Here is a 72089-nt window from a genome sequence, read left to right on the forward strand (position 1 = left end):
TAAGTGATAACCACTTGGAAAGTCCGGATAGGGTAGTTCGATCATTCATCATATGAATATCCATTTGCATGCTTCGAACATCTCTATGTTCCTTACCAATGAAACGTGGTACTCCGCATCGCAAATGCTAGTCTCAAACTCGAGCGATCCTTTATCCTTATTTTCGGACGGCTCAATCGACTAGGAACAGTTTAGAATATACAGTGACTATAAGATGTGTTTCATGATAGACATCTCCATGTTCTACCACATCTTACATACACTATAGTATATTCAAGGTCTTTATCAAAACAACAATAGTATATCACAATATAACAATATGAAGAAAGATAAAGTCATTGCCATTAATAAAAGTGTAAATTATATTAAACAAAAGATTGTTTATACAAAGAGTCATCAAAGCCCTTAGCCACAAGTTGGCTCACTGGGCACCCACTCTTTCAATCTCCCACTTGCCCTATAGCCAACTAGTCATACTACGTAGACCCATTGCTTCGCGATGTTTGTCAAATAATGGTCCTGGCAAGGGCTTAGTAAGTGGATCAGCGATATTGTCTGCAGAGGCCACTCTTTCGACAGTGATGTCTCCTCTTTCCACAATCTCCCGGATGATGTGGTATTTCCTCAGTACGTGTTTGGATCTTTGATGAGACCTTGGTTCCTTTGCCTGAGCAACGGCACCCGTGTTGTCACAGTACACCGGGACTGGACCAACAACTTCATGAATGACGCCCAACTCTTGGACGAAATTCCTCATCCAAACGGCCTCTTTAGCAGCAGCTGATGCTGCAATGTATTCAGCCTCAGTGGTGGAATCCGCTGTGGTGTCCTGCTTGGAACTCTTCCAAGAGACAGCACCGCCATTGAGCATGAACACAAATCCAGAGGTTGACTTCGAGTCATCCACGTCACTTTGGAAGCTAGAGTCGGTATAGCCTTCCAATTTTAGTTCTCTTCCTCCATATACCATGAACATATTCTTAGTCCTTCGTAAGTACTTAAGAATGTCCTTCACGGCTTTCCAATGCATTTGACCAGGATTAGCTTGATATCTGCTCGTGACACTCAGAGCAAATGCTACATCCGGTCTGGTAGATATCATCCCATACATGATACTACCTATGGCTGACGCATATGGTACATGTGTCATTTTCTCTATCTCTTCATCTGTCTTGGGACACATAGACTTGGATAGAGAAACTCCATGACACATGGGTAGATGTCCTCTCTTGGACCCATCCATTGAAAACCGTTTCAATATGGTGTCGATGTAGGTTGATTGAGTAAGTCCTATAATTCTCTTAGATCTATCTCTATAGATCTGTATCCCAAGAATATAGGATGCCTCACCCAAATCCTTCATCAAAAATCTACCTGATAACCATATCTTTGTTGACTGCAACATCCCTACATCATTTCCAATGAGTAGGATGTCATCAACATAAAGTACTAAGAATGTCACAGCATCCTTAACTACTTTCTTGTACACGCATGGTTCCTCCGGATTCTTGATGAAACCAAAATCTTTTATTGTTTCATCAAATTTTTGGTTCCAACTTCTTGATGCTTGTTTTAGACCATAAATTGATCTCTGAAGCTTGCATACCTTATGCTCGCTTCCCATGGATGTGAACCCCTCAGGCTGCTTCATATAGATTTCTTCCTTAATGTCTCCATTAAGAAAAGCAGTCTTCACATCCATTTGTCATATCTCATAGTCATACCATGCTGCTATGGCAATAAGGATTCTTATGGACTTGAACATTGCAACTGGTGAAAAGGTTTCATCATAGTCAACTCCTTGTCTTTGAGTATAACCTTTTGCCACCAATCGCGCCTTGTAGGTCAATACCTTACCATCAAGCCCAAGCTTTCTCTTGTAGATCCATTTACACCCTATTGGAACAATTCCATCGGGAGGATCTACTAAAGACCAAACTTGGTTTGTATGCATCGAATCTATTTCCGACTGCATAGCTTCAAGCCATAAATTTGAATCCGCATCAAAAATTGCTTCCTTGAAGTTTCTTGGATCACATCCAACATCGGGTTCACCTTGATCCCCTTCAAGAAGAAGACCATATCGAATAGGAGGTCTAGAAGTCCTCTCGGATCTTCTAGGTACAGGCGTGTCTAGCAATGGTTCCTGAGGTGTAGGATCGTTATTTTGTATTTCGGGTTCTTCTCGAATTTCTTCGAGTTCCATCATCTCGCCTTTCTTATCCAATAAGAACTCCTTCTCCAAGAAGGTGGAATTCCTCGAAACAAACACCTTTGTTTCAGCAGGATAATAGAAATAATATCCGATTGAATTCTTCGGATACCCTACAAAATAACATAAGCTGGATCGACTATCCAACTTATCTCCCACTGTCCGCTTCACGTAAGCAGGACATCCCCAAATCCTCAAGTACGAATACTTAGGAGCTTTGCCATTCCATAACTCGTATGGTGTTTTGTTCACTGCTTTAGTGTGGACGTTGTTCAACAACAATACCGCCGTTTCAAGCGCATAGCCCCAAAACGAAGGTGGAAGCTCAGTGAAGCTCATCATGGACCGAACCATGTCCAACAAAGTTCGATTACGACGCTCCGATACACCATTAAGTTGTGGTGTCATAGGAGGAGTCCACTGAGAGAGAATCTCATTCTCTTTTAGATAGTCCAAAAACTCGGTACTTAAGTATTCTCCACCTCGATCCGATCGAAGTGCTTTAATACTTTTACCTAGCTTGTTCTCTACTTCAGCCTTGAATTCTTTGAACTTTTCAAATGCTTCAGACTTATATTTCATTAAATATAAATACCCATACCTTGAATAATCATCAGTAAAGGTAATGAAGTAGGTGTGGCCATATTGAGTCCCAACTCTAAATGGACCACAAACATCTGTATGGATCAAATCCAACAGATTTTGACTACGTTCAGGTTTCCCCTTAAAAGGAGATTTAGTCATTTTTCCTTTTAGGCAGGATTCACAAGTAGGTAGAGAGTTAATATCAGACATATCAAACATGCCCTCTCCCACTAGCTTGTTCATCCTCCTTGAGGAAATATGACCTAGCCTAGCGTGCCAAAGGTTTGCCGGGTTTTGGCTATCGATTTTCCTTTTGTTTGTTGTTGCCGGTTTATCAACATAATTTATTGAAACGTCTTTTAGTTTTAAGTTGTATAGATCGTTTTCAAGTTGTCCATTTCCAATCAAACATTCATTCTTGTAAATATTGCAAATCCCATTCACAAAATTGCAAGAATAACCATCTCTATCAAGCATAGAAACAGAAATAATGTTTTTAATTAAATCCGGAACAAATAAAACATCTCTTAAAAGTAACTTAAAACCATTCTGCAAAATTAAATAAACATCTCCCACGGCTTTTGCTTCAACTCTGGAACCATTTCCGAGCCTCAGCTGGGTCTCACCCATCCTAAGCCTGCGACTTCTTGTCATCACCTGCAAATCATTGCAAATGTGAGATCCACATCCGGTATCCAATACCCAAGAAGTAGTATTAAGTGAAACATTTATTTTAATATAGAACATACCCTTCGCAGTTCGCAACTGCTCTAGATATTCCTTGCAGTTACGCTTCCAATGACCGGGCTTCTTGCAGTAATGACAAACATCCTTGGATTTTTCATTGTTTGAAGCCTTTGTCTTGTACTTCTTCTCGGGTTCGACTTTCTTGGGTGGGGCAGAACGCTTCTTGCCCTTTGTACTTGGCCCCTTCTTAGCAGAAGAAGAGGAGCCCACCAAGAAAGCCGGTTTATCCTTCTTTAATGTGGATTCATATGTCATAAGCATATTGATCATCTCTTCAAGGGAGGCCTCTATCTTGTTCATATTGAAATTTACCACAAATCCGTCAAACGAAGAAGGAAGAGACACAAGTAGTAAGTCCACGTTGATTTCATGCTCCAACACCAAATCAAGGGTTACCAACTTCTGTATGAGCCAAATCACTCGTACCCCATGATCACGGACCGAAGTCCCTTCACGCATGTGACACGTCATTAGCTCCTTTACAGTAGCGAACCTTTCAGCCCTCGATTGAGCCCCAAAAAGTTCCTTGAGTTGAACGTGAATGTCAGCAGCATTCACGGTGTCCTCAAATCGCCTCTGAAGTTCATCAGACATCGAGGCTTGCATATAGCATTTGGTCTTGATATCATGGTCCCACCATGTATCAAGTTTGGCTAACTCCTCTGGACTTACGTCAGCTGGTGCTTCCTTCGGAGGAGATTTTTCTAACACGTAGAGCATCTTCTCCGAAGTCAAGACAATCTTCAACTTGCGGAACCATTCCGTATAGTTGGCGCCAGTCAACTTATTTTGTTCGAGGATCGAGAAAAGTGGATTACGCGAATTCATTGTATGAAATACTGAAAAGAAACAGACAAATATCAATGATTGTTTAAGCAATTTACTAAGACATAAAATAGGCGAAATTTATTTTATGAATCTCACTCCCACTATTTTCACGATTTCACTACCCTCTAGTGAAAACGGGAAACTGTTTTCCTTAGTGAGAACATGGAGTCCAATTGACAAACTTATAGTCCCGAATAATATCAGCCAACCATAATTTTCAAAAGGTAGAGCCCAATTGCTTCCAAAGCAACCTCCACGTTTTTACCTCACGTCCAATAAGGGCCCAATAATATGACGCCGATTATTGTGACATGTCAAGATGACCCATCAATATTAAGTTGTGATGGACGGTCGCCATGTGGATCCCCCAATAATATGAGCCGATCCCATGGGAGTTCCACCCAACTTACAACATGTGTCGATCCAATGTACAGCTTTCCGACGAACGGGCCCCCCCAATAATATGAGTCGGACCGTATCCGCGGGTAGCATCTCATACATTGATCGTTGATGGAAGGTAGGAACATTTAAACAAATTTAAATTTTCTTTATTTATCTTGATATCAATTTTAAATCATATTTAAAATGAGGGATTTTTAATTATAAAAATTTGTCTCATCATTTTTTTTTTTTTTAAAAAATTTTGTATTCTTGTCGGATTCACACAATTTTGTCTAAAACATGCATACAACTATAATATCACATATTATATAGGATGATCGATTCCATTTCTAATCGACCCGTGGTTGCCAATCACGAGTCTTAGTCCAATCCTAGGTAATATGCAGTATGAAATGCAATCCTATTACATTTGCTTCCAATTTACATTTTTTCTGTCTTTATTGTCTGCTGGGCCCACCTCCATCTTCAAATCTTGATCTCCCACTAAATCTAATGTATTTACAATAAATAACAATGACAAGTAGGGGATACATTTTTAAGGGGTGGGAACGGGCCATAAACCAAGCCCACTTTTATTACATATGACATTCATATTGGGCCATAAACCAGGCCCATTAATAAAACCAACAACAATAAAACAAATGTAAATTCCTAACATACACCTACAAAATTGGTCATGGCAATCGATCATCCTTATCCAATAACATTTAATTCAAAATTAATTTATTGGATAACATGCAATGGCAATTTAAATTTAAAAAAGATAAAATCATATCTCATACATAAAATCTTATTTTACATATAAAATCATATTTTATCTTTTTATCAAATAAAATCATATTTTATCTATAAAATCCAATTTTATACATAAAATCATATTTTACTCAATATATCCATAAGATCATATCTTATCATCAATTGTACCAAAAATTAATTAATTTCAAAATTCAATTAAAGGATAAAATATTAAAATTTTCCAAAAATTCAAATTTATCCAAAAATCAATTTTAAAATTTTCGGACTCGAACAATTCGATCCGACGCCTCGTGGACCAATCAAAACAATTTTCGATCGGACCAAAAATAGAATTTTAACATATTAAAATTTAATTTAAAATTAAAAATAATTTTTTCCGCGGGCCGCCCGGGACGTTCCCGGGCCGGGCAGCCCGGCTGCCCCTAGGGCAGCGCCGTGCGCTGCCCTGGGCAGCGATCACATCGCTGCCCGGGGCAGCGACCATCGCTGCCCCTCCCGGGCAGCGATCCAATCGCTGCCCGGGTTTTTGCCCGAAAAAAAAAATATTTTTATTTTAAAATATTTATTTTGTTTCAAAAACCGAGGCCTAAAAATTTTTTTACAATCGATTAATTTAATCGCTTGATCTGAGCAACCTGGCTCTGATACCACTGTTGGAGTGCGCGGCGTTCAGATCAAACAAGATTGATACCCGGTGCAGCGGAAGTTTAAAAATTATTATATGGAACGATTCCATATTGGGTATCAAATCTTTACGATTAAATTGTGTGTGTAAAAATTTAAATAACTATTATAAAATTTTTACCTTTAATCTCAAATCGAGATTCTGGACACCAACAGATTTCTCTGCTCTTGTTGTATCTCCCTGGAACCGATGGACGAACAGTTCTTCAATCAGGTCCACGAATAGAGATTTAATCCCTCTGATAGATTGCACTAGAAAATCTATCAGAAGTTTTCTACGAAGAGAGTTAACGAATTTGATCCGTTAAACCAGACTGTAATTCAAAATCACAGGCTGGAATTTTTCTCGAGTAGAGAGAGGGAGAGGGGGCGGCCACTTTAAGAAAAATAGCTTAGGGTTTTCGAAAATTTTGTGCCTATTCTGTGTAACTTCTGTACTGCAATAACTTATTTATAATGCAGGCCACTAACAGCTTAGGGCCCATTAGTCATAAGTTCAAGCCCGACAAGCAAAGCCCGCATGTTCAGAAATTAATATAAAATTCATCGTGACTCCGATTGATAAACCGATTTCACCAATGTGCACAGAAACCATTTCTGCACCTTTTAAAGTCAAGATAAATTTTTCTGAATCCGAATTCAGTGATTTCCAAAAATGGCCATCCCTATGTCATTTTAGGAAATCTTACTCCTCTACTCTTAAATAAGAAGTCCAACTTCTTCGTTCATTAAATTTAACTCTTTAAATTTAACTATCTCAACGGGGATTAAAAATCCATTACACTGTGTGACCCTCAATGGTTCAGGGATACAGCTAGCCGTGGGCTCACAACTCCTTGTAACTCGGAACAACAATTTCCGACTTGCCCATCGAATCATGGTATGAGCGCCTAGCAACATCGCCCCATGATTCCCTAGGTATCACTGATAGTGCCTACAAGAACCAGTAGATTTTGGTTAGCGTACAGTACGGTCCCTTCATCCATATATCCCGATCGAATCAACAACCATTGGTATATCGAGAGTCGCTCGAGATTCGATAACTATGCAATGCATCTTGAAGATCAAATAGTGACATCGCATGCGCTACTAAGAAACCATTTCTTAAATCACATCATGTACTCTGGCCAGAGATTCGTCACACTAATATCTCCTCAGATCGCATAGGATATCCACACTCGCAAGTATGTGGTGAATCCTTGACAACAAAGCATCGACTCCTATATGTGTTGTAACTGTACCCAATCCCGACACCTTATGACCCCAATAGAGTCGGTAAACGAGTCAAAGCACAGTACTAGCATATGGAGTCTCAATGATGTTTCAAGTAATAAGGACTAATGGTGTACAACCAAAACCGCGGACTTTATCCACTCGATAAGTGATAACCACTTGGAAAGTCCGGATAGGGTAGTTCGATCATTCATCATATGAATATCCATTTGCATGCTTCGAACATCTCTATGTTCCTTACCAATGAAACGTGGTACTCCGCATCGCAAATTCTAGTCTCAAACTCGAGCGATCCTTTATCCTTATTTTCGGACGGCTCAATCGACTAGGAACAGTTTAGAATATACAGTGACTATAAGATGTGTTTCATGATAGACATCTCCATGTTCTACCACATCTTACATACACTATAGTATATTCAAGGTCTTTATCAAAACAACAATAGTATATCACAATATAACAATATGAAGAAAGATAAAGTCATTGCCATTAATAAAAGTGTAAATTATATTAAACAAAAGATTGTTTATACAAAGAGTCATCAAAGCCCTTAGCCACAAGTTGGCTCACTGGGCACCCACTCTTTCAATCCTGATCATGATTTGGAGTTGGCAGCGATTGTGTTCGCTTTGAAGATCTGGCGTCATTATCTGAAATCTCCACCGACCACAAGAGTCTCAAGTATTTGTTCACTCAGGCGGAGTTGAACATGATACAGAGGCATTGGATGTACTTGCTGAAGGACTATGATTGCGAGATTAAGTACCATCCAGGAGCTGCTAATCTCACTACTGATGCCTTGAGCCGCAAGGTGCGATTATCCGCACTTCAGACTTGATCGATGTCTCGTGAGATCGAAACTTGTTGTTCTTCAGGATATACCTTCAAGCACAAGAAGGGTATGCAGGGTATCCAGATGTTTGCAATATTATCTGAGCCAGCTTTGTATTCGCGGATTTGGGATGCTCAGGTGTCTGATTTGAAGACCCAGTGTTTGGCTCATCTAGCCAACGAGGTTAGTACGTCTGGATTTCACTATGAGTCAGATGGTTTTCTGTGTTTATCGGGTCGGCTTGTGATTCCGGAGGATGATGATCTGCGAGGGGAGATTTTGTCTCAGGCGCATCGCACTAAGTTGAGTATCCATCCGGGGAGCAACAAGATGTATAAGGATCTGCGTACTCGGTTTTGGTGGAAAGGGGTGAAACGCAGCGTGTATCAGTATGTTTTGAGATGCTTGGTTTGTCAGCAGGTCAAGGCTGAGGACCGATGACCTGGAGGTTTGCTTCACAGTCTGCCTATTTCAGAGTGGAAATGGGAGCTTATCACGATGGACTTTGTGACTCATTTGCTGGTATCTTCGAGGAATTGTGACGCTATCTGGGTTGTGGTGGACCGACTCACCAAGTCAGCGCATTTCATTCCCTATAGTCGAGAGTACAACGTTGATCGTATGACACGGTTGTACATTCAGGAGATCGTTCAACTTCATGGAGTGACGGTGAGCATTGTCAGTGATCGAAACCCCAGGTTTACTTCCAGATTTTGGGAGAGTGTTCAGCGTGCGATGGGCATTACTCTCAGTTTGAGTACTGCCTATCAACCGGAGATTGATGGATAGTCAGAGCGCACTAACCATACCTTGGAGCATATGCTTCGGGCGTGTACCATGGATTTTGGTTCAGTTTGGCAAGATCATCTGCCATTGATAGAGTTCGCGTACAACAACAGTTACCATCATAGCATTGGGATGACACCTTTTGAGGCGTTTTACGGACGATGTTGTCGTACTCCACTCTTCTGGAAAGAAGTGGGGGAGAGACAGGCCGAGGGACCAGAGTTAGTCCAACAGGCCGCAGATATTGTTGATCAGATCAAGAAACGGATTAATACTGCACAGGATCGTCAGGCCAGCTATGCTAATACCAAGCGTAGACCTCTGCAGTTTGATGTTGGGGAGAAAGTATTTCTGAGAGTTTCACCTTTCTGCAGGATTCTGAGATTTGGTCTTAAAGGAAAGCTATCTCCTAGATTTATCGGTCCGTTTGAGATCTTGGAGAGCATTGGAGATCTGGCTTATCGTTTGGCCTTGCCACCATATCTGTCCAGTATCCATGACGTGTTCCACGTATCCCTGTTACGACGGTATGTGGCAGATCAGTCTCATATTTTGCAGCATTCTGAAGTTCAGGTGGATACTGATTTGACTTATGTAGAGAGACCGATTTGTATCCTAGATCATAAGGATAAAGTATTGCGGAACAAGGTTATTCCTTTGGTTCTAGTTCAGTGGCAGCGCCGAGGAACTGAAGAAGCCACTTAGGAGCTTGAGAGCAGGATGCGTTTAGAACATCTTGAGTTATTTTGATTTTGTTCCAGTGTTGTATTCAGTTGTAAAATGTTTAATCTGAATAAAGGATGTTCCTGCATATGTTATTTTGTTTTCATACTTAAGATCTGATTTCAAGGACGAATTATCTTAAGTGGGGGAGAATGTAGTAGCCCGTACCTAGAATAGGTGATTAAGGGATTAATCAACGCAAAATAAGAAATCGAGCCATGAGCATAATGGAAGCTCCGTTGTTGGGAACGGAAGCTCCGATGTCAATCGGAAGCTCCGGTGTGCAACAGAAGCTCCGATAGTATTACGTCATCCATGACGTGTGGGACAACGAAAGCTCCGATCGGGAACGGAGGTTCCGATATCCCCTATCCGCATCCAGCCAATGAAATTTTGCCACATGGCAGATAAGTGAGAACGGAAGCTCCGATGGCGCATCGGAGGTTCCGATCGTGTCCTATAAATATAGGGTCGAGGCTTCACTTTTCATTGCCAATTCCTCAAGTTCTTTTCCCTTATCAGCTTATTTTAGTAGTTCTAGCCTTCCTAGGCTTGGCCCGGGGGTCGGTGAGACGTTCGGGAGTCGCAGCGGAGGTGTGCCCAAGTTCTGGAGACATTGATATCAAGGGGCTGACGACGAACACAGATACAGCTTTTGCTTCCTAAAAATTTTTAGGAGTACGCAATATCTTAGTTAAGGATTTTAGAGCACTTTAATGATATTAGTATCATTTCGCTGTGTAGTGCGGATTATAGGCGTGGACCTAAAGCTGGTAGAGTTGCCTAGTAGTTGAGGTACGAGAGTACTGTCCGAGATATCCTGACTGAGTATGCCTGTATTATGTGCTTGCATGATTTTATGTGCATATTTTATGACATGATTGTATGATGCATGCATATTACATTTCGAGCTATATTCTTGGAATATTATAGGGTCTTACCCTATCCTGTTAGTGGATGGACTTCCATTGATTTGGGTCTGGGGTATCCACTGGTATTTGGTATGGGAGCCACCTCCTGAGGCGACAGCACAACGTGCTACATACCAGGGTCTGGTCTGTCTTTGTTATCTGTTCCTTGGCCTCTAGCTTCAGTAGGCGGTACACTTGCATTCATGCATTTATATGATACAACATGCTCATACTCTCGTGTTGAGCATTTTATGCTCATGTCTTGTATTTTGTATATTTGAACACCCTATTCCATGGGGCAGGTTTGCGATTGGATGAGGCAGGTGGATCCAGGAGGGATCGGGCAATGGATGGCCAGTGGGGTTTTTGCCTAGGGATTTATTTTAATGTAGTTGAGATTATACACTATTCGATTTGGTTGTATAATATTTGGGTATTTGCAGATTCCTTTTCTTGGGATTGTATAATTTTTATTGCTTCCGCAGTTTATTCTGGCTTACTGTTTTAATTAAGTAAATTACATGCTTAAGTTTCTGATTAGTATGTGATCTCGGTAAGGGTCACTACATAGATGCTGTCAGAGGTATGCCTAACTTAAAATCTGGTGTTCCATTTGTGTGTGAAGCATGTCAAAAAGGAAATCATACTAGGTTGTCACATGAGATGTTGTCAACATCTGTGACAACACGCTGCCTTGAGCTAATACATATGGACTTGATGGGTCCAATGGATGTTGAAAGCTTTGGTTGAAAGAAATATTCTTTTTTTTGTGTGGATTATTTCTCACGATACACTTGGGTAAACTTTTTGAGAGAAAAATCAGATACGTATGATGCCTTCAAGAAATTGCTTACTAAGATTTCAAATCTCCATAATCTGAAGGTGATCCATATTCGCACTGATCATGGTAAGGAGTTTGAAAACTCTTCTTTTGCTAGTTTGTGTGATAAGAAAGGTATTTCTTGTAGTAGCCCGTACCCTAATTGAGTAATTAAAGGATTAATGCTAATTAATTAAATTGGGTATCGAACGGATCGGAAGCTCCGAAGGCACGATCAAAAGCTTCGAACAGGATCGGAAGCTCCGATGAGCGATCGAAGGCACCGATGATATTACGTCAGGCATGACGTGTGGTTGGATCGGAAGCTCCGATCACCCCTATCCGAAGTCATCAAGTGATATTTTGACACGTGGTAGATCAGGATCTTCGGAAGCTCCGATGGCAGGATCGGACGTTTCGATCGAGGTTCGGACGTTCCAATCAAGGATCGGAAGTTCCGATCGTTGTCTATAAATAGAAGGCCGAGGCTTCACTTTCATTTGCCAATTCCGAGTTCTCCTTTCCTTTCTAGTCCTTTTGGAGCTGTTCTAGTCTTCTTAGGCTTGGTCCGGAGGTCGGTGAGACGTTCGGTAGTCGTAGCGGAGTTGTGCCCTAGTTCTGGAGGCATCGACATCAAAGGGCTAACGACGGACGAAGGTATAGCTTTTGCTTCCTATAAATATTTAGGAGTATGCAATAGCTTAGTTAAGGCTTTTAGAGCACTTTAATGATAGTAGTATCATTTGACAGTGTAGAGCAGACTATAGGCGTGGACCTAGAGTTGGTAGAGCTTGCACTGTTTTGAGGTACGAAAGTACTGTTCGAGATATCCTGACTGAGTATGCATGTATTATGTGACTGCATGATTTATATGCCATGATATTATGCTCCATTCATTTGCATCTTGCTGTATCTCTTTCGAGATGTCTGTTAGTAGGGTTGTACCCTATCCTGTTAGTGGATGGACTTCCATCGATTTGGGTCCGGCGTATCCACGGTTATCTCGGTATGGGAGCCACCTCCTGAAGCGACGGCACAGCGTGCTACATACCAGGGCCCGGTCTGTCTCTGTTATCTGATCCTTGACCTCGAGTCTATAGGGAGTTCACTTTGCATGCATGTATACTCATACTCTCGTACTGAGCGTTTTATGCTCACGTCTCGTACTCTGTATTTTCTGGACACCCTATTCCATGGGGCAGGTTTGCGATTGGACGAGGAGGGTGGATCCAGGAGGGGCTAGTCAGTGGTTTGCCAGCTGGAGCTTCGTCTAGGTTTTATTACTGTTGTTTGGGTTTATACAGCTATTCGATTTGGTTGTATATTATTGGATAAATTACAGATTCCTTTACTTGGGATTGTATTTTGTTTTTGGATTCCGGATTTTTATTCTGTTATCTGTTTAATTAAGTTAATTGCATGCATAAGTTCTGTTTAGTAGGTGATCCGGGTAAGGGTCACTACATTTCTCATGAATTTTCTGCTCCTAAAACTCCACAACAAAATGGATTTGCTGAAAGGAAACAATAGGACTTTGCAAGAAATGGCAAGAGTGATGTTAAGTTCGAAAAATATTTCAAAATGCATTTGGGCTGAAGCCTTGAATACTGCATGTCATATTTCAAATAGAGTTTATTTTAGGAATGGTACCACTATGACATCCTATGAAATTCTCATGGGAAAGAGACCAAACCTTAAATATTTTCATGTTTTTGGATGTGTATGTCACGTTTTGAATGATAGGGACCATCGTGCTAAGTTTGATGCAAAGAGTGATAAGTGTATGTTCTTGGGATATTCATCAAATAGCCGAGCCTATAGGATGTATAACTTGAGAACAAGGACTATTTTTGAGTCTTTTAATGTTGTATTTGATGATTTTGCAGATCTAAAGAAGAAAATAGTTGAGGATGAAGTTGATGATTTGCTTGATAATTCTGGAAATTTAGATGTTGTCCAAGGTGTTACAACACCTCCGACAACACCTTCTGCAGAAATTCCAGAAACAAAAGATGAACAACCTACTGATGAGATTAATGACGAGTAAAGTGAGGTGAATGAAGTTGGAAAGAATATTCCAAGAAAAATTCAGAATAATCATCCAACCTCACAAGTCATTGGAGATGTACATGAAAACATGCAAACTCAAAGAAAAGAGAAAGTGGATTATCAAAAGATGGCAGGTTTAATGTTCATGAGCTCTACGTATTTTCAGGTAAGATTTTCTTGTTTCGTGTCAAACATTGAACCAAAAAAGGTTGAAGAAGCTTTAAGGATGAATTTTGGGTCAATGCTATGCATGAAGAGTTAGAAAAATTTGTTAGGAATGATATTTGGTACTTGGTACCGTGTCATCCTCATGGTAATGTTATAGGAACTAAATGGATTTTCAAAAATAAAACCGATGAGTCTGGAAACATCATTAGAAATAAAGCTAGGATGGTAGCTCAAGGGTATACACAGGTTGAGGGGGTGGATTTTAATGAAACTTTTGCTTGCCATTTTATGTAATATGGGAATGAAACTTTTTCAAATGGATGTAAAAAGTGCCTTTTTGAATGGGATCCTAAATGAAGAAGTTTATGTGAAACAACCGAAAGGGTTTGAGGATCCAAATCATCTTGATTATGTGTATAAGTTGAAAAAGGCATTGTATGGATTGAAGCAAACACCATGTGCATGGTATGGAAGAATAACCGAGTACTTGCTCAATATTGACTTCAAAAGAGGTAAAGTTGATAAGACTTTATTTGTACAAAAGTCTCAAGGTAATATTTTAATCTGCCAAGTCTATGTAGATGATATAATTTTTTGTGCTTCAAATGATAAACTTGTTGATGATTTTGTGAAGTGCATGTCTTCTACATTTGAGATGAGCATGGTTGGTGAGTTAACCTATTTTTTGGGATTGCAAGTGAAACAAATGCATGATGGTATATTTCTGTGCCAAAGCAAATATGCTAAAAATTTGGTGAAAAAGTTTCTGAATGACAACACTAAACACATGCGTACACCTATGAGGTCTAATGAAAAACTGTTTAGGGAGGATGTTGCCGAATTTGTTGACAACACCTTCTACAGAAGCATGATTGGTAGTCTTTTGTATTTGAGTGCTACTAGACCTGATATCATGTATAGTGTTTGTCTGTGTGCTAGATACCAGTCTAACCCAAAAATTACTCATTTAAAGACTGTGAAACGTATACTGAAATATGTGGTAGGTACTTTGAATTTGGGTTTGTGGTACACTAAAGAAACCAATTCGAATTTGGTAGGGTTTAGTGATGCTGATTGGGATGAGTATTTAGATGAGAGAAAGAGCACTTCAGGAGGATGTTTCTACTTGGGGAATAACCTAGTGTCATGGTATAGTAAGAAACAAAATTGTGTCTCACTTTCTACTGTTGAGTCTGAATATGTTGCCATAGGTAGTTGCTGCTCACAACCCTATGGATGAATCAAATGCTGAATGATTATGGAGTTAAGAGTGATACTCCTATTGTGTACTGTGATAATTCTAGTGTCATTGATATATCCAAAAATCCAGTATAACACTCTTGAACCAAACACATTGACATTAGACATCATTTCATTTGAGATTTGGTCAAGAAAAGAATTATCTTAATTGAGTTTGTTGGAACAAATAACCAATTAGCTGATATATTCACAAAAGCTTTGGATTTTGAGAGATTCTCCAGTCTGAGGAAGTCTCTCAGTATGTGTGCATTATAAATAAAAATGTGATGTTGTCAGGAGTGTTGCCAACACTCTGTGATAACACCTTTTCATGCATGTGCATTTTTAAAATATTAGGCATATTGCATGCATGCATGCATTCACTATGTTTTGTGACGTGTTTAATACTGTGTAACCATTGACTAGTTTTCACTCAGGATTCTGTGCAAAAAGTTTTACAGTTTAATGAGATTTAATTGAAAATGAGTTCTGACTAAATCACAAAGTGGTGGAGGGATGTTCGTATATTCCATGATCTTGTCCCAAGTGAAAAGTGATAGCAACATCAGAAACTCAAATTGTCAGTTTGGTAAAACGTAATCAATTCAATCATAAAATTTGATTGAAGAATCAGAAGCAAATGAAAAAAGCTACCTAAAGGGGTCCTTTGAAGATCGTTTCCTTTAGTGTGCAGGCTACCACTTCTGCAATATTGAATTGGATACCAAAATTTTCTGAATCTTGAAGTGTTGCTGGAAGATGTTGCCAACATCGTGGAAAACACCTCACTTGTCAAAATATATTTTTGCATATGATTGCATTTTTTTATGTCACATTCTGTTTAGACATAATTAGGACATGCATATTTTATTTGTGAATATTTTTTTGGCTGAAAGGTTAGAATTTCCGATCGAACAAAATTTTGAATTCTTGCCCTATCCACTGAATTTTTGAATTTGAATGTGATTGGATTTTGTTTCAGTTGAGTTATATTCCAATGAAGAGTTCAATTTGAAAATATTTGGTGAAATATTTGGGCCGAGATTATTGCAAAATTTTTGAAAGATTTGTTGCCTAATTTGAATCGGATTTGTTATCGTTTGAGCTTATTATCATTTGAGGGGCTGTAATTCTGAAGATAATAGGAGAGAGAGTGTGGTGTGTGTGATATATTTGGATTTTTATCTGTTTTTGGAAATACATTATTTCCTTGTTTCATCCCGCGCACATTATTTCCTTGTTTCATCCCGCGCACCTCCTTATTCTCATTGCTCCATGTTTCTCAATTGCCCTAAATTTTCCTTCGAATTTTCAATCTCGAAAAATTTTAATGGCAGACAAGGGTTTTGATCCTCAAGACATTCGTTCTGAGATGGGAATTTCTAGGGATGCTGCTCAAGGTGTTACAACACCTCCGTCATCACACCCCATGAATAAGCAAGCCCTGATTCCAGTTGCTGGGGAGCCTGTGCCTCTGGACTCCATCGCTCCAGGTGAGCCAGGTAATGAAATTTATGTGGAAAACATGCCGGATATGTCAGTAGTCAACAAGGAGTTTCCTCCAAAACCCTTGACTCGCCGATCCAAACATCAAGCCGGATACAATCTTGACTACACTACCTCCAAGAGATTTCGAGGGAAGGGTCAACCATCAAGACCTTCTCTGGTGGACACCGATTTTACTTCTGGTGATGCAAGCGATGATGAAGATTACAAGTTGGTGCATCGAAAAAGGGACAAAGCTAGTGCAATGGAACCATCTGTTCCAACCATTCCATTTCTTTTTGAATCTGAGGAACAATCAAAGGAAGATTCCTCCTTTGATGAGGATTCCACAGAGTCAGAGACTCCGTCGGTTGTTGCTGAAGTGAAAGATGCATCTGCATCTGTCCCTAGTGTTGAGGAACCTTCATCCACTGCTCCTCTTGTTTTTTACGAAGATGAGGAAGCCTCTATTGCCAAATTTATGGCTGGAATGAAGACTTCCAAAATCAAGAAGCCTTCTTCTGCTGCTACTGCTCCTATTCATGAATATGATAATGAACCAGACAAGGAGATGCTTAATGAATTTGCTGATAACCGTCCTCACTCCTCTGATAGTTCCAGCACTGATTCGAGTAAAGGCTCAGATGCTGAGAAAGACTTAGGAGAAGAGTTAGATTCTGATGACTCTGAGGAAGAAGCTGAAGATGCTGAGGAAGGTGTTGCCGACACCCTGGACAACACCTTGGGCGAAGAGTATTGGATAAATGAGTCTTACTCCTCTTCTTTTTATACAAAGGATGTTGCAAATTTCTGGGATAAGTATGCGGACCGTGAGTTTCTTGAGGAACACAATATTGATGTGGAGAGCTATGGAGCTCAGAATATGGTCAGATTTTTTGAGGTGAGAAATTTGCTTGCCACCGTCACTACTGCCGGTCCGTACTGCAGAGAACTCGTGCAGGAGTTCTATTGCAACCTTACTGAGGCCGTGAAGGACCCACGGTATGTCAAGTATGAGAAGGTATATGTGTGAGGATAGATTTTTGCCTTTAGACCTGCTTCCATCAATGGTTTTCTCCGTACTCCTTTTGTTGATGATGTTGCACTGCCTACCATGGATAAGATGACCTCTGTCATTACATGAGGACAAGTCACAGTATTTCCAGCTCACCCTAAGAAGTTGCAGGCTGCCAAACTCACCTCTTTATACTCTGTTCTACACAAGACCGCTGTCAAGACATGGACTCCATCTGGAAATTTCACTGTTGTCACAAAGCATCAGGCTCCAGTCTTGTACGCCATTGGAACAGGAGTCAATTTTAATTATGGCCGACTTGTGTTTGACACAGTCATGACCTTTGCAGACTGTGCTCAACCAACTTTGAAGCTGCCTTATCCATCCCTAATCTATTCTATGATGCTGTCTCAGGAGATTGAAAAGGATGATGATGAGGTTCTTACTAAACCTGGCGAGCTGTTAAAAATTGCACCTGCACTGTTGCGGGGTATTGTGGTAGATGCTGGTCTGAATCAGGTGTTGCTGCAGGTGTTGTGGTAGATGTTGCCAACACCTCCTCTGCCGCTGCAATTTTTGTACCCCCCCTCTGCTGCTCCGAACGTTGATACTGAATTTATTCAAACTCAATTGTTGCATGATGAGCAGAAGATCACTCAGGCTAAGGCTGATCTAGCCTATTATGAAGGGTTGAAGGCTCACTATGAGAATTTTCTACGTGGAGTTGGCTCTTCTAGACAAAAAAGGGGAGAAGAAAGTGATGCAGCTGCCACTGACAAAGATTCTGCTGATGATGATGGCTCATCTGAGATCAATCAATTATAGATTGCTTTAGTTGGTTTAGTTTTTATTAGTTTGAGTTTTGCTGATTAGTTTGTTTATTTGTTTTTTGCTCTACTCCTAATCAATTTTTTTTTTCTATTATTTATGTTGGAGGTCTTAATTGTTTTCCCTTTAAACCTGTTGTTGGTCTGGAGTGTTGTAGCTAAGATGTTGCCAACATCTTGTGACAACACCTCGGCTTGTACTTAGGGGGAGAATCTACTTAGGGGGATAATCAGTTTAGGGGGAGTTTGATTAAGGGGGAGTTGAGCTGAATTGTTTTAAAGTATTTTGTCCAAAAAGACAAAAAGAGGAAGATTTAAAGGAATATTTTATTTCTAAAAATCCTCAAGCCTAAAAAGATTTTATTTAATATTTTTTGTCTTTTTTGGACGTGAAGTAACTTTTACATGAGTTATTTATTTACTTAGTTAAGAAGATTTGAGAGATTGTTATGCTTAATTATAATATTCGCTTATCTCATATCTAACTTATCTTTTCTTATTTATGTAGATTTTATATGATCAAATCTTGAGGTATCTCACGCCTACAAAGAAACTAAGACAAGAAGGATTCTTGCCTATATATTGAGTTGGGCGTGCAAAAAGAAAAGAGAGATCAAGAGAACAACTAACATAGAGATTTGTGTGAGAGCTTCACGTACGTACATTGAGGGAAGAATCAAAGATCTTCTGAAGCTCGTATCGATCGTGATTACTTGATGCTTTAAAGAACACTTAAAGATCAATGATCAAAGAGTGTTTAGTCTCTACGAGTTTTTGCATTAAGATTTTCAACTCCTTGTTTTATTTTCTTTATTCTATTTCATATAAATTTTTAGGAGTTGTTTTTATGGTTTATTTTTTCACATGTTATGAGAAAAGTGTTTTTACAATAATAACTAGTTTTAGGGTTTGTAAAACTCTTTGATCGTTTTCTAGTGAATGTTTTGCCCTGAGGCACTGCAAGAGTATAAAATACTCTTGCATAATCATTATTGAGTCTGTTTATTTGGTTGCTAGTATATTTTATACATGCTTTAATTATTTTTCGCTGCGTATTACTCAAGGTGTTATTGAAGGTGTTGTCAGCACCTTGTGACAACACTTCAAACTGGTTATGTGCAACTCCTATTACCTTAAAAATGAGCAACAGGTGGCATGAATGACCTATCCCACACCAGAATGAAAGGTATAAAAAATTTGATAGGTTCTACTCGTATTAACAAGGTACATCTTCTTTTCGAGAGCTTATCACATAAGAAGTCCAAAGTTAAGTATGCTTGACTTGGAACAATTATGTGATGAGTGACCACTTGATAAATTTCTTAAGTTGCATGTGAGAAGACATAAGCATGTTGGAAAGACTCGTGTTGGTACAATGTAGACCATCGTCGAATTTGGAATATTACACTGTTCTTTCTTGGTTCATTAGGCATTACACTATCCTTTCTTGATTTATCATACGTTTCATTTAATGAAAAGTTGGCAGCTTACAAATAAGAAAAATAATGGGCTATGGACATATTAATGTGCACACAGAAGTCCTCAAGTTGGAAAGACCGTGTTGGTACGATGAAATATGCATAATATGAAGCCAATAAATCAATATATTTAGATAATATAAGATAAATGTATTAAACTTATATTTTGTAGAACTTTATCAATCATTGAACAAATAAATGACAACAATCAAGTTTTTATATTTTGATAAAAAAAAAAAATAAGTTTTTATCTTTCGCTGCAAGAATGCGGTGTTATATATAATTTTTGTTTATAATATTAAAATTTGAAAAAATTAAGTAATAATAATTTACTGATAAAAATAAATAATTCAAGGGGCTTGTGTAGGGGTGCAAACGAACCGAATCGAGCCAAATAATGGTAAAATTTTAAGGTTCGAATTCGGCTCGATAAGAGTATATTCGAGTTCGAACTCGATTCGAAGTTCGATAATTCAAATATTTTGGCTCGAGTTCGGCTCGAAATAAAGTTCGAGTTTGGTTCGAAATATTCGAACCTATTCGTGAACTATTCGAATATTATGGTTCGAAAGCTCGAAATGTATATATATTATTATATAATTATATTATATTAATTAAATATTAAGGCTCGTGAACTATTCGCGAACTATTGAACATAGTAATTTTGGCTCGAGCTCGGCTCGAAAAAAAGTTTGAACATGTTCGAATTCGGCTCGAGTTCGATAAGCTCGAATACGAATCAAATATTTATCGAGCGGGCTCGTAAAGCTCACGAACAGGTTCGGTTCGTTTGCACCCCTAGGCTTGTGTCTCATGATTTCATACTTGCTTGCCATATAAATTTGCACGACCTTTGCATTTTTCCAGTAGGGGTATTCATATTTTAGATAAAACCGAAAAAATCGAAAATCCAAACCGAAAAAATCAAAGATCGAACCGAACCGAAAATTGTATTTTTTAATTCGGATATAAATATTAAAATCGAAGTTTATTTGGTTCGATTTTGGATTATATATGTCAAAAACAAACCGACCGAAAAAACCAAAATTGAATTAAATTAATAATTTTATTTATATTATATATGTTATGAGATTATATTTAGTGAATGAATAATCATTTTGAATAATTTTTAGTTGATTGTTATTTATTTAATTCATTGTTGTTGTTTATGTAATTTATAGTTGATTAGTTGATTGTCGTTTATGTAATTTATAGTTATTGTCGTTTATGTAAATTATTTAAACTTTATTTTTAAAGTTTTTACTAAGAAATTATGTAAAAAAACATATAAAATTTTAAAATATATTTATATTATTAATTTTAAAAATTGTATCAAAATGAGAAAAACCGAATCAAAATTTGTTTTGTTTTCTTGAAAATATTATAAAACTGTGGTTATTTGTTTGTCCTTGTATTGTTTGTTATTTTTTGTTTTTTCAATATATAACTATAACTTTAATTTGTGTGTTGAGGTATTTAAATTAGTTATTTTTTGTTTTTTCAATATATAATTATAACTTTAATTTGTGTGTTGAAATTACATGTTGGATAAAATTTATATTTGTTTTATTGTATTATACATTATTAACGATCAAATCCATCAAATCGAACCGTATAAACCGATCCATTATAATACAAAAATCAAATCGAATCAAATCGAATTTTTATAATTTGACTTCAAATTACATTTTTTATAAATCGAAAGATGAACCGAAATTAAAAAAATTAAAACCGACCACTTCTTTCCGTCCGGGGAACTTCTCATTGGTAAACTTCCCATCACATCACCTTTTCTCAATGTGAAGCTTTGATTCTCAGTGAATTCAAAGCATCCTCGAACAATGGTGGATTCCCGTTTGCCACAACGCAGCACCTCCTTCAGGCCCGAATCGAAGCGTTGGCTTCCACCATTTCTCTTCTCTCGGCATACTCTGCTTGCTCTGATCTGGGCTTTCGCCTTTATTGTGATAATGGCCTGGCAGCAAAGGACTGCCGTTTATCGCGTCTGGGCTACGCCTGTCCCGCCCATCCCCAAGCTGCGGTCTCTGGTCTTCAATCTCACCGATTTCGGAGCTGTGGGAGATGGGTTTACGGTGAATACGAAGGCGTTCGAGAGGGCGATATCAGCAATCCAGATAAGAGGCGGCGGGCAGCTTAATGTGGAGGCTGGGAGGTGGCTCACGGCTCCGTTTAATCTCACGAGTCACATGACTTTGTTTCTCGCGCAAAATGCTGTTATTCTTGGAATTGACGTGAGATGCGTTGATACTTTTCGTTATTTACTGCTATTATTTTGTTAGCTAAAATATGCAACCGTAAAACACTTGGAGATTTCTTGTTTAAATCTGCGCAGCAAGCTTTTTTCAGTCTAATCTCAATTCAGCTACAGAATTGATTAGTGCTTATTAAATGCCGTGAAAGTGGGAAAGGATCTTTTTTTCCCCCCTCATCATATGAGGTTGTGAGTGGAAGATTTGGATATCAATTCAGTCTAATATAAATTCAGCCACTGAATTAATGTGATTAGGATGCTTCTTACCTTAGCCGGACTGTCTTCTAGCTTTAGCATATTGATTAGATCAAATCGAGATCTTAATTTAATGTTTAACGTTTGGTACTAACTTTTCTTGTTTCTTTTTCCTTTAATATGTGTAACGTCTTAAATTTGATGATTGTCCCACTATATAAAGACGAGTTTTTCCACCATGTTATCTTTTCGACCACAGGCACCCGCACCCACCCAAAATTGCTCCAAGTCAAGCATACGAACCTTGTCCCCTACTCCCTCCTTAAAGAAAGAAACTTGAAGAAATAAAGCAAATGAAATTTAGCCTCCTAACTTCTTCATTTGTGTGACAGGATGAGAAGTATTGGCCACTGATGCCTCCTTTGCCGTCTTATGGATATGGAAGGGAAAGGGCTGGACCACGATTTGGAAGTTTGATCCATGGACAAAATCTGAGAGATGTTATCATAACTGGTGGGTTATTCCCATGAGCTCTTCGTTGATATCTTTCACAACTTTCAAGTAAAATTTCTTTTGGCACATCCAAACCTAAGATATAATATTGTTTAGATAGGAATTCACATTTAATACATGGAAGCCACTCTTTCTTAAATCAGTTTTTGGCTTTGATCTAGTACCGGGCGTACTTTGATACTAACACTGGTTTCAAAATGATTCTTGAGAAATTTATTTATTTCCAAGACATGGCTTTGATCCTTTTAATCTCTTGGATCCATGGCACTTATTTCGAAAACTTCCAATTCTTGGTTATAGATATAGACCTACCATATTAGGATTGATGTCTTAAAACACTTTGAAATGCCCACTTCATGTTAGATTTTGTGTGGTTGGCTTCTCATTCTCACACCTAAACATTTCAATTTTCAATGTTCACTGGAGTAAGCATGAGGGTGTTTCTCATGGTTCAATCAACTACTCACAGGACATAATGGTACGATAAATGGGCAGGGCCAAACGTGGTGGACAAAGTATCAGAAGAAGGTTTTGAACCACACAAGGGGTCCCCTCGTGCAGTTTATGTGGTCAAGAGACATTCAGATCTCTGATGTAACTCTGCGAGATTCACCATTCTGGACTCTTCATCCTTACGACTGTCAAAATGTTACTATAAAAAATGTAACCATATTGGCTCCACTCTCTGGTGCCCCCAACACTGATGGAATAGACCCCGGTGAGCTTAAATCATCCATTTCTTTGGTTTCCATATTCGTAATTGTTAATGATGTTCAAAGAACAAGAATTCATAACCTCGTGAGGTGATCAAGGATGTTCAATCTTGATCCAATCAAATATTCTGATGCGTAAAGTTTCTCTGGCATTTTTCATGTAGCTGACTAGTTACATTTAGTGTAGATGCAATGACGTTTGTCGGATTTTACTTATTTTACCGTAACAGATTAAGATCTTATTATTACTTTAGCAACATTTTCTTAGCGTTAAAAGCTTTTACAGTTACAGCTCATGAAATATTTACGATAACTTTAGTCAAAATGGGCTCTTAGACGCTGTGGAAGCAAATTTATCATTCATGTGTATAATTGAGTGAACTGTTTCTTTACTTGTCTGCAGATTCATGTGAGAATGTGTTGATCGAAGATAGTTACATAAGTGTTGGCGATGATGGAATCGCAATCAAGAGTGGGTGGGATCAGTATGGAATTGCCTATGGTCGACCATCCACCAACATTCTCATACGTAATGTTATTGTGCAGTCGATGATAAGGTGAAAACCTTCGTACAATTTCATTTGGCTCATGCAATACACTCGCATGGTTGTAAAAGTCATGCAATGCATTGACTGTTTATGCAAGACTACGCGAATCCATTGTTGTTACTTTCCTTTTTGTTGACATCTTTCTCAATCAACAGTGCAGGAGTGTCGATTGGCAGTGAAATGTCTGGTGGAGTCTCCAAAATAAATGTGGAGAATCTCCTTGTTTGGAACTCGAAAAGGGGTATTAGAATCAAAACCAGTCCAGGCAGGGGTGGATATGTTCGACAGATAACATACAAAAACATCACTTTCGAAAATGTCAGAGTGGGCATTGCTCTGAAGACAGATTACAACGAGCATCCGGACGAAGGATATAATCCAGAAGCCCTTCCCGTCATAGAGGACATAAATTTCGTTGGAATACGTGGACGTGGGGTCCGTATTCCGGTCAGGATGTATGGCAGCGAGCAAATACCAGTTCGGAATGTGACCTTCAACGACATGTCAGTGGGCATAACGTACAAGAAAAAACACATTTTTCAGTGTTCTTTCGTGCAAGGACGTGCAATAGGGAAGATCTTTCCAACCCCATGCATGAATCTTGATGTCTATGATGGGGTACGTCTTGTTAGGAAGGCAATGTTTGAAAACAACTCCGACACTGATTATGATCCATAGAGGTGGAATCATCACAATTTGAAGAAACTTATGCCGCTGAGATGAGCAGGCTTCCCGTGAAAGATCCAACTTTTTCCACGACCTGGATCTTGAATTTCGGACACGTTCACTTGGATTCAATCAACCTAATGAAGGTAATACTTGCAGCTTGTGTAACTGCGCTCGAAAATGGTCGTTGTTCATGTTTGAATGGGTGCTAAACTCATCCTTGTGACCTGGATTTCGAACGAGGAACGACCTTGTGCATGAATGATACGAGCTGCAATTCTTTATCAGCACGGACTCACGAGACAATCATTCAATGTACAAAAGGTGATTGAAATTTGAAATCTTCAAGTTGTGAAATAGAGAGATCAGATCATGGGTGTTGAACCAGATGGAGCAGTGTGTGCTTGCGTTTCTCTATATTGTATCTGTGTACACACAAAAAACCTGGACAGGCTTGTGGAATTTTAAGCAAAATATAGAATTACCCAACATATATAGAGTATACATATTTCATATGTAATCGTCATAACCAGATCAAAGTTACAACTTCCACTACAGACACAGATTTGCCGCTACTCTTTTTCTTTTTCAAGATTTCTAAAAACATCGATACGTACAAAAAGAATAACAAACATACCAAGAAGAGAGAAAAAAAGAAAAAAAATATTACACTCCGTCATCCCGTTCGTCTTCCTGATCGATGGCATCGTTTTCCTGCAACATGTCCATTAGCAATGTAATCTGGTTCTGCAACATGGTGTTTTGTCTTTCCACTTCAGCACGCTTACTACGTTCGTCCAGCAGCTGCAGTTGAAGGTGCTCTAGGCATCGAGAATCCTCTTCTAATTGCTCGTTAAGTCCATCTATCTCTCTATCCTGCATTGCAACGATCAAACAAATATGCAGTTTTATTCATACCCCTAATGTGAATGTGATTAGCCACATTCAAATGATGCACAAACAAAGAGAGTACTTCTCTCTCACCTTACGATTCATTTCCTGCACAGCGATCCTCCGCATACTTTCGACAACATCTATGTTGACAAGCTTCCGTTTTTTCCCAATCAGCCAACCCTTTGGATAAGTAGCGGATTCGAAATCCGGGGGTGGGAGTAAAGATTCTGCCGAAGGACGCTTGCCGTTGGTGTTGAACATCGGGTCCAAAGGTTCAAACAAGGCCTTCCGTTTCTCAGAAAGGGTAGATAAATCAATCGGCTCCACGTGCTCCTTGTCCAATGGAGGAGAAGATCCTTGTGGTTTGTCGATGGATTTATCCACGTTCAAAGCATCCGCCTTGTCATCTGAGCTCTTACCGCCCATTGCTGGAGGTTAAATTCAACAACTAAGTATGAAGCTTTCAGAGTGAATCAAGGAACAAAAAGAGACTAAAGTTTAGATTAAAAAAAAAAATTTAAAAAATAAAAAAACCAAACATCCAATGTAATAGTAGATCCAACCACTATTCTAAGATGGGAGAATGTGAAATTTTAGTAATAGCTAGTACCATTTAATTTGTGTATGTGTGTCAATAGAATAATAAATCCGATTTTTAAAATTTTTTAGGAGGGGAACTAACAGTTTAACAGTGTTATGAATCCAAAATTTAAAATTTTCTAGGAGGGGAACTAAACTAACAGTTTAAATTAAAGATAAAGCATGCATGCAACTTCCCTAAAGTTCTTAAAGCCGTTCAGATTTTGAAATATAGATATTTCTTTGTAAACGGAAAGTTGACATTCAAAAATTGATATTTTCGGGTCATTTGCATTCACCTACACTTTATGCATTTGACACTTACCTCATTTATCAAGTGTAAAAATTATAACATGTAAGAGAGATAAATGTCAAAAACAAAAAGTGCAAGGGAGGTGAATGCAAAATTTATTCTGCCAATGATAAAATTACTTCAATCGAGTAATGAATTAAAAGTGAAACAAAAAAATGATTATGCTGACAGGTATGAAAAATGAAAAACATGTTTTTGGGAGGAGCAAAGTAAAAATAACACGATAGCCAATGCTTACATTGGAAGCAAAGCCACAAACCAAGAAAAGCCTTATACGACACTTGCAAGTTTCAACTGATTTCCTTTCAATTATCTCACGGTCGATTTGGTCGATATAATATAAAATACTTTTTGATATAAATAATAATATTTTTTTTTATGTGTCACATGGAACATGAGATCTGTCCGTGGGAGTGAGAGATAGGGGTTTTTGTAAAGAAAAAAAAATATCTAAATTTTATTGTATTAAATAAAAAAATATCCAATGTAATATATAAGATAAATAAATATAAATGTTCTCAAGATATTTTGGATGAAAGTATATTCCAAGAATCATATTCTTCTCATAAAGCAAGAGTAAAGCATTGAAGTTCCTTCCACCAACTTAAAAACCAAAAAAATATATATATATGAGCAACTGCAAAACTAGTTTTGCTATCAAACTCGATTCCTTCCATTCTAAATTAACAAACATGGTCCAATACATGATATATCAATTCCAAAACATGCATATACATATAAACAAAGTCACAAGCATTTATACATGCATTTTATTACATCCACAAGTCCCTAAAGATCGATAAACGACAACAATTATCTCAAACTTTATACATGTAATCCAAACAAACTAGACCAAAGTTTCATGCTTCTAAAGTTCAAGACATCATCTACAACCCGAGGTCATGTGAATTGGGTTCCCCTTCGAGATCAACTTTTTTCAAACTAAAAATAAAAAAAAATGTAAATTTATCAAAAAAATATTAATATTTTTTCCACGACAATATATACTTTTAAATGGAATGATCAAAATAAAAAGAAGAAGAAAGAATTGGAGTAATAAATAAGCAAGCTGGCCAATAAATTGACGTGTCAGCAAACGGCAAACCATAATTTTCAACCACGCTTCCCGTCTACCCAACCTTGAAGAAGAATAATTGAATCTATTATTTATCAAATATGAAAATCTTAAAATTTTATGATAAAAATCTAATCTTTCACAGGAACAGAAAGATCTGCATGCAGATATATTAACAGAGCAAGAAAGAAACAGAATAAATGAAATTAAAGATGCAGGGAAAATGATAAATTAATCATAGGAAACTCCGATGACCTGATCTTTTCCTGGATTTCCAGTAAACGGGAGTGGAAGAAACAGGAGAGAACCCACTGAACCCACCGATCATATTCTTCTGCCCCTCTTCCATTAAATAAAATATCAAAAAGGATACAATAAAATTCTTGACTTAATTGAATATATATGTTGTTTTGATTTGACGATGAAAAAAGATCTGGTTTAATTTGGTGTAGAGAGAAATGGATAATAAATATAATGTTGGTGAAATGATCGAAGAGAGGGTTTTGTTGGGCTCAGATTTTGTCGTTTTGGTGGTTGTGTCTTGGTTTGTGTTCCTCGTGTAGGTCCCATTTATATATATAGGGACGTTTTTTTACATGTTTTTTTTCCCTTTCTTTCTTGTTTTATTTTTTAATTATTATTATTATTAGTTGTCGTATATTATATATATATAATATGTTTTCATCTAAAATTTCTTTGCCATTGTTTCCAGATTGGAATCAAATCCCATATCTTGACTTTTGAACTTCCATTATTTTGGGTCGAATTTCCGGTTAAATCAATTCTACGCATTGTCTCTGTCTCTTCATAATAAGATATATAAGTTATTTGGTGGGTTTTAAGATATTTACTTGTACGAAGGTATGAGCACACAAATCTATATGTGCATGCATATAACGTGTACGGTTATGTGCATGGTCAACAAGATCAACATGCTCATACTAGGCACCATGAGTGAATAGTACCTCCCGAATGCCCCTCGGTATCTAATACACTCATATCCGGACGTAGATCCAAAATGTCCTAGAACACCAAAGCCCTCCCGACCCATCGACCACTGTGTACTCTTGGCGTCCTTCCGTTCAAAAAACAGGGCTGAGCGACCCTAGTGGTAATGACTACCTCAAGGAGATACGACTTAACCTGATATATATACATGCAACAAATAAACAAGAATAATACATGCATATCATGACAGATAAAATGCAACACATAAGAATGCATACTCAACTAGGATATCTTAGATAGTACTTTCTATGTAGCAACCTTAGAAGCATCGGGTCTAGGTCCAAGCCTATAAACCTAGTGAACATAATATCACCAATACTTGTATAAAAGTCCTAAATAAGCTAATAACTACACCTAATAGCTACTAAGAGTTCAGAATCATACATGCGTCCACTACAAAAAAGACTCTCATTAACAAAAGTTTTTCACTATTGTCATAGGCCCTGAAAAACTGTTGATAAAAGTTGTGTTGTTAAAAGGGGCCTTGTAGACAATGGTGAAAAACCGTTGTCTTTTGGTCAATGACAAAGGTTTGCAACAGTTTTTCATCGTTGTCTTTTTGCGTATTCGACAACAGTTTGATAACGATTTTAAATTGTTTTCTTTGAGTGTCATAGACAACAGTTTCACAACGTTTTTAAACCGATGTCTTTGGGTGCATAGATAACAGTTTGAAACAAATAAAAACCGTTGTCTTTTGTATGAGATCGACAACATTTTAAAAAAAACCGTTGTCTTTTCAATTTAAAGACAATAGTTTGACAACATTTTAAACACGTTGTATTTAATTAGCTTCGTTTTACATCAGCTTAAAATCGATATCTTATTTAAATGATGAATTTACGAAACTGTTTTCTTATATTTAATACATAAATTGTTTTTCAAATTAAAAAATATTGGACCAACGACACTTCGAACTATATATCAATTAAACCTTACATAAAATCAATCCAAACATCACCAAAGTGCCATCGATCAAGAACATACATGCATAAATTACGATAGACGTGTCATCAATAGATTCACAATCTACCAACAATTAAAAGAGACAAACATGTAGCCATATTCCACAAACTTTTTAGCCAAATTTACAAAATGAAAAATTACCCTAAAAAGATAGAGAATCGCGTATATCAAAACTAAAATATCTTTATTTCTTGGATTCTTTCCATGTCTGTAAAAATAAGAATCATATGATTTGAATCCAATTCAACAAGCAACAATAGCACTATAAAAACACCTCGCATTAATAAAAATTGAAACATTAATTAGCCATTGATAAGTGCAATTTATGCACTTAATTGGCATATGATTTTAATTGAATTTTGGGATGTATTGAGTGGTATTATGCGTATTTTGTTGTTATTTTTATGGTATGCAGGAAGCGAACAAAGTATTATGTGCTGGGGCACCAATGCTTCACGTTTTCAGTGCTGAGGCGCTTCAAATGTGGCACCGGGGTGCCAATGCTTTGCGTTTCCAGCGTTGAGGCGCTTCAAATGTGGCACTAGGGCGCCAATGCTGGAAGCCATTGATGGTGCACCGATATGTAGTGATCATCTCTGAATCACCTACTAAACAAACATTATAACATGAAAATTAATTAATAAAAAATATAATCAGTTAAAAACAGAAATAACATAAACATTGTTATACAACTTCATCGAAGAAATGTAAAATACCAATTTTTAATAATCATATCGAAATCAGTGTGCTAAAACCCAAATAAAACATGGACCAAAAACGTCACTCAAGACAATGCTTCTCTTGCAAGCTCAGCGATCGTTCTTACTAGGGTCATCCAACCTAAGATCTGCCTCGTCAAATGGGGTGTCCAATACATAAAAATTGAGGACGTGAGCGATAAAAATGCCATGTACGAAAATATGAGTACACAAACCTATATGTGCATGCATATGATGTGTACGGGTTATGTGGTCAACAAGATCAACATGCTCGTACTAGGCACCACGAGTGAATAGTATCACCCGAATGCCCCTAGGTATATAATACACTCATATTCGGACATATATCCAAAATGTCCTAGAACACCAAAGCCCTCCCGACCCATTGACCACTGTGTACTCTTGGCGTCTTTCTGTCCAAAAACAAGGCTGAGAAACCCTACTGGTAATGACTACCTCAACGAGATACGAATGCAACAAATAAACAAGAATAATAACATGCATATCATGGCAGAAAAAATAAAATACATAAGAATGCATACTCAACTAGGATATCTTAAATAGTACTTTCGTACCTCTATGTAGCAACCTTAGAAGCATCGGGTCTAGCTCCAAGCTATAAACCAAGTGAACATAATATCACCAATAATTGTATAAAAGTCCTAACTAAGCTAATAACTACACCTAATAGCTACTAAGAGTTCAGAATCATACATGCGTCCACTATAAGAAAGACTCTCATTAATAACGGTTTTTCACCGTTGTCCTAGGCCCTAAAAACTGTTGATAAAAGCTGTGTTGTTAAAAGGGGCGCTATAGACAACCGTGAAAAACCGTTGTCTTTTGGTCAATGACAAGAGTTTGCAACAGTTTTTCACCGTTGTCTTTTTTGCGTATTCAACAATAGTTTGATAACGATTTTAAATTGTTTTCTTTGAGTGCCATAGACAACAGTTTCACAACATTTTTAAACCGATGTATTTGGGTGCATAGACAACAGTTTGCAACAAATAAAAACCATTGTCTTTTGTATGATATCACAACAGTTTGAAAAAAAACCGTTGTATTTTCAATTTAAAGACAATAATTTGACAACATTTTAAACCTGTTGGATTTAATTAGCTTTATTTTACATCATTTTAAAACCATTTTTTATTTAAATGATAAATTTACAAAACCGTTTTCTTATATTTAATACATAAGTTATTTTCCAAATTAAAAAATATTGGGCCAACGACACGTCGAACTAAATATCAATTAAACTTTATATAAAATCAATCCAAACATCACCAAAGTACCATCGATCAAGAACATACATGCATGAGTTACAATAGACGTGTCATCAATAGATTCACAATCTACCAACAATTAAAAGAGACAAACATGTAGTCATATTCCATAAACTTTTGAGCCAAATTTACAAAATGAAAATTACCCTAAAAAGATAGAGAATCGCGTATATCAAAACTAAAATATCTTTATTTCTTGGATCAAATTTCCCCGCTTGTGCATCTTTCCATGCTTGTAAAAATAAGAATCACATTATTTGAATCCAATTCAACAAACAACAATAACATTATAAAAACACCTCGCATTAATAAAAATTACAAAATTAATTATCCATTGATAAGTTCAATTTATGCACTTAATTTGCATATGATTTGACTTGAATTTTGTGATGTATCGAGTGGTATTATGAGTATTTTGTTGTTGTTTTTGTGGTATGCAGGAAGCGGACAAAGTATATGAATAGACATGAAAAATGATGTTTGAGTGCAAAGTCTGCAGCGCCTAGGCTCTAGAAATAGCGCTTAAGCGCTTAAAAGCTGAAACATTAGCACTTATGCGCCATAATATAGTGCCTATGCGCCACAAATACGATATATTGGCGCCTTAGCACTAGAAACGCGAAGCATTGGCTCCCCAGCGCCACATTTGAATCGCCTCAGTGCCGAGGGCTGAAGGGAGGAAACGCATCCGCGCCTTGGGCATGAAAAATTAGCGCCTAGGCACTGGTCTGCGGCGCCTGGGCACTGCCTACGTGAATCACAAGACATGGAGTTTTGTATTTTTGAAAGACATGGATTTTCGAGCGGGCTTCGTTCAACGGGTTTCGAGGAGACATAAAAGGGGGGGGTGATCTGACATAAATGACACACAACACAGAGCAGAACACACGCACATGAGAGAGAACAAGGGTTGCACACGTGAAGAAGATTTGGAAGCACGGTTCAATTACGAAGATGAAGAACGCGGAATCTGTGACAAAGACGCTACTTTGGATTCATTCTTCCTTATTTTCTCTTCTTAAATTCTGCAAATCGATTTATAGACTCATAAACATGATTAGTTTTTGTTTTTCTTGCTTCATGAACTAATTTTTTTGATTCTAGAGGGATGATGTAGCTTAATTAATATAACTTCTACGACTTTTTGATTCATTTGATTCAATTCCTCAATTTTGATTGTGTTTTATTGATTTGATTGCGTTCAATTACTTTATCACGAGTTGAATTGTTAAATTTATTTGAAATTTGACACTTGAGAGAAAGTATTTTGAATAAGACCATTGAAAAATATATTGTTGAATGTCTATATTGTAACACCCGGTATTTTAAATACGTGAATTCGCATGCATAATTAGGAAATTTAATTATTTAAAATTTTAGATTTATGGGTTAAATATCTATGTGAATTATTTGTGCATGATTTAATTTATTTTTAAGCATTTAACCCATAATTAGTGATTTTTATGATTTTTGGTATTTAAATTATTTTATCGCGTAGACGGGACCGTGGACGGACGAGATGACAACTTTCTATCCAATTTATTTCATGAGCCTTTTAAGAGCCCAAAAATATTATTTTGAGTTTTATTTCTTCAAAATTTTTAGTATTTAATTTTATATAATTTTAGGAGTCCGTTTTTATTCAAAATAAGCCAAAATATTGACTTTTTAGTATCTTTAAAATTCCCTTAAATGTTAATTTCTGGATTTTTAAATTTAGTTATCAGATTTTAAGTATTAGTTGGAGCTTTTAAGTTATAATTTTCATTATTAAAATTTTAATATCCTAAAACCTATTTTTTTAATTAAATTATAACCCTAAATCTACCCAAACCCATCGACCAAAAACCTCAGCCGACACCCCACCCTCCTTCATCTTCTTCTTCGACCGAGCAGCCCCCAAGGAAGACTCCATAGCCACGTTTTTGAAGGTCCAAAGCTTGTCGTCGTCGCCCCGTCGTCCCGAAATCGTTCCACGCGCCTACATCTCTTCAATTTCGGTGAAAGGCATGATTCTTTCCCTATTTTTTGTGCCATATCAATTATTATGCATGTGTGTGTGTAAGCATCAGTCTTATTCATGAATTTTTCAGAAAAGTCGAACTTGGATGGATGTATGCGCCTTGTTCATGTATTTGTGTATCATGCTCACGTTTTGGTTGCCATGGGTGTGTTCAGCTGCTGGCCAGGGGTTCCTAGGCTAGGTGAGGGTGTCTTGGACTCGGGTGGCTCGAGTGGTCCGAGCCAAACGAGCCCAGGAGAGGGCTGGTGCGAGATCGGCCTTGTAGTGCGCAGGTTAGGGTTCGATGGAAGGGTGTGCTGGGCTCTGTGCGTGGGCAGCATGGGGTCAGGGCTAGGGTCAGGTTTGGACCGCCCAGACGTGGGCTACGTCTGGGCGGCAAGGCTCCGGCCAGGGGCGGCCGGAGCAGGCCGGCAACAGCCATGGAATGGCTGCTGCCCGTGGCCGAGAAGCTTGGGGAGGGGGTTGTTGGGTTAGGGTTCAGAAGGGTTTCGGGTCGGGTTGTGGGGCCTGGGTCGGGTCTGGTTAGTAGTGGGTCAAGTCGGGTGGTCCGGGTCCGGGTTATGTTAGTCGGACTCGGGTATTTTATTTTTAAGATATTAATTAAGTTTAAGTGGTTAATGGGCCTAATTAAATCCCAAAAATTTAATTGGGTTCCATTTAATAATTTTGGTTGAAATTAATTGTTAATGGGCTTAATTAATTTAATTAAGTTAGTCCACTAATTTTTATGGGCTTAGGGCCCATGGAAATTATTGGGCCAGTCTTGGGCTTTTGGGCCCATTGGGCCGATATAGAGTGTTATTGGGCCAAGAATGTTTTAATGGGTTTTAATTTATTAATTGGGCTTAGAATAATTTTTATTGGGCTTAAGTATGTTAATGGGCCAGTCTCAGTGTTAATGAGCCAGATTTAAGAAATTGGGCTTGAGTGCTAGGGCCAGCAGTTCAGTACAAACCCATGAGAAATTGCATGTGTCCTGAATATATATTTAATTATTTTTATGCATGGAAGTTATTTTTAATATTTATATGTTAGTATGAAATTAAATTAAAAATATATGAAGGACACATTTTATTTAAGTACATGCATTCATGAAATAATTTTTATGCATGATTTAATGTTTAAGGTTGAGCAAAAGAAAATAATTTTATGTATTTAGTTGAAGTAGTGTGACAATTTAAGGGGGATTCGTCCCCATATGTGAACTATTGAAGGGCAGTTTACTGCCAATTTAAGAGGTGATTCGTCACCGCCACGTACGTTGGTTACCACGCTGATCAGTATTTAATGTATGTATTTAAGGTTACACTATGGATACAACCATGCGATGTTAGAAAATACTTTGCTCAACAATGTTTATGTATTATTATGATATTTAAGTTTAATTTAAGTTTATGTTATGTTCATGATATTTTTAAGCATGCTCATTCATGTATATGTTATGTATTAGTATTAAAGTGATTTAAATTATTTTAAACCCTTGTTATGTTAGCATGTTGGGCCTCTAGGCTCACTACACTGGTATGGTGCAGGTGAGTACGTAGAGGAGGACGTAGTACCCACCGGCGGCGAGGACCTATGAGCGGACATGCAGTGACCCCGTGACCGTGATAGACGTCTGAGTCTGTTTTGCATGTTTCGAACATTTCAGCATATTATACATTTTATTTATTTTCAGTGGTTGATAGTATGGGATATTTTATTTAAATATTTTCAGTGCATGCAAAACTTTAATTTATTTTGTTTTGTCAGTATTTTATTAAAACGCATGAGTCAGATATTTAATTTATTAAAGGTTGCATTTTTATTTAATTTATTTATTTTTAAATCTATCTATTCTGTGCATATATGTATGGGCATGTATGTATATCTATTTTACTTAGTTTTATTTAAAAAAAAAAAAAAATTCCGCATATTTATTTATATTTAGAGAGTTAGGGTCGTTTCAGTTGGTATCAAAGCACGGTCCTTGGAGAGGTCATTACTGCTATGCGAGCTCAGAAATCCACGCTACCGGTCTGTAAGTTTTAAGTGTTTATAGCATGATTTACTTTTAAGAATTTAAGTTAGCATTAATGTTAAAACACTTAGTTATGCATGACGATTTACGCAAAGAAATATGTGGTGGTGCAGAATGCCTCCCAGACCGATGAACAGACGTGGAGAATCTACACCTACACCTCCACCTCCACCTCCACCTCCGTAGAACCCACTTGCAGCATTGGAGCAGGACAATGCTACTTTGATGGCAGGGGTTACTGCTCTGTTAGAGCAGCAGTCTTCACGTCCTAGAATGTCCCATGAGGAGGACGTAGCTGCGCGGTTCCAGAAGAAGGGGCCGAAGGAGTTCATTGGTACCACCGATCCTTTGGTGGCTGAGGGGTGGATTTGTTCTTTGGAGTCCATCTTTGCATATATGGGGATCATAGATGCGGACAGGGTGAACTATGCGACGTATATGTTGAGGGGAGACGCAGCTCTTTGGTGGGAGGGTGCTGCCAGGGGAGTACACCTCCCTACACTGTCTTGGGCGGAGTTCAGGCGTGTCTTTTACGCCAAGTATTTCACGGAGGATGTGAGGAGTCGCATGATCCGGGAGTTTATGAGTCTCCGGCAGGGGGACAGGTCAGTGGTTGAGTATGTGAGCCAGTTCAAGAGGGGCTGTCATTTTGTGCCTCTGATTGCAGACAGTCCACCGGAGAAGATGAGACAGTTTGTGGAGGGACTGAGAGCGGATATCAAGAACGACGTACGTATGATGGACGTCGCAACATATGAGGCGGCAGTTAGTAGAGAACTGAGGTCAGAGGAGGGTAGGAGAGAGATGCAGCGAGAGCAGCAGGGGAAGAGACAGATTCAGTCGGGGTATCAGCGACCATCTTCGCAGCCTCCTGCGAAGAAGCAGTTTACTGGGCCGGCTAAGGGCCCGAATCCGCAGCAGAGGCCGCAGCAGCAGAGGGGCGGGGCCCCTAATGCTATAGGTTTTCCTACTTGCCCGAAGTGTCAGAAGATGCATTCGGAACCTTGTCTGTTGGGAGCAGGTGTTTGTTACCACTGCAGGGAGCCAGGGCATCAGATAGCTAACTGCCCGAGGAAGAAGAACACGGTTGGTAGAGTGTTCGTCATGCAGGCAGAGGAGGCAGACCCAGACACCTCCTTGATCACCGGTATATCTTATCCCTAGTATTTTATAATTTTTCCTTTGGTTAAGAATCTCGTTTTCTTGCGAAATTGTTGTTATTTGGTTATCTATCTGCATGTTAGAATAAGAAGCATGTTTTACTTATGATTAGAATTAAGGGTTATTAGTGTCTCGTTGGGGGAAAGTTTAGTAGTGGCATGAAGTTGTTGGGAATTTTCTGCGTGCAGGGAGAATTCTAGTCGGAAGCAACTCCACGTTTGCGTTGCTAGATTCTGGGGCTACGCATTCGTTTATCTCCCTGGAGTTTATCAAGCGGATAGGCATCACACCTAAGATTATTAACAGTGGGTACACTACAAGAAAATCGCAAAACGACAACGGATATTATCCGTTGTCGTAGGGGGGGATAAAACCGTTGTAATTGAGGGCGTTGTAAAAAGCATGCCCTACAACAACGGTTTATATCCGTTGTCGTAGCTATTATACCACAACGGTTTTGCAACAGTTTTTAACCGTTGTCGTATGTCTCCAAAGACAACGGTTCTGTAACAGTGTAAATCCATTGTCTTTTATTATTTAAGACAACGTGTTTGCGAAAGTGTATATCCGTTGTCGTTTGTGGCTTACGACAACAGTTTTGCGACAGTGTAAATCCGTTGTTTTTTGTGGTATATGACAACAGTTTTGCAGTAATGTAAATCAATTGTTTTTGGAGTCATTTTGCAACAGGTTAAATCCGTTGTCTTTTATTAGAACAAATAATTTTATATTGTCCGACCACATGTTAAAGTCGTTAAAACCGTTGCCTAATTAATCTTCATACGAACTATAAATATTAATAAAGAAACCAATATAAAATAAAATATTTGCTAGATTCAATCCATGAAAATGTTATCTTCAAGTTCCAAAAGAGTTACAAACATCTAATTTGGAAGATAATGCTATGTAATCAAAACTCAAAATATCCCAGCTAATATAAGATAAATGTAACAAAAATAGTTCGAAAAGATAATTGTATCAAAACATAAATCATGTGTTCTTGATAACGATGTTCACGACATGACTTCTACGCATTACCAAGGTGATCTGAAACACATCTCAATCCTTACATCAAAACTCCTTATGCATTACTCCCTCGTTATCTACAAAAAAATACATTCTCAGTCCAAAATTTTTGAAAATGCATGCAGAAGAGACCATCTTTACAAAATTATCAACACAATATCAACACAAACTTAGACCAATTTAAACATGGAATCCAATCACAACTAGAAAACTAATCTCTCCCTTGTCATGGGGAAAAAAGAAAAGAAAAAAACTCAGCAACTCCAAAGGGAAGGCAGTGCACATGAAGAGGATTTTTATTCAACTCATTAAGCATTTGTGATAAACAACTATCATTGCTAATTGCAAACTAATCACTCGCTTGTCATGGGGAAAAAAGAAAACAAAAAAACTCAACAACTCCAAAGGGAAGGCAGTGCACATGAAGAAGATTTTTATTCAACTCATTTGAAGAGGATTTTTATTCAACTCATTTAGCATTTGTGATAAACAACTATCATTTAAAAAAAAAATAAATAATCAAACCTTTCAATGATTTTACTGATAGTAAGCGGCCCGTGTTCAACCACCTCACCAGTAATCTCATGTCCCACAACACAAGGGCTGGGAACCAGTAATCTCAAGTCCCACAACACAAGGGTTGGGAAAAGGAAGCTCGTCTTTGATCACATGCAGATCGGAGTGAAAAACTCCACAGGATGCATTATTCAAACACAAGAAAAACAACCTATTATTTTACAACTTTATAGATTAAGGAACATGTAGAGTTGAGGAAAATTCTAAACACTCCTAAATGCTCTCCGGTATAAAATTCTGACGCAAAATTCTGATTTTAAGTTGAGATTTGAATGTAAGTTGCAGAAAACTAGAATTGTCATCAATCCTCACGTCTTGCAATCCAACTAAAACCAAAATTAGTTGTACAATAAATGATATTTTACCAGTGCTCTAAGGCATCCAATCACTTAGTAAAAATCTTCTCAATAAAATTTATCAGCAGATACCTTTCCATGTGACTGGCCATAACCTGAGTAGTCATACCTGCAGATATGATGCACATAAGATATTCAATTGATACACTCGGTCAAAAACGATAAATCTAAAACAATAGAAATATTTTTGTAGTATGTTTATTCTATGAACATAACTATCAAGTTAATGAGAAATTGATATATGAACTTTCATGTTTGAAATTCTTGTATATAATACAACATGTGGACCAAATGGAGGCACCATGCTGCCAAGCTAGCCTTACAAAGGAAGGAATGGTGTTGCGGCTCGCAACTCCAGCTTTGGACTCACGCAACAACATGTGTTTTCAAATTGTATTTAAAGGTTTAATTCAAATCAAAGTCCTTTAAAAAAAATCATATGGGAGGAAAATATAATACAATAAAATTTAAACCACTTAATTAAATATTTATATTTAATATAGAAAATATATGATGGACTTAAGTAGAAAATACCAAATCTATCTATTTCAAATCATCCTAATGGGATCATCCTCGATATGTTTTTAGAAGTTTGTTACATTAAAGAGGGAATAGTTGGACATTAAATCTTTTGATTGATTTTGATTGAAGAAGAAATGTAGTTTGTTATTTATAATCATGACAACTAATTTCATACGTAATGTAATTCATTCCAAATTATTCAAATCGTACAGATAAGAAACTAATCATATTTTGTAGTTAGAAATTTTTAGAAACAAAAAATGTTGTTCAAATATATATTATATAAATGACAGCACCAAAAAAAAAAAAAATTCACCCAACCAAGATTCAAGAAATATTTCACAAACAGATTGATTACAAACAAATATCAAACATCATCCTAATTAATCAATCAAGATCGATAAACAAAAAATAAAATTCGAAACGAACAAAAAGAATGGAAAATCAAATAACATATTACTCTTAATTATGTACTTAAATTTATTAAATCCCTTCGATTTAAGCTCAAAATTTACCTTGATTAAGCTGATTATTTCCCCCGAAAACAATCATTTTCCTCTCCGAGGGCATTATGGGAACAAACCTGTACACAGCTTGTTCCCTGCAGTCACTCACCATGCATGGGCCAGGAACAATCATGTACTGTCCGTTGTGGTACGCGCCTCCGTTGCCCGACGCCGGAGTCCGGTAATAGACCGCCGTCTCCGCCGCGGAATGCATCGCCCAATTCCATACGCTCGCGTGATTCCCGGTTGTCTCCTTGAACATACCCGGAATCTGCAGCAGATCCAGAGGAGGCCCGACGCTGGGCTGGTACTCCTTATCGAACCAATTAATTGCCATATTATATCATTTACTCAACATTTTAACTATAAGCAGAGGTTATGGATTACACGATCTTTCAAGCTTGTCATCTGTAAGTGATGACCTACCGAAAATATACAAATATGAGGCCAGGTGAACACCATGGAGCCATGTATTATAATCTGGATCGTATTGCTAAGCAAGAAAAGATAGGAGACAAAATATAAGGCTAAAACAAGGAAAGAGTGTAGCCCCTGGACAGCCAAGTAAATGCTACACACAATTTTGAGTTGTTAAGAGCAGGAGCAAGTCCAACCCAAGGATGATGAGAAATGATGAATAAGACACTCAAAAATTTAAAATACTAATCAGTCTAATCAAAATTTTCAGAATTACACCGTGAATATTAAGTCAACTTTGCACGCCATACCCATGTCTAATTTTGAGTCTCCAGCTGCTTAAATATAGAATCCTGAAAAAATATAAAAATTTTGGTTACCAGAAGGCAATGAAACATTAGAAAACTTTAGATACCACACGTTATGGCTTCACATCCTAACATGATGATGGAAGTTTATGCCAAACCCACTTGTCTCCACATATATAGTTCCGAACACAAAACTAAACAACCGATAAGACAATGCGTTAAGAATATTAAATTGGTCCAGGACCCATAGCAATCCGAAATAGCAAATCTAGATTCTAGTTAGGCTGGAATATCCCATAAACTTAAAGCAAATAAGCTGTAACCAAACAGAGGAGGTTCACGGTGGTGCTGAGCTGAGGTGGAAGAGTGGCTGGACGGCAGAGATCAGATGAATTTTAAAGCACCAGGTTCAATTATTGATCTCCAGCATATTGAGAACAAGCCGCATCTGATTTATTTAGCTACACCAAATTAATTGAAATTATTGTGAAAGAAGTTAAATGCAAATATACAACATATATATATATATATATATATATATATATAAACACACGTTGATGCAGCCGGCGCTTCTGATTGCGGAAATGAGAGGCTTCTGATCTAGCACTTGCTTCGAAGAGAAAACACAAATTACAACATCCACTTGCTTCAAAGCTTCCATTAAAATAATTTCATCTAGCAATGAACCATAAGGGCAAAACAATCAGATGCAAAATTTTCGAGGGAAAACAAAAAACAAAAAATTACTGTTTAGGAGACTGCCTTGAAGATTTGGAGACAAGCATCGGAGAGGAAACAAAATTTTTGAACTTTTTCTGGATCAGAAAACGCAGAATTTTTGACGAGGCCGAATGTTTGATAAAATGCGCTTAAACTGGCTTTTGCGAACTCAAATACGAGGTTTCCGGTGAACCCGCAGATTCAGTCGTAAATACAACCTTCAATCGACCAAAAACAGCTAACAAAGTTGACGAAATCGTGAGGAAGAAGATCTGCAGCTTCAGTCGCAAAAGAGGGGCCTAATTTCTAGCTTTTATTGCAATTTAGGACATAATAGAAAGCTTCAAAGCTTGGGTATGCTGGAACAAGGTGTCAGACCCTGTCCGGAGACGTACGTGTGACGGCGGCGAAAATCGAAGGCTGAAATGGAGATGCGACGGGAATGGTGCTAGGGTTTCACAGCGTGTCCCCGCCAAGTGCATATGTTAAAAAACGTGGACGAAATTGAATTATTGTAAAAATTATTAGTCAAAACATTAAAAAAAAAAGTTGACTTTACTAAAAGGAAAAAAACATAGACAACGGTTCTAAAAACCGTTGTATAAACTGTTGTCATACGTTTAAAAAACTCGCTCATAGACAACGGTTTTTAAAAACGTTGTCTTTGAATTTGAAAGAGGTTTAAAAAACCCATTCATAGACAACGGTTTAGAAAACCGTTGTCTTTGACCTATGAAAGACAACGGTTTTTTCAAAACCGTTGTCAATGAGCGGGTTTTTTGAACTTATGACAACAGTTTTCAATAAAATCGTTGTCAAAGGGAAAACAACAACGGTTTTTTGAAAAATCCGTTGTGTATCAAGTGTTGTTGAATCCTAATATTCTTGTAGTGGTATGATGTTACTATGACGTCAGGGCAGATTATTTCTACCTCGAAGGTCATTCGAGAACTGGAGTTGGAGCTTCAGGGACACTCCATTCGAGCAGATGTGGTGGTTTTGCCATTGAGTGGTTTTGATTTGATTTTGGGTATGGACTGGTTGACAGTCAATGGAGCTTCGATTGACTTTCGTCGGAGAACAGTGTCAGTGAAACCATCAGAAGGCGACCCGTTTACTTTCCATGCATCTCAGAGCAGTGATTTTCCTCAGGTGATATCTCTTATTCAGGCGAGGAAGTTGTTGAGACGGGGTTGCCAGGGGTTTCTAGCAAGTATTGTCACGGCCACAGAATCACCTAGCAGATCATTATCAGAGATAGAGGTGGTTCGTGACTTTCCGGACGTCTTCCCGGAGGATGTTGCAGGAATTCCACCAGTGAGAGATGTGGAGTTCAGCATCGACTTAGTGCCAGACACCGTGCCTATCTCTAAGGCACCATACAGACTTGCTCCTACCGAGATGAAAGAGTTGAAGGAGCAGATACATGAATTATTAGAGAAAGACTTTGTTCGTCCTAGCTTTTCTCCATGGGGAGCTCCAATGTTATTTGTGAAGAAGAAGGATGGCAGTATGAGACTGTGTTATTTGATCAGTTGCAGGGAGCTTCGGTGTTCTCCAAGATCGACCTGCGATCTGGTTACCATCAGCTGCGAGTTAGAGAGGCAGATGTGTCCAAGACTGCTTTCTGGACACGTTATGGGCATTACGAGTTCTTGGTGATGCCATTTGGGTTGACCAATGCTCCAGCGGTTTTCATGGATCTCATGAACCGGGTATTTCAGCCGTATCTTGATCAGTTCATCATAGTCTTCATTGATGATATCTTGATCTACTCTAGGAGCGTTGAGAAGCATAGGCAGCATCTACAGACAGCCTTGCAGACTTTGAGGGAGCATCGTTTGTATGCCAAGTTCAGCAAGTGCGAGTTTTGGCTCGAGCAGGTGGCATTTCTTGGCCACATTATTTCGAGAGATGGGATTGCAGTGGATCAGTCGAAGGTTGAGGCAGTGCAGAAATGGGACATTCCGAAGAATGCTTCAGAGATTCGCAGTTTCTTGGGTTTGGAAGGATACTATAGGAAGTTCATCAAGGGTTTTTCCTCTATTGCAGTAACCTTGACTTTCTTAACCAAGAAGAACGCGAAGTTTATTTGGAGTTCAGACTGTCAGAGGAGCTTCGATCAGCTGAAGGAAGCACTCACTACTGCACCGGTTTTAGCAATGACAGTACCACACGAGGAGTTAGTGGTATACACCGACGCGTCTAAGCTAGGTTTAGGCGCAGTACTTATGCATTGTGGTAAGGTTATTGCTTATGCGTCGAGGCAGTTGAAGATTCATGAGCAGAACTACCCGACACATGACTTGGAGTTAGCGGCAGTGGTTTTCGCTTTGAAAATCTGGAGGCACTATCTGTATGGCGAGAAGTGCAAGATTTTCACTGATCATAAGAGCCTCAAGTACTTCTTCACTCAAAAGGAGTTGAACATGAGGCAACGGAGATGGTTGGAGTTGGTGAAGGATTACGACTGTGACATTAGCTACCATCCAGGTAAAGCTAATGTAGTGGCCGATGCTTTGAGTCGGAAGTTGTCAGTGGTATCGTGTTTGTCCGTGCAGCTACCACTGCAGAGTGAGATTCAGAGGTTTGATTTGGAGTTTTACTCGAGTGGTCATGCACCGAGCTTGTCAGTGTTGACGGTGCAGCCAGTTCTGCGAGATCGGATCAGGGATGGACAGTCTACTGATGAGGAGTTGTAGCGATGGAGACAGAGAAATGAGGCCAAGGGTAATCTTCTGTATACAGTTGTGGATGACATTGTTCAGTACCGTGGTAGGATGTGGGTACCGAACGTCGATCAGTTGAGAGCTGAGATCTTAGCAGAGGCTCACACATCTCCGTACTCCATTCACCCCGGAAGTACGAAGATGTATCGAGATTTGCAGTTATTGTATTGGTGGCCCGAGATGAAGAGAGACATCGGGAAAGTTGTGTCAGAGTGCTTGACTTGTCAGCAGGTCAAGGCAGAGCATCAGCGTCCAGCAGGACTTCTTAGACCTCTTCCTATTCCGGAATGGAAATGAGAGAATATTACGATGGACTTTGTAGTTGGCTTACCGAGGAGTGCCAGAGGTTGCACAGCTATTTGGGTGATCGTGGATAGACTCACCAAGTCAGCTCATTTCTTACCGGTGAGGACTACTTACTCGTTGACACAGTATGCAGAGCTTTACATCAAGAAGATTGTTAGACTGCATGGCATACCAGTGTCGATAGTATCAGACAGAGATCCGAGATTTACGTCTGCGTTTTGGAGGAGTTTGCACACTGCATTGGGGACTAGACTTTTGTTCAGTACAGCTTTTCATCCCCAGACAGATGGTCAGTCTGAGAGGGTGATACAGGTTCTTGAGGATTTACTGAGAGCCAGTGTCATCGATTTTCAGGGCTCATGGGAGACTAGACTGCCATTAGTGGAGTTTACCTATAACAACAGTGTTCAGTCGTCTATAGGTATGGCTCCTTATGCAGCATTGTACGGGAGGAGGTGCAAATCTCCTGTGCATTGGGATGGGGTCGGTGAGAGGATTTTATTTGGACCTGAGATTGTGCAGCAGACAGCTGATATTGTGACATAGATTTGGGATCGCATGAGGACTGCTCAGAGTCGTCAGAAGAGTTATGCAGATACTCGACGACGAGATTTGAAGTTCGCTGTAGGTGATCACGTATTCCTGAAGGTGTCACCTATGAAGGGGAGTAGTGCGGTTTGGCCGGAGAGGCAAGCTTAATCCGAGATATATAGGGCCATTCGAGATCTTGGATAGAGTTGGCACGTTGGCCTACCATTTAGCTCTACCACCAGGGCTAGCGGCAGTGCACAATGTATTCCATGTATCCATGCTTCGGAGATACATCTCGAACCCGTCACATGTGTTGGATTTTGAGCCTCTTCAGTTGACACCGGAGTTAGCATTTGAGGAGAGGCCTATACGGATCTTGGCTAGGGAGGAGCGGAGTCTTAGGACGCGTGTCATACCGATGGTCAGAGTCCAGTGGCTGAATCACTCGGAGGAGGAAGCTACTTGGGAGACCGAGGCGGATATGAGGACTCGCTACCCGGATTTGTTCGGGTAAGTACTTTAATTTCGAGGACGAAATCCAATTTAAGGGGGGAAGAATTGTAACACCCGATATTTTAAATACGTGAATTCGCATGCATAATTAGGAAATTTAATTATTTAAAATTTTAGATTTATGGGTTAAATATCTATGTGAATTATTTGTGCATGATTTAATTTATTTTTAAGCATTTAACCCATAATTAGTGATTTTTATGATTTTTGGTATTTAAATTATTTTATCGCGTAGACGGGACCGTGGACGGACGAGATGACAACTTTCTATCCAATTTATTTCATGAGCCTTTTAAGAGCCCAAAAATATTATTTTGAGTTTTATTTCTTCAAAATTTTTAGTATTTAATTTTATATAATTTTAGGAGTCCGTTTTTATTCAAAATAAGCCAAAATATTGACTTTTTAGTATCTTTAAAATTCCCTTAAATGTTAATTTCTGGATTTTTAAATTTAGTTATCAGATTTTAAGTATTAATTGGAGCTTTTAAGTTATATTTTTCATTATTAAAATCCTTATTAAAATTTTAATATCCTAAAACCTATTTTTTTAATTAAATTATAACCCTAAATCTACCCAAACCCATCGACCAAAACCCTCAGCCGACACCCCACCCTCCTTCATCTTCTTCTTCGACCGAGCAGCCCCCAAGGAAGACTCCATAGCCACGTTTTTGAAGGTCCAAAGCTTGTCGTCATCGTCCCGTCATCCCGGAATCGTTCCACGCGCCTACATCTCTTCAATTTCGGTGAAAGACATGATTCTTTCCCTATTTTGTGCCATATCAATTATTATGCGTGTGTGTGTGTAAGCATCAGTCTTATTCATGAATTTTTCTGAAAAGTCGAACTTGGATGGATGTATGCGCCTTGTTCATGTATTTGTGTATCATGCTCACGTTTTGGTTGCCATGGGTGTGTTCAGCTGCTGGCCAGGGGTTCCTAGGCTAGGTGAGGGTGGCTTGGACTCGGGTGGCTCGAGTGGTCCGAGCCAAACGAGCCCAGGAGAGGGCTGGTGCGAGATCGGCCTTGTAGTGCGCAGGTTAGGGTTCGATGGAAGGGTGTGCTGGGCTCTGTGCGTGGGCAGCATGGGGTCAGGGCTAGGGTCAGGTTTGGACCGCCCAGACGTGGGCTACGTCTGGGCAGCGAGGCTCCGGCCAGGGGCGGCCAGAGCAGGCCGGCAGCAGCCATGGAATGGCGGCTGCCCGTGGCCGAGAAGCTTGGGGAGGGGGTTGTTGGGTTAGGGTTCAGAAGGGTTTCGGGTCGGGTTGTGGGGCCTGGGTCGGGTCTGGTTAGTAGTGGGTCAAGTCGGGTGGTCCGGGTCTGGGTTATGTTAGTCGGGCTCGGGTATTTTATTTTTAAGATATTAATTAAGTTTAAGTGGTTAATGGGCCTAATTAAATCCCAAAAATTTAATTGGGTTCCATTCAATAATTTGGGTTGAAATTAATTGTTAATGGGCTTAATTAATTTAATTAAGTTAGTCCACTAATTTTTATGGGCTTAGGGCCCATGGAAATTATTGGGCCAGTCTTGGGCTTTTGGGCCCATTGGGCCGATATAGAGTATTATTGGGCCAAGAATGTTTTAATGGGTTTTAATTTATTAATTGGGCTTAGAATAATTTTTATTGGGCTTAAGTATGTTAATGGGCCAGTCTCAGTGTTAATGGGCCAGATTTAAGAAATTGGGCTTGAGTGCTAGGGCCAGCAGTTCAGTACAAACCCATGAGAAATTGTATGTGTCCTGAATATATATTTAATTATTTTTATGCATGGAAGTTATTTTTAATATTTATATGTTAGTATGAAATTAAATTAAATATATATGAAGGACAGACATTTTATTTAAGTACATGCATTAATGAAATAATTTTTATGCATGATTTAATGTTTAAGGTTGAGCAAAAGAAAATAATTTTATGTTGGAAGTTGAAGTAGTGTGACAATTTAAGGGGAATTCGTCCCCATATGTGAACTATTGAAGGGCAGTTTACTGCCAATTTAAGAGGTGATTCGTCACCGCCACGTACGTTGGTTACCACGCTGATCAGTATTTAATGTATGTATTTAAGGTTACACTATGGATACAACCATGCGATGTTAGAAAATACTTTGCTCAACAATGTTTATGTATTATTATGATATTTAAGTTTAATTTAAGTTTATGTTATGTTCATGATATTTTTAAGCATGCTCATTCATGTATATGTTATGTATTAGTATTAAAGTGATTTAAATTATTTTAAACCCTTGTTATGTTAGCATGTTGGGCCTCTAGACTCACTACAATGGTATGGTGCAGGTGAGTACGTAGAGGAGGACGTAGTACCCACCGGCGGCGAGGACCTATGAGCGGACATGCAGTGACCCCGTGACCGTGATAGACGTCTGAGTCTGTTTTGCATGTTTCGAACATTTCAGCATATTATACATTTTATTTATTTTCAGTGGTTGATAGTATGGGATATTTTATTTAAATATTTTCAGTGCATGCAAAACTTTAATTTATTTTGTTTTGTCAGTATTTTATTAAAACACATGACTCAGATATTTAATTTATTAAATGTTGCATTTTTATTTAATTTATTTATTTTTAAATCTACCTATTCTGTGCATATATGTATGGGTATGTATGTACATCTATTTTACTTAGTTATATTTAAAAAAAAAAAAAAATTTCCGCATATTTATTTATATTTAGAGAGTTAGGGTCGTTTCATATATAGTTCGGGAGGCGTATAACGTCAACAAAGATTAAATAATAAAATCATTTTCACATATCATTATGTGAGACCTCGGTTCTAAACAACAATTAAAGGAGTAATTCAACAAGTAAGCAATTAAAAGCCAAGAGCAATTTTTTTTAAAGGAGGCGCGGGCGCGAATGGCGTCCTGCCCAAGCCCACGAGCGGGCGCGCTACCCGAGGCACGGGCGCGCCTGAAGCTCTGCCCAAAACTTCCGAAACGTAGTGCGGGACGCGCGGGCGCGCCACCCGAGGCGTGGGCGTGCATGGCCTGCTGAATTGGCTCAAAACAAGCCTCCAAAAGTGCAATAACATAACCAAAAGAACTCTAACATGATCCAACTAATATATATCCAACAAGATAGCATTTAAATACATAAAAGTGAAGAACACGCATCGATGCTAGCTATTACAAGCCGAATACAGAATACAAGAGTTCTAACCACAAGCAAGACCACTTCCAATCCAAGTTCAAGTTCTTAACATGCTGCAAAACATAAACTAGATTGCCATGCTAACAAGACTTCTAAACCGAGTCTCACTTCTACATCATTCCCTCAAAGCTAACCATGCCTCTTCTGACTTGATCCTGCCCCACCTGTTGCCAAGTACACATACAAAACAAAGCAACAGCCGGATAACCGGTGAGATTGATAACCCCAGTAAAAGCAACATACAAGTAATACAACAAAAAACATGCTTTCAAAACAACAACGAAATCAATAACAACGTAATGAAATGCATGTCTTTAAACTGGGATATCAAATCTGATAAACGAGGGATTTCTGCTGTGCTTTTGGGATCCCGAGGATGAGATCACGTAACCACTCACCGACTCTCCCAATCGAGGTGGTGCCACGTATCCCACTCCTCTAGACTTTGAGCAACTATAATGAGTATGCTAGCATTAGGCGAAAGACTACAACCTAAGACACTCAGTCATAGTCCCCAAACGTCTAAACAAAAAGGGCGGTTCTGTCCGCTGAAATCAAGTAGGCTCAAGATGAATGCATAATAGAAACATAAGTATAAGCCACATAAACAACTCAAATAGCAACAAAAATACAAGTTCCTCATGCTAGAACTAGTATTGAAGCAATATGTGATTTGAAAGGGAAACTCGAGAACCAACAGTCCCGAGTATGCTATCCCGCTACGATGACTGCTTTTACCTTTCAATGCAGTAGTTCCAACTCTGGATAAGCTACAACAAAAGGTTTAATCAAAAACTAAATAATCCAACAACAAGACAATGGTTCAAGGTAATCTCTTTACCAATCTTCGTCCAACTCCTGACGATCAAAATGCTGTTAACCCTGGGCTTGACAAGCTCCAAACGAATCTGTTCAGATACAAATAAATGATCAATAACCACGATCAACTTACAAGCCAAGATCACAACTCAAAGACGGTTCGAAATCCCCAAAACTCAAACCGACGGCATAACGGCTATAAACTGAACAAACCGGAAACGCAGACAGCAGTTCAATACCGATATAATCTCATAACAATGCTAATACAACAACAACAAGGCAATCCCAACAAATCTCAAAACTAAAACTTTCGAAAATGGCTTCCAAAAATCATAACAAATCCGAACGTCGCTCTATTTCAAAACTGACAGATAATAAATGATCAGAACTCTGTAGAGAACGACATACTCGAATCTAGAACGATTCTAACAACATCCAAAAACTAGAATGTATCCGATCATAGAAAAAATTACGATATAACGGAGCTCTCGTTGCAGTGATCGCTAATCTGCCTTCAGAAATAATTTCTAACAGACGGATCGACCGAAAATCAAAATCACAAAGCTTGGAAGAGGTTTTGGGCGCCTCTAATGGTGGATCTCAGTTGGGAGGAGGAGGGAGGATGATGAGAAAAGTCAAAACAAGATTAGATAATATATTAAACTCCAAATTTGCACTTTAGTCCCTGAAATTTCTAAAATTTGCAAAAAGGACCCTGATCAAAATCAAGTCGGCTCGTGAACTCTGCAATCTCCGATTAACTCAAATAAACTCATTTAGGATAAAAACGGGGCGTTACAATTCTCCCCCACTAAGAAGAGATTTCGTCCTCGAAATCAACAAGAACTACAACTCATAAGATAGAATAAAGAACTAAAGACAGTAAGAAGAACTCACGTCATCCGAATAACTCTGGAAAACGCTGTCTCATGTCAGACTCTGTCTCCCAAGTCGCTTCCTCGACTCCGTGACGGCTCCACTGCACTTTCACCAACGGAATCAACTTGGTTCTGAGTTGATTTTTTTCCGATCAAGGATCTGAATCGGTCGTTCAAAGTAGCTCAGAGTCTCGTCTAACTCGGCTTCATCAGGCTGAAGGATATGAGAAGGATCTGGATGATACTTTCCCAGCATAGAGACGTGAAAAACGTCGTGAATACCAGATAAAGACGGAGGAAATGCAAGCCTGTAGGCAAAATCGCCTATCTTCTCGAGAATCTCGTACGGCCCGATGAATCTCGGAGATAACTTCCCTCTCTTCCCAAATCTAACAGTGCCTCTGAAAGGTGAAATCTTCAGAAAGACGCGGTCTCCCTGATCAAAACTTAGAGGTCTACACCTGACATTCGCATACTTTGCCTGTCTATCTTGAGCTGACTTCATTCTGGTCTGAATGATCTTAACCTGCTCTGCCATATCTCTAAGCATATCCGGTCCCAAATCTGGTGACTCGGACAAGTCATCCCAAAACAACGGAGATCGGCATTTCTTACCGTACAATGCCTCAAAAGGCGCCATACCGATACTCGCTTGGAAGCTGTTGTTGTAAGAAAACTCAACAAGAGGCAAAGAATCCTGCCAACTAGTGCCAAAGTTTAGCACTACCGCTCGTAGCATATCCTCTAATGTCTGGATAGTCCGTTCTGACTGTCCATCTGTCTGAGGATGATAAGCTGTACTCAGATGCAATCGAGTACCAAGTGCCTCATGAAGACTGTGCCAGAAGTGCGAAGTGAATCTAGAGTCTCTATCTGAAACGATCGACTTCGGCACCCCATGCAATCTCACAACATTGCTAACATACAACTCAGCCATCTGATCATGATGATACGTCATCCTGTACGGAATAAAACAAGCAGACTTCGTCAATCGGTCGATCACTACCCAAATAGCATCGCATCCTCGAACGGATCGTGGTAGCTTCGTGACAAAATCCATAGAAATGTGATCCCATTTCCATTTAGGAACAGATAGACTGTGCAACAGACCTCCTGGTTGCTTCCGTTCTGCTTTCACTTGCTAACAATTCAAACACCGAGATACAAACCTCGCAATGTCGCTCTTCATTTTCTTCCACCAGAACTGGTTCTTCAGATCGTTGTACATCTTACGACCTCCAGGATGAATACTAAACCGACTGCAATGAGCCTCTCGAAGAATACGCTGTCTCAACTCCGAAATATCAGGCACAACAATATGGTTATTCACGAACAAAACATCATCTCTAACCTGGAATTCAGACTGATGACCCGATCTGACTTTCTCTACTGAAATCTGGATGCTCGGCTCAGACTTCTGTGCTTCTCTGATTGCAACAAACAACTCTGGTTCGGCTTGAATAGCAAACACTCTGATAGTCTCCCTATCTGTTTCAAACTCTAAACCAGAAGTGCAACAATCATCGATCAACTGAGAAACACCGATAGTAGAAAGAGATAAAGAACAAAGCTTTCGGCTCAAGGCATCTGCAACTGCATTTGACTTCCCCGGATAATACTTGATTTCACAGTCGAAATCCTTCAACAGATCTAACCATCTTCTCTGTCTCATATTCAGCTCTGCCTGTGAAAACAAGTACTTAAGACTCTTATGATCAGAAAAGATCTCGAAAGACTCACCATAAAGATAGTGACGCCAGATCTTCAGAGCAAATACAATCGCAGCTAGTTCTAGATCATGAACCGGATAACGAGTCTCGTGCGGTTTTAGCTGCCTCGATGCATACGCTATCACATGCTTATTCTGCATAAGAACACAACCCAAGCCTCGGTTAGAAGCATCACAATAGACTGTGAAAACTCCAGTACCCTTCGGAATAGAAAGAATTGGAGCACTGGTCAGTCTCCTCTTCAGATCAACAAAGCTAGCCTCGCAATCTGTAGTCCAGACAAAAGGCGCATTCTTCTGAGTCAGCTGGGTAATTGGCTTGGCAATAGACAAGAAACCCTCGATGAATCTGCGATAATAACCCGCTAAACCCATGAAGCTTCGGATCTCAGGTACTGATGTCGATCTAGGCCAATTCATAACCACTTCAATCTTGCTGGAATCGACAGAAATCCCATCTTCAGAAATAATATGACCGAGAAAGACAACTCGATCTAACCAGAATTCGCATTTCGACAGCTTGGCAAACAACTGCTCAACTCGTAAAATTTGCAATACGGTCCTCAAGTGCTCTGCATGGTCAGTACGGTTCTTCGAGTAGATAAGAATATCATCGATAAAGATAATGACAAACTCATCCAAATAACGCTGAAAGATACGGTTCATCAAACCCATAAAAACCGTTGGAGCATTATTCAAACCAAACGACATGACTATAAACTCGAAATGATCATACCTTGTTCTGAATGCGGTCTTAGGAACGTCTTCCTCTCGCACTCTCAACTGGTGATAACCTGACCTCAGATCAATCTTAGAGTAGACAGAAGAACCCTGCAGTTGATCAAACAAGTCATCTATTCGGGGTAAAGGATACCTGTTCTTAACTGTAGCCTGATTCAATTGACGGTAGTCGATACAGAGCCGCATAGAACCATCCTTCTTCCGAACAAAAAGAACAGGAGCACCCCAAGGCGATACACTAGGTCTGATGTATCCCTTGGCAATCAAATCCTCAAGCTGCTCCTTCAACTCTCTCAATTCAATAAGTGCCATACGATATGGAGCTTTGGAGATAGGTTGAGTACCTGACACTAAGTCAATGGTGAATTCGATTTCTCGAATAGGTGGCAAACCATGAACATCTTCCGGGAACACATCAGCAAATTCTCTAACCACTGGTAAATCTACCAAAGCTGGGCTAGATTTCAGTACATCAACCGCATAAACCAAAAATCCTTCTGCACCTCTCTGTAGAAAACGGGTCATAGATAACACTGAAATCAAAGGAATTCTAGATCGAGAACCCTTACCAAAGAATTTCCACTCGTCTGCCATTTCAGGTCTGAACCTGACAACTTTCAGAAAACAATCTACTGTTGCCCTGTACTTGGTTAAAGCATCTATACCGACAATACAATCAAAATCTGCCAGTCCAAGTACAATACAGTCGAATTCTAACAAATTTCCTTCAAAACACAGTTCACAGTTCCTGACTAATTTGACAGAAACAATTCCTCCACCCAAAGGTGAAGTAACAGCTACTACTGTAGGCAACAATTCAGTTGGCAAGGCATGTAATAACACAAATTTTTCAGAGATAAAGGAATGGAAAGCACCCGTATCTATCAAGACATGAGCAGAATAACCAAAAATCAAACAGTTACCTGCTATAACATCATCAGGTGTGGCCTGAGCCTGATCCTCTGTTAAAGCAAAGACACGTGCTTGCTATCTCGGAGGCTGGTTCGCACTAGAATTACCTCCCTGTATGTTCTGCTGCTGAGGCTGGAAAGAGTGAACTGCAGGAGACTGCCTCTCCGGCTGAGCTGTAGTTCGAGATGAACTCCCACTCTGAGCTCGATCTCTGTTATGCTGAGGGCACACCTTAGAGAAGTGTCCCGGTTGCTGACAGGTGTTACAATTACCGAAGACTCCCACACACTGATCCGGTGAGTGTCTTCCTCCACACTTGCTGCAGTACAAGGATGATGATCCAGAACTCTGCCTTGAACCAAACTGTCGGGAACCACTGGAACTAGACGAACTGTTCCCCTGCCTTTTGAACTGTTTACCTCTTGCCTTGTGCTGATCCTTTCTGTTTTCCCCACTGCTACCACCTTCATACCTCTGCTGCTGTTTCTGATGCTGAGGTGGCTGATTCTGATACTGAGATGGTTGGTTCTGATACTGCCTCTGCTGCTGAGGTGCTACCTGATTACCTCTTTTCCTCCACAAGCCTGCTTCTGCTCCCTTTGCATGATTCATGGCATCCGCAAAGTTGCTAGGACTGTTGGTGTTAACCAACGTGAAGACATCGGGGTTCAACCTGTTTATGAACTGATCTGCCTTAGCTTCTTCATCTCCGGCAATTAGCGGTGCAAAACACAACAAACTATCAAACTTGGCGACGTACTCTTCAATGTTCAAGTTCCCTTGCCTCAGATTGGCAAACTCTGCTCCCTTATCCTTGCGATACGAGATTGGAAAAAACCGCTCATAAAATTCAGATTTAAAAAGAGTACAAGTAACTTCCGTACCTCTGCTCTCCATTGCCTTCTTTGTCATGATCCACCAGCTCTTAGCAACCCCACAAAGCTGATGAATGACTAACCTGATTCGGCGATCATCGGTGTAGTCAATGGAATCGAACAATTGATCAATATCATCCAACCAACTCTCACAGTCAACTGGATGTTCTGAACCCATCAACAACGGCGGATTGAACGACTGAAACCTCTTCAGCAAGGTTTCCATAGGCGTCGCTGTAGCATCCATCTGAACCGTTTCAGTACTAGCTTGCTCAGTTGTAGGGATAACTGGCGGTATGTTTCTGTTTATCACTCGATGAGGACCCATCTGATAATCAAAGGTTAGGACACGAGATATCTCAATAGCTACAATCAGTGCCCTTACAACCGCTTGGAATACCAGATACCAGTCGATAACAGAAACAATTATATCTCAAGTAGATCATGCTTTATAAATTAAATCACAAAACCATGTAATTCAATAATTCTTAACAATAAAGCATGCTCGCATGGAATTAAGTACACAGTTAAATAATTCAACACATGCGAGGAGCCAATACACGCAGACTCGATCTACCCCGCTCGCTCTAGTTCGACCAAGAATCTTAACGCTCTGATACCGCTTAATGTGAGACCTCGGTTCTAAACAACAATTAAAGGAGTAATTCAATAAGTAAGAAATTAAAAGCCAAGAGCATTTTTTTTAAAGGGGGCGCGGGCGCGCATGGCATCCTTCCCAAGCCCTCGAGCAGGTGCGCCACCCGAGGCACGGGCGCGCCTGAAGCTCTGCCCAAAACTTCCGAAACGTAGTGCAAGAGTTCTAACCACAAGAAAGACCACTTCCAATCCAAGTTCAAGTTCTTAACATGCTTCAAAACATAAACTAGATTGTCATGCTAACAAGACTTCTAAACCGAGTCTCACTTCTACATCATTCCCTCAAAGCTAACCATGCCTCTTCTGACTTGATCCTGCCCCACCTGTTGCCAAGTACACATACAAAAAAAAGCAACAGCCGGATAACCGGTGAGATTGATAACCCCAGTAAAAGCAACATACAAGTAATACAACAACAAACATGCTTTCAAAACAACAACGAAATCAATAACAACGTAATGAAATGCATGTCTTTAAACCGGGATATCAAATCTGATAAACGAGGGATTTCTGCTGTGCTTTTGGGATCCCGAGGATGAGATCACGTAACCACTCACCGACTCTCCCAATCGAGGTGGTGCCACGTATCCCACTCCTCTAGACTTTGAGCAACTATAATGAGTATGCTAGCATTAGGCGAAAGACTACAACCTAAGCCACTCAGTCATAGTCCCCAAACGTCTAAACAAAAAGGGCGGTTCTGCCCGCTGAAATCAAGTAGGCTCAAGATGAATGCATAATAGAAACATAAGTATAAGCCACATAAACAACTCAAATAGCAACCAAAATACAAGTTCCTCATGCTAGAACTAGTATTGAAGCAATATGTGATTTGAAAGGGAAACTCGAGAACCAATAGTCCCGAGTATGCTATCCCGCTACGATGACTTCTTTTACCTTTCAATGCAGTAGTTCCAACTCTGGATAAGCTACAACAAAAGGTTTAATAAAAAACTAAACAATCCAACAACAAGACAACGGTTCAAGGTAATCTCTTTACCGTTCTTCGTCCAACTCTTGACGATCAAAATGCTGTTAACCCTGGGCTTGACAAGCTCCAAACGAATCTGTTCAGATACAAATAAATGATCAATAACCACGATCAACTTACAAGCCAAGATCACAACTCAAAGACGGTTCGAAATCCCCAAAACTCAAACCGACGGCATAACGGCTATAAACTAAACAAACCGGAAATGCAGACAGAAGTTCAATACCGATATAATCTCATAACAATGCTAATACAACAACAACAAGGCAATCCCAACAAATCTCAAAACTCAAACTTTCGAAAATGGTTTCCAAAAATCATAACAAATCCAAACGTCGCTCTATTTCAAAACTGACAGATAATAAATGATCAGAACTCTGTAGAGAACGACATACTCGAATCTAGAACGATTCTAACAATATCCAAAAACTAGAATGTATCCGATCGTAGAAAAACTTACGATATAACGGAGCTCTCGTTGCAGTGATCGCTAATCTGCCTTCAGAAATAATTTCTAACGGACGGATCGACCGGAAATCAAAATCACAAAGCTTGGAAGAGGTTTTGGGCGCCTCTAATGGTGGATCTCGGTTGGGAGGAGGAGGGAGGATGATGAGAAAAGTCAAAACAAGAGTAGATAATATATTAAACTCCAAATTTGCACTTTAGTCCCTGAAATTTCCAAAATTTGTAAAAAGGACCCTGATCAAAATCAAGTCGGCTCGTGAACTCTGCAATCTCCGATTAACTCAAATAAACTCATTTAAGATAAAAACGGGGCGTTACACATTAAGTCTAGATTTTGAATATGGATATTGAAATCAAAACTTAATTGATACATTCTATTTGTTACTTGGGAAAGAGAAAATAGAAATAAATAAGTGTTCTTGGCTATTAAACAAGCAGAATTCATAAACATAAATTAATTAGAAGTACTCGTTGTCGAAACTAAGTGAAATCAAACCTCTAACTATATTTTTCTCTCGTTGATATTCTCTCGATTGTGTATTTACGTATTAGTTTTCTTGTTAATTTATTTAATTATGAAATAATATATTCTTTATTTTCTAAATAAAATCTAGTCTATTTTAATTACAAGAATTAATTTATTTTTAAATACATACTCTTCGTGAGAAAGATACTCTAGTCATTCTATATTAGAACTTGATATCGTGCACTTGTGAGCAAGAAAATAATATCGATGTAGTATTATTAAAACTAATATGTATTAAATTAAAATTAGAGAATAATAAAACAAGGGAATGACGCCAAAACAGCCCCAAAACATCCCCCCAAAAAATCCATCAAAACAGCCCCACAAATGACTCTAAAAAACCTCTAAAACAATATAAAAAACCTCCCCGAAACAGACACCAAACACCCACCCAAACAACCTCAAAAACAGCCCCCCTCCCAGCCCCAAAACAGACTCCAAACACCCCCCAAAAAACCTAAAAACAGCCCGCATCCCAGCCCCACAACACACTCCAAAATAGCCACAAAAATGACCCAAAAAAGCATCCAAAAAAACATCCAAATACGCCCCAAAACACTCCTGAAAGAAGCCAAAAAACAAGCCTCATCACAACCCAAAAAACCTCCAAAACAGCCCCAAAAAAAGACCCAAAACATCTAAAACCACCCCAAAACAGACTCCAAACACCCCTAAAACAACCTAAAAAATAGCTTTCATCTGTGGGAACCTCGGGTGCTAATCTAATCTTATAGGGCGATCAATAACTAGAAATATTCAATCTGAATATTAGTCTGCTTAATAATCAAATAAATAATACAGGACATTTGGCGACGCAAAACCTTACATTTGGCGATGCAAAAACACGTCGCTAAAAGAATAATTTTTTTTAATGGGCAGACCCCACACGAACCTTGGTCCGGACCCTGCACGGACCAAGGCACAGGGTCCGTGCCTCCTCTGGACCTGGGTCCGTGCTCAAGGCTGAAATCGAAAATGAAGGAATTGAAAGGCAGAGTTCACCCGAACCCTTGCACGGACCTTGACACGGGGTCCGTGCCCTGTACTAAAAATTTAGAACTTAAGCTTTTCAAGTACGAAGAATGATATAATCTATCATATAAGCTTTTCAACATGATTCTACATAATTGACATGCATTTCAACATTCATCTACACATTTGTAATATATGAATTCGCAAGTATAAATCAATACTCGACAACAACATATACAAAGGTGCTTGTTGTTCTAGCATGTTTACCAAATTTATAAACTACATGTCATCTGCTTAAAACCCGAGTCACCACTTCTAATCTTTCAATCTTGAGCTATCCAAGCCAAGTCTGACTTGCTTATGCCCCAATCTGAAGCAATGCACACATACAAACAAAGCAACAACCGGATAACTCCGGTAAAAATATAATTCTCAATATGAAAGACATGCATATACATCATTGAAGCATACTGAATCTATATGCCATTAAATCTCAAACATGTAAGAACATGTCAATCATAGAAGCATAATCGAATCTTCATTCAATAACATAACTATTCATTTACAACAATATCAAATCAATCATATAAATGCATTCATATCTTGAATGACATATAATCACATACTAGCATTTATAAACGCATATTCTAAACCATAGAAATTTCTAGATTAATGCAAAAATGCAATGCATGTTTCAAGGAATAGGCTATCAAGTCTGATACCAATAAAGCTTAGTTCTTGGGATACCGGGGAAATAAAATCTTTAACCGACCACCAACTTACCCAATAGAGGTGGCGTTAACTATCTCAAATCCCCTTACTTTGGTGCAACTATAGTGAGTCTTCTAGCTCTGGAAGTAAATCTACATTCCATGTCACTCAACTACAGCCCTCCAAACGTCATATGCACTCTAGGCCAATCAGCCCTCTGTGCTTTTCAAGGTAGGGCTCAAGATGAATGCAACATAATCTTGATGCATTAAATCATACAAATACTGATAAACATCTTGAACACACAATTCAATAAAAATTCATATCAACAATAGAAAATAAATCACATAAGAGTACTTAAACAAATAAGTATGTGATTTTAGGAAACTCGATAATCAAAACAATCTCGAGTTGTTCTTCCCATCTTATTTAATGTCTATTCATACCTTTGACCGTGATTCAAACATCTTTAATCGTTGCAAAGTCTTGCAAATGCTGATCAATCCAAGCTTGCCAAATTTGTCATCAAATACTGTTCTTTTCAATCGGTGCTACTTGAAGGTGTTCATGATTCAACTTCAACACTTCAAGTCATTCGAACTTGAATCGTCGATTCGACTTCTATAATCGTCGATTCAATCTCGTTATAACATATTCAAATATGAAATGAAGTGTGTAACAATATCATATCAGTTCTCAAACTCATTTCAATTCATCAAGGCTTAAACACTTCAAATGTTGATCAAATGATCAAAATTCCAATCGACGACACCGTAATTCGAAACCGACAATTCCAACAACTTAATCATCATCTATACATTGATATATAACTCATATCATAATGATTTCTTTGCAAATTCTAACTCAACTGTATGTATTCTAAATATGCAACAAACACAAACCGACGGCGTAACAGTTCGAATTCGATATTTCCAAAAGCATAACATCAATCTTATTAATCATCTCAACTCAATACCAACATCAATTCATCAGCACAATTTCGAAATCCCATAGCCAAAAAATTTCAGAATTTTGAAAATCATTCCATAATTCAAAAACATGCTCAAACGACGATCTTTTCTCGATCCGTCTTAGATATGCTATCGTCATATATGCTAGAACACATTTATACAATCAAATCTTAATTATAACAACAACTTAAAATTCAAATATGGTAGAAATTCATAAAAATTACGTCAAAATGTAGCACTCGGAGCCGTGATCGCAAATATACGATCAATCGAAAATTCTACCGGACGGATCAAAAGATATCGGAGCTTGAAAAGGTTGAAAATGGGTTGGAACCCTTTATTTTCTTCTCTCTCGTTTCCTTGCTGGGTTTGGTCTGAACATTCTAATAATTCTATACAATTTACACGTGTAAATGGCAAGTTGCAATGAAAATTGCACTTTGATCCCTGAACTTTGGCATAATTGCAAACTAGTCCCCGGAAAAGAGATTTAATTCAATTTTAATCCTAAATAATTTAAGAATATTAAAATTTAATTTTAAACTCTAAAAATTTTTAAATTAAATATTCTCGGATTAAAATTAAATCATTTCGGACCTTATCGCATTTTAGTCCTTGAATTTCTCAATATTTTCAAATTGGCCCTTACTCGGATTTCATCCACAAAGTCAATCCTTGATATTTATAATCTTGGAATTTACATCTTAAATTTCATAAATATCAATTCAAATATTTTTAATCTTTTAATTTAAGAATTCCGGATATTAAAATCTTAAAATCCGAAAAATCCTCAAATTAAATATTTTTGACCCGAAATTGAAATCTCTAATTTTCATAAATTCTTAAATTCATATTTTCTCTTATTCTAAATTTAAATCTTAAATCACGTGTCTTAAATCCCATCATTAATAACTTAATATTTTCGGGCCTTACAATACCTCCCCTCTAAGGAATGATTTCGTCTTTGAAATCGCATTCGATCTTATTGCTGATTCTTGTAAGCTGTATAGATAACTGAAGTAATACTTACTTCAATTCTGTGAGCTTTAGATATCTATTATGATATCTTCTCTTCTATAGTATCTTATTCTTCTTTCTGATCGCTTCTGCAATCATATCTATTCTCATTAACATATAATCACTGAGTCAACTTATATCGAAGTTGCTCTTTCTCGTGATCTAATTCTGCATCGGTTAGTCTACGTCTCTTCAAATCTTATCGGTTTTTGATTTATCTGAATTGAATGCGCATACATATTCTAGCTGGTATTCTTCAGCCGATGCATATGGATAACAATTCATCTATCTGACAATTCGAGATTGAGTATTAATCAATAAGCTAGATCAAATACTCACATGGATCAATTATTGATTCACTTCTGAAATCTTTCTGAACCTAATGATGCTCGGGAAAGAACTTCTTTGCTGATCATTCTGTTCAGGCTTCAAAATTGAGATAAGTTGCTCATTTGCTAACTCTGTCTATGCTGCTCTGTTCTTATTATGTTCAATCACTCTTCACATTCTCTATCTTTTCTTGACTCATATCTGGTCTGATAGCTGATACTTCTGAAATATCGTTTCAATATAAAGACAATTCTGCATTTCTTATCATCTAAACTCAAAATACTTTCTCTATATCTATCAGATAGCTGTCACAGGAAATATAGTAATCAAGTGGCAAATAATCAATCAACTAGTATCGAATTTAGTACTATAGTTTTGAGCATATCCTCGAAAATCTGGATAATCACATCTGATAGTCCACTAATCGGAGGATGGTATAATGAAATCTCATACAACCTAACACTCAGAACATCTTACAATCAGTGCCACAATCTAGAAAATAAATCTAAAGTCTCTATCTTGACAATAGATTTCAATACTTCCTGTAATCTGATCATCTTGCTAACTTAGTAACATGTATCTCTTTATATCTGTATCATGTCTAATACAACATATTCTTGAATCTGTTGAAATCTACTACAATCTAAATCGCAAAATCATGGCAATTTGAGTAGATTCGAACTAAAATCTTTCACAAAGTTGATCTTCTTTCATCTCTTAGGTAACTAATCTGTTACAAGAACCACTTGGGTTCTTCTTTTCTGCTTCTTTTACTGGAATTTTAGTATTGGTAAAGTCAATTCTGTCGTATCTGCTTTCATTTCTTTCACTAATACAAATTTCCAAGTAATGACTACATGTAAGTCATACATGTTTAAACAACTGAATGGATAAAAAAAATCTGTTGTCTTATGCCTCTTTCAGAATCTGATATTCCATATCTAAAATATCTGGCATCGTCAAATGATTATTCACTGCGAAATTCATCTGTTCTGATCTGCTCTCTTATCTGATCTATGAATCTAGCGTTCTCAATTGAATTTTCATTGCTTGATCTAATATCAATGTTGTTGTAATCTTTCCAAACTAGTATAGCTTAGCTTGGATTGCAACAATGTTAAGTATCTGATATCTGTCTAGCAACTCACATATAACTAGTACAGATCTGTAAGCACTCGATCAAGCATTCATCTACTTTTCTTCTTTCTATTTCCCAAGTACTAGCAAATCATGCAATCAACCCATAAATATTGTGGATACTTTGAATATGAATTTCTATCAGTTACGAGTCAAAAACTTCAAAATATACTGAATATACACTTAAAATAATCAATGACTCTCAAATTCGAATCAAAGGAACTCGCTCAAGGAAATGTCAGCCAAAATCAAATATTGTGAATGATAGCGAGTGAATCAAAGCAGACTCTAGCAAAAGAATAAGAGTCAATCAAAATCGATCGAGGTCAAATAACGCAACCTTAGAATCGATATCAAGAAATTCAAGAATCATGATTTCTATGATGTAATAGCTTCAGTAAAAGTGAAGAGAAAGATCGACTGTAACTGATTTTTCTTATTCTCTATTGACATGAGTTTAGCTATTAATTCAATTTTGACAATAGTCGAATATTATCTATTCGACTTAACTTGTTGTCATAGAATTAATACTCACTTCGGTACTAGAATAATTCTGTGCTAATCAATATTCTGCTGTTTTTGGAGTTCTTCAGTTCAAGTAGTGCTTTTCTATACGAATTGTCATAAGACCTTCGTACTAGACACCACTCTATATAGAACTTCATTCATGTCATAGAAAAGTTGGAATATTTCATTGAACTATTTCTGTACATTCTAACCACTGACATATCTATCAATTCTAGGTTAATTCTATACTAGTTCAGTATATCGACTAAAATTCTTCCGACATTCTTCCACTTTAATCTTTATATAACCAGAACCGAAATAACAAAAATCTAATTCCTGAAACTCATATCTTAACTATTGCTTAATGTAGTGACCCGTATCCAGAATTAACAGTTAATGAGTAATTAATCGTGTATTCGTGTTTTGATTAAGTTAACCATGATTAAGGAAATTCCAAATGGATTAATGGAGTCCAAAAATGGATTCAGGACACTCGGAAATGGTGGGTAAGGTTCGAAGGGTTCGGACGCTCCGAAATTGAGTTCGGAGGATCCGAACATGGATGGAGCCAGGCTTCGGAGGCTCTGAAGGCTTCGGACGATCCGAAGATCGTTAGGACGACCCGAACTATAGCCCAGCCAGCTGTCCTGAAATATTATGTCATCGATGATGTCATAGGGGTGACTTCGGGTGATCCGAAGAGGCAGTTCGGACCATCCGAACAGTGTTCGGGACAGGTGCATGGTTGCATGCGATTGGATTGACACGTGGCGGAGATCGGACGATCCGTTGAGACGATCGGAAGGCCCAAAGCAGTTCGAACGCTCCGAAGGCATGAACGGACGACCCGAACCCTTGCTTATTTATAGAGAGCCGAGGAGCTCATTTGAGGCTCGCACCAACTTCCTCTCCTTTGCCCACGTGGCTCTATTTTAGGGCTTTGGGTACTCTTATTTTAGAGTTGTAGTAGGGAAAATATTCTAGCATAGTCAGACAGTGTCTGACATAGTAGTGGAGCAGTGCTGGTGTAGTGGAGCCGTGCTCGAGGCTATGGAGCTGCAGCAGGGGTGTGCCCCTAGTTGCGGGATAGTCACCATCAGTGGGCTGACGACGGACGCAGGTATAGCTATGGTCTCCTTAAATTATTTAGGAGTATGCAATAGCTTAGTTAAAGCTTTTAGAGCTTATTTAATGATGCATGAGTATTTGCATTGTAGAGTTGTTGATAGGCTTGGAACCTAGAGTGGGACTCCTAGGACTGCCTGTAATAAGGTACGTAAGTACTAACTGAGATGACCAGCATGATATATATTGTATGTGTTACATGAGTATGTGCTACTTGTTTTACCATGTTTTTTGGCTTTAGCACATGCATGTTTTTACGGTCGACTGCATCTGGTATGATGTGAGTCATTGGCTGTTTCCATCAGTGAGGCATTACTTCCTGTGGATTCATTTGAGGACACTCAGACCCTGGTTTTGCTATCACTAGGAGCGACCACGACGGTGGAGGAGACGCTATAGTTGATAGGTGAATATAGGAGCGGCACCACGGATTTGCTACCCGATATTGCCCAGTATATTCATGGCGCCTCTGAGTACTGTTTTACTCTCGTTTTAAATACACTTATGTGCTGCATATATTTTATATATCATTGCTTTCGTATTGACACTAGTAGAAAAATCGCGTAAAACTTCGATTAATAACCGAAGTCGTAGGAACATAATTACCGAAGTAGTGTCACGTGAAGTAATAGGGTACTTTTTTACTTCGCTGAATCGCCGAAGTCTTATACCTTAAATTACCGAAGTCTTTGGTCATTTTTTGGAGGCAGAATTGGACCGGTGCCGAAGTAAAAACATATATTTTACTTCGCCCATTTCATAAGTTACGAAGTTAAACATATGCTTATACTTCGGTAATTAATGAATTTAATGAAGTAACAACTATGATTATACTTCGGTTCGTATACGAAGTGAAAGATTGTGTTTTACTTCGTTAATTTCTTTTATCATCGAAGTAAAATGCAATCTTCTACTTCTCTTATTAATGATATTACTGAAGCCATATAATAGCTTTTACTTCATCAATTTCATTAACAAACGAAGTGATATAATATCTTTTACTTCAGATACGAAGCCATAGAATAGCTTTTACTTCATCAATTTATTATTTTGCTTTGTCGATTAGTGAAATTGTCGTTCCACTACATTAAAATTTAGATACAATAATTACATAATATAAATATATTTTTGAAATTTAAAATAGACTAATAAGGTTCATAAATTATTCATCTCAAAACAAAGAACATCCATGAATTCACAAGTATCACTAGTAGAAAAGTCGCAAAAGACTTCGGTTATTAACTGAAGTCGTAGGTACATAATAACCTGAAAATATGCATGTATCCACAAGTATTTGCACAAAACTAGTGTATTAATAGAGACAAAACAAAGTATTATCCCAACTTTTATGACACATTTAGGCACCTACATAGAAGTAGACGAATTCACTCCATTCACTTCTAACTTTATCAAATTGATCTTGGCTGTAATATTGGTTCTTGATCGATCCTGCAAACTGAAATGTAAAAAAAGATAGCTCAATGTCAACATAAATGCGATCATTTTCAAGAAACAAGTAAACATCTATTGTTTCTTGGTGAGGTCACTTGAACGTAAAAACATGTATGATACTGCAGGCTTGATACAAGAAAACAAAGAATTGGACAATCAATGTTGCAGAGTATGTTCCATAAAAACATATAAAACCAACTCTACTATTAAACAATGCACAAGTCAAACGCAAGAAATCATTCTTTGAAAAAGACGTGCCCAATGCAGGTTTTTGAGATCTGCCATAACAGATAGCTCGAGCATGACACAAATTTTAGCAATAGTTTGTGATTGAAATGCTGAGATGTGGTCTGGACTGCTTTGACTCATGACCGGGCAATGCAAAGCAAAATCTCCACCATAACTCGTACACTTACCGTGCTCTTGGGCGCATATTCATGTTCTACCCTCTCTCAAAAGCCATCATGCAATGAAACAATCTATTATTGAATCTAACATTTACAATTAACTAAAGTATTCTCCATCAGTCAATGTAATATTTGAACAATTCAAGTGAACCAGTTTTATCTTTTTTAATAAAATATTTGAACAATTCAAAGTGCATTGATTTGAAATCTTTGACTCCAATGAGGTAATAATATCCAGTAAAATATATATAAAGCATAGGTGGTTTGTTTTGTACAACAAAAGACAAAAAACACAAGAAAGCACCAAAACAAAGTCAATCACAAACCATTCCAGCCAGCCAGCCAAACATGATGCATCAATTGATTAATACTCATTTCACCACGAACTCTAACATGAAAAGGACAGCGAGATTTCACAACATCAAATTATTTTTCCTGCGAAAAATCTAATTACGAGTGCACATAGTTTCTTTGTGCCCTGCACTTGGCTTTACAGTACTCAAAAAAGGCAGCTCAGAAGTATAAGCATTAAAGAGTTAAAATCAAATAATTCTAAAGAAAAATTTGCAACAGAGCCACTGTGAATCTACTGCAAAAATTTCATCAATCAATAAAAACGAAACTCACCATCTTCTCCTCACCCTCCTCATACTGTTTGGACCTTCTATCCGAGTGAACCTAAGATTTATCCATATTTAACAGCTTATCTTCAACAAACAATTAAATAAGGAAAATTTATATATAAATACTAAAAGTTAATTACACGACAATCATTAATGATAACATAGCAATTTTTCTCAATCGTTAAATAAATGCAAATGACTATTGTTTTTTCAAATTTATTTTATTTCTCAAAAAATCATATTTTTTTGTACCATTGAGTTGTCCATTTCTTCATCCTCGAATGAGAAAATAGTCCCATGCAGCTTAGTGTTTGAAGTGCAAAATTGGATGTAATTTGTCAAATTACACTATTTATTAATATGAAATTATAATATTGTCCCTCATATTTTTTTATATTTATTAATCATAATATTAAAATTGAAATTTATCATTTTATCTTAAATTTAATCATTAAAACCAAAAATATTATTATGTATCAATTAGTATTCCAACTCAAACATATTAATAATCATACCATTTTATAATATCCAATCTTATTTATCAACCAAACTAAATGATAATTACTAGCATGATAAAGAAAGAGATTCTGATTCCACTCGTGTTTCCATCCTCTTTCACATTGAAAAGAAAAGCGAACGTGCACCATAAATTCAGGTTAAATTCATGGACTAATAATTGAGAAAAATTGCTCTGTTATCAATTTATCACATAAATTTGTCAGAAATTTTATATACTACTGGTCGCTACAATAAGAGTAAATTGTAGTAGGAAACATTGTTTTTTGACACTAAAATTTATAGGATGTTAATTTCTTAAGTCAAAATGGGGTTCTGTTCGAGCATCAATGGGACACCCCGAAACCTTCGATCTGAGATATGTTGCAGTGGGGAATGAGGATTGTGAGAGGAAAGATTACAAAGGTAGGAATTATTTTGTAGATAATGCTTGTGTTATTTAGTAAAGCAAACTTTTACATAATTTTTCTTATTTTCTAATGATATATATAGGTAGCTACTTCAAGTTCTATGACACTAGCTATTAGTCGTTCATATCCGGACATCAAAATAATCTCCAACTGTGATTACTCTTCTGAACTATTGGATCTCTTGCAGCTCATTATTATGACATCACGTGAGATTTAATAACATAAACTCTCTTTTCAAGAACTTGAGATATACTTCGGTTTTCAGCAAAACAATAATCAATTATTTTTTCTTTATCATGTATTTTATGCTACCAGCTTTACGGACATGCAAATTTTGTGTTTGGACGACAAGCTAAGCGCCAGGAGGAGGTCCAAAGGTTGGAAACACATTCCTATAAAACTTATCGATAGACTCTAAACACATTCCTATAAAATTAACAAAAACTCAATATTATCATCGTGTATATAATTAATGATTTCATAAAAGTTCAAACATTAAGTGAAGTTTTGAATAATAACACTGGAAATCAATAAAACAAGAAAATGAAAATAAATATAAAAGCAAAAACTTACGAGCAACCACTTTCAATGAGCCAATGTGAAAAGTGTGGTGTGCTGTCTCAACTTCCATCAAAGTGGAAAATTATCACCAATCAATATCAGAGCACCTGTACCAAATCATTAACAAAGACAGATGAACTAGTTTTAAGAGAGTCCAGTGCAGCAAATTCACAAGTTAACAATGTAATTAGTAAAAGACTGGGGTTGAACCTGGAGTTGGGGAGGATTTGTGGATGAATGATGGTGGTCTGTTTTCAGAGAAGAAAGGAGAATTATAGCTTTAGCACTAATAATAACATTATATCACAGAACCAAAATCACGATTTTGAATTTCTTTTACTTGTATAAAAAATAATAACACTATAACACTAATAAACTAAAGATAAACCAAGCCCCAAAACCACCCAACTGCCCCTGCTCCGCCTGCACATCGCCGCCACCACCAGACATCCACAACTTTCCCCGCCAACCCCATCGCTCAAAACTTGTATCACAAAAACCCACCTCCAAACCGAACCAAGTCAAAGACCAACCCCACCGCTACATCGCAACCCCAACAACCCAACACCACCGTCGTGGCTTTCTGCCCGTACAAGCAATAGAGCCGCCGCCGCCAGCTACACACACTGTTGTCACTGCCGCCTACTCAACAAGAAATGGCCAACGAGTGGGGAAAAATAAAGTTTTACCTGACATGTTTCTATCTCCACAAACCTTTCTTGATTTATTCTATCTCCACAAATCGTTCTTCGATCGAGATGGTGGACAGCCTCTAGGGTTGAAGAAAGGGGACCGAAGAAAAAAAAAAGGTGAATGGGAGATTGTCAAAGAAACCGATTCAATCTTTTTACTTCACAAAAATCATTATAAATTTTATTTTTTTACCTTTTTACTTCGGCAAATATAACATGCCGAAGTAAAATATGATATAAAATTATTAGTGAAGCCCGGGTTTTTTAAGATTCGAAGTAAAAGGTGCATTTTAACTTCGGCAGTCTAATTACTGAAGTGTATTGTTACATATTACTTCGTAATTAGTAATTGACGAAGTAAATTATGACGAAGTAAAAGCTGAATATTCTACTAGTGTGAGCTTAGAGCTCACGTCCAGTCTTTTCTGTGCATCTGGACACCCCATTCGACGGGGCCGGTGTAGGTGCAGGATTGAGCACCAGGAGCTTGGAGTAGCCAGTGACCAATGAAGATAGTAGGATTAGCTGTAGGTCTTTCCCTTTAGGCTTATTTATTCGATTGAGTTGTATAATCGAATTTGTTTAACCGGTTGTATTCTGCCGGTATGCTTTTATTTAAGACTTCCGCAGCGATTTATTTTAATGCATGCTTAATTATGCTCTTAACTCTGATTAGGTAGTGGATCCGGGTTGGGTCGCTATATTTATTGGTATCAGAGCGCATGCATGCAAGAGACTTGGGATATAGTATTAAGACTTTGGGTTATCCTTATAGGATTGATGAGACCTTTGAAGAGGTGATGATGCGGCGATAAGTTTTCCCAGAGACTATCATTATCGACAGGATTTCTGAAGAATTGACTTATGGGATACCAACAAGTGCGGATAGGTGTGATGGATCGTGTTCGAGTTTTCAAGACTTCTACTCATGTGGATCCTAGCTTTGGATCGAGTACCAGATGCCAGAGGCAGTGACAGATGATTGGTGGGGACTTACTTGATGCTTGCATCTGTATAGTCATTACAATGATGACACTACTCTGAAGATTCTCCAGTCATAGTTGGAGAGATTGTCAGATAGACCTTTACCAGGGAATGCCTCGAATGTCTAAGGCATGACAGGTTTCGAGCGTAAGGTCTTTAAACTCATGCAGAACATAGTTTTGCCGGTATGCTTGTATCGATGCGTTCGGTAGGCAAACGGGAAACTTCATGTTCAAAAGCATGAATTGGTTACAAGAAGAAGGCTGACGGTAGATCGTGAGCAGAAGAGGTCGATTGACATGCACTGATGCAGAGCGTTGCTGGTTAGCTATCACGTGCCATTTCTCCGGAGTTCTTTGTAGAAGGAAAGTTAGAGAGACTTGGACGGGAGTACGCTTTCATTGATGCGTGTGTCGATTAGAAGCTTCATGCTCAAGAAACAAAGACTAGTACGATGATTTAAATATTGTATTGATGTAATTTGTAAATAGTATTTCAGTTGTAATGAATCATCATAGTTTGAATGTATCATTTCCAGTTCGATTGTACATTTCATTGTATTTTGAATACTGTATGTATTACATGAGATTGTAATAAAAAGAATTGTACATAACTTGAAATAAGTGATACATGTACTTTTTATCCGGCAATTCGTGAATGATTGCATGATTGTGCGGAAGTTTGGATTGGGTTTAATTGAATAGTGTTCAACTATTGCAGCTCATGGGATTTGAGTGGGCCAACTGTGACTGTTGACTTGTGGTTAGTCTAGGCATTTTCCTAGGATTGACCTAGTTAGTCATTGGACTAAGATAGTGCAAGCAATGAGTGGACTCATCTAGAGGCATTAAGATTATTGTTCGGTTTAGAACATTGGGCTTTATTCTAGGTTGTTTTCTTAGAATAGTAAGCTGTTTGACCTTCCTTAGGTTGAGACTTGTGTTGATGGGTTTTCATCGAGATTCCAGGTCCAGTATATGCCGAGAGTTGTGGGCTATGACCATGACTAGACGTGATGGGGCGCGACTCTATGCCAGTGTTACCTGGGAGCCTTTGTGCTTCAGGATTGGCGGTGGGAAGGCTACTCAGTCTAGGGATTTGGTAGCAGTCACGACAGGGTATGACCTTGGATTAAGATATCAGGTTTGATATCGATGGTTCAATATCGTATGGTGTGCCAGAGATATAGTTTGAGTGTTCTGCTATGGAAACCAGTCATGGAGGGATTTCCTTGACAAGTGTGTACTCTGAGCAGAAAGGTTTTAACCTTTGAGTTACTGTTAGACATGTGTGTCTAGTAGGAAGAAGGTATTCTACCAGCGATGACTAGGGGTTGTCATCAGAGTTGTGGTTAGAGTTTCCTGTGATAGGAATTATCGGAGAACTTGGATGGGATGTTATTTTAAGACTTCGACTCGAATACGAGGACTACTCTATGATGATTGGCTTCATCTGTGATGGATTATATCAGATGTTGAGGATTGTACAGGACTATTTAAGATGAGAGGAAAGCGTGGCCTATGATCGTGAAGCCTTGGTGGTTGTCCAGGTGGGTTATCATGGTAAGCTACCTTAGTCTTGACTTGTTGCACAATTTTAGCGAGGGATATAATTATGAGAGTGTTCGGAGATTGTAAGAATCTTGGAGATTCGTTAGTTATGATTCTGAACTTGACGAATCGTGATGTTCATTCTGAATGAACAAGGCAAGGATAGTGAGTCCAGTGTTTGCGCTAAGTACTGTCTGATATTTTCAGAGATTGAGCGTAGGATTTTTCATGGGATGGAAATGGGCTTAGTTTATCTTGATGTTTGCCTTGGGTGAACAAGACAACAATTAGTAGTGCGGATGAGGCACGGGAATTGTGCTAATGACTACTAGTGAAAATTGGCTAACTCTGTCGGAGTTAGGTTGATTAAGCTCAGTGTACGAGGCAGCTGTCAGTAGTAAGGCACGAGATTGTGTCGATAGGCTACTAATAGCTATTGTATGGATTATCAATTATGGGTGTGTTGAAACCAGAGCGAAATGAGTATTCCAAGTGTTTGGAAATAGTTCTTCGTGGCGGCTGAGTCATGGTTATTGATTGAGCCACGTAGGTTTAGATGATCAGCATTGTTTGATCGGACAAGTGCGAGCATCAGTAGTTCGACGAGATCGATAGGGTAAATCCAATCAGTGATGATTTGGATATAGCAATCGAGAATACTATGGGAGAGTATTTTGTCGCTTAGTGCTTAGGAGATAAGTACTTGGTACAGTCTCGGAGCAGGTGATGCTTTGGAGTCTATAGGTTTTCCAGAGACGGATATACCGAAAGATTTCAATTGACTTGTACGGTCAAGTTAGGTATTAACTTGACAGGAGAAACAAGCAAGTAAATTGGTAGTTCCCAGGATAGTGTTCTTGTGATGATGTCTTAGTATACCGTTGTGTTTGAGATCCAACGAGAATTGTGTACTCATATGAACATCAGTAGATGATCGTGAGATGTGACATTAGCTGGGATCTAGTTCTCGAGATCCAGCAGGTGGTGTCACTAATCTTTCAGCGAGTGATGTGCGATATCTCTGAAGTGACTGAGATAGTCAAGAATTGACTTAGTAGCCAACGTGATTTGCCTTTGGGATCGAAGATTTCACAAGATTGTGAT

At 38.3% G+C, this 72089-nt stretch overlaps 3 protein-coding genes across 7 annotated transcripts; 1 reads left to right on the top strand and 2 right to left on the bottom strand.

The window, feature by feature from the left end:
* The first annotated feature begins 21530 nt into the window (after positions 1-21530).
* Positions 21531-24707, top strand: LOC140880610 (probable polygalacturonase). Its single transcript, XM_073285197.1, has 5 exons — positions 21531-22032; positions 22640-22760; positions 23230-23478; positions 23877-24030; positions 24177-24707. Exons 1-5 carry the CDS (start codon positions 21622-21624, stop codon positions 24697-24699), a joined length of 1458 nt encoding a protein of 485 aa, XP_073141298.1. The 5' UTR covers positions 21531-21621; the 3' UTR covers positions 24700-24707.
* A 645-nt stretch (positions 24708-25352) lies between these two features.
* LOC140880611 (protein HEADING DATE REPRESSOR 1) lies at positions 25353-28064 on the bottom strand. The gene is made up of 3 exons (XM_073285198.1): positions 27804-28064; positions 25672-26009; positions 25353-25563 (listed from the first exon to the last, which is right to left on the bottom strand). The coding sequence occupies exons 1-3, from the start codon at positions 27895-27897 to the stop codon at positions 25354-25356; spliced, it is 642 nt and encodes a 213-aa protein (XP_073141299.1). The 5' UTR covers positions 27898-28064; the 3' UTR covers position 25353.
* A 9506-nt stretch (positions 28065-37570) lies between these two features.
* Positions 37571-41631, bottom strand: LOC140883165 (uncharacterized). 5 transcript variants are annotated; one of them, XR_012150341.1, is made up of 4 exons: positions 41208-41631; positions 40999-41120; positions 39730-40906; positions 37571-38801 (listed from the first exon to the last, which is right to left on the bottom strand). XR_012150341.1 is itself a non-coding variant. In XM_073289528.1 (4 exons), the coding sequence occupies exons 2-4, from the start codon at positions 40055-40057 to the stop codon at positions 37834-37836; spliced, it is 369 nt and encodes a 122-aa protein (XP_073145629.1). In that variant the 5' UTR covers positions 40058-40906; positions 40999-41631; the 3' UTR covers positions 37571-37833. The 5 variants fall into 5 exon arrangements, 1 of the variants encoding a protein (XP_073145629.1); XR_012150344.1 differs by having other exon boundaries at positions 37571-37837; positions 38702-38801; positions 40999-41631; XR_012150342.1 differs by having other exon boundaries at positions 37571-37837; positions 38286-38801; positions 40999-41631.
* Positions 41632-72089: the final 30458 nt, after the last annotated feature.

Source organism: Henckelia pumila, chromosome 2 (assembly GCF_033568475.1).
Source record: "Henckelia pumila isolate YLH828 chromosome 2, ASM3356847v2, whole genome shotgun sequence".
NCBI classification, from domain to species: domain Eukaryota; kingdom Viridiplantae; phylum Streptophyta; class Magnoliopsida; order Lamiales; family Gesneriaceae; genus Henckelia; species Henckelia pumila.

What these genes read in the sequence shown, in the direction of transcription:
- LOC140880610 (XM_073285197.1), top strand. Translation starts at nt 21,622, where the DNA reads ATGGTGGATTCCCGTTTGCCACAACGCAGCACCTCCTTCAGGCCCGAA. An exon ending in GAGAGATGTTATCATAACTG is followed by an intron (nt 22,761 to 23,229) that starts GTGGGTTATTCC and finishes AACTACTCACAG; the next exon opens with GACATAATGGTACGATAAAT. An exon ending in ATTGTGCAGTCGATGATAAG is followed by an intron (nt 24,031 to 24,176) that starts GTGAAAACCTTC and finishes CTCAATCAACAG; the next exon opens with TGCAGGAGTGTCGATTGGCA.
- LOC140880611 (XM_073285198.1), bottom strand. Translation starts at nt 27,897, where the DNA reads ATGGAAGAGGGGCAGAAGAATATGATCGGTGGGTTCAGTGGGTTCTCT. An exon ending in GAAATCCAGGAAAAGATCAG is followed by an intron (nt 26,010 to 27,803) that starts GTCATCGGAGTT and finishes TTTAACCTCCAG; the next exon opens with CAATGGGCGGTAAGAGCTCA. An exon ending in TGCAGGAAATGAATCGTAAG is followed by an intron (nt 25,564 to 25,671) that starts GTGAGAGAGAAG and finishes GTTGCAATGCAG; the next exon opens with GATAGAGAGATAGATGGACT.
- LOC140883165 (XM_073289528.1), bottom strand. Translation starts at nt 40,057, where the DNA reads ATGGCAATTAATTGGTTCGATAAGGAGTACCAGCCCAGCGTCGGGCCT. An exon ending in AAATAATCAGCTTAATCAAG is followed by an intron (nt 38,802 to 39,729) that starts GTAAATTTTGAG and finishes TCATATCTGCAG; the next exon opens with GTATGACTACTCAGGTTATG.